At 37.9% G+C, this 72,089-nt stretch overlaps 1 protein-coding gene across 1 annotated transcript; it reads left to right on the top strand.

The window, feature by feature from the left end:
• The first annotated feature begins 37,736 nt into the window (after window positions 1-37,736).
• LOC103964570 (NAD-dependent protein deacylase SRT2) lies at window positions 37,737-57,065 on the top strand. The gene is made up of 11 exons (XM_009377517.3): window positions 37,737-37,943; window positions 38,276-38,318; window positions 38,398-38,635; window positions 38,814-38,879; window positions 39,570-39,615; window positions 40,561-40,721; window positions 50,843-50,972; window positions 53,000-53,164; window positions 55,517-55,644; window positions 56,093-56,192; window positions 56,273-57,065. Exons 1-11 carry the CDS (start codon window positions 37,890-37,892, stop codon window positions 56,348-56,350), a joined length of 1,209 nt encoding a protein of 402 aa, XP_009375792.2. The 5' UTR covers window positions 37,737-37,889; the 3' UTR covers window positions 56,351-57,065.
• Window positions 57,066-72,089: the final 15,024 nt, after the last annotated feature.

The raw sequence follows: 72,089 nt of genomic DNA, 5'->3' as shown, positions 1-72,089 counted from the left end.
ATTATGTTGTGGACAAGTGCCACTAACATCTAAGTGAATCAACCTCAACAACTTTGTGATTCTTTCTTCTTTCCAAAAGAATAAAGATTCGAACATTTCGCCTCTATACAATTTTAACAAGAAGGTATTGGATCCGGATCTAACGATCCAAAGCATCCATCTATGACCAACTCGTAACTTATGTTTTAGAGGTATCACAACTCAGTTGGGATTAGTCACTACCTTGCAACCTTTTGGGTTTTAAGCATCATCGTATTCTAAACAGTTAAACTACCACATCATCTCTACTATAGAGACAACCAATTAAATTACAATAATCTAATTATTGATTAAAAAAGAACAATGTTTTTGTCAAACAAAACATTTATCCATCTCTACTATAGTGACGGATTTAAGTTCCTTAAAATTGGAATGTAAAGACAATCTTTAGTATTTTCCAATTTCTTTGGTAGTTCATATGAGGAAGTAAGTACAATCCGCTTTCGCAGAGATCTATATTTTATTCACTTTCCGAATGTGAAGTACTTTCTCTTCTCTCATTAATCTTCTACTTCTTATTAGCACACTTTTACAACAATTGTAAAACATAGTTACTAATACGGAATCAAGCATTCAAGTAGAAGAACCAACTGTTTTGAACTATTTCAAGAACATATTACAACACCTTCGAAAGGTGTGTTCTTGACACTTGCAAGACATTTCTTGCAAATACCCCTTCCAATGTCCATCCTTTCATAAAGAAAGTTTGTTCCCTTGGAGTTATTTTGCCTTCTTCATTTGACTTCCCTTTTGATTACAATAGTCATGGTCCCTAAACTCCCACTATCTCTCTTGAAACTTATTTCAAATGTGTTATACACATCAAACGATTTGGAGAGCGTGCGGTTATTGTTCACTATATAGTTTACAATAAACTTAGTGAACCATTAGGATAGGGACACAAAGGTGAAGTCCTTGCCTAGTTTCCGTCTCGTTAATTGGTTTAACACTTCAACACTCAATGATTCAAAATCCTCATAAGTCCATATAAATGGACTATTTTTGTCAACCAACCATTATGTTCTAAACATAACAACAAACTCTCAAGAGTTGTTCAAGGCAATTCTCATTTCTTCATATAACAATTTGTAAGTGAAGAATCATGGCACATAAAGTGTCCATGCCCTTGTGCTTACTTCAAAAGTTCCTTGTTTATGTAACAAAGAAACAAGCACTAAAGTTTGTGTTGATTAAGGGTTGTTCAAAGCAACTCTTATTTCTTCATACAACAATTTGTATTTGAAGAATTATGACATTAAAAGTGTTGTCCTTCTCATGTTTAGACTTATCTAACATATTCTTCCAATGATACATTATCAATAGGAAGATTGTGAGGATGAGACTACTTAGTTACATCTACAAGCCATTAAAGACAATATATGGGATTGTAGAACTAAGTCCGGAAATTAAAGCATTCGGCTTTTCTTTGTCAAGTTTTGGATAGCGTTTGCAAATATATTGGTAAACAAATACATAACGAATATAAATTGATTGATTTTAAGCCATTTGATTCGGGTCTTTAAATCAAATAGCACCACCCACTATTTTTGGCAAATTCCATATCCCTCATCGGAATTCGAGAGTTTTGTTGAACTCTTAGCGGGGTATGGGAGACTCACCATTACCAAGCCCACCTTAGAATTATATCATTTTGGTTAGCAAAAATAATGATGAGAGAATAACACTTTAGTCATTTACAACTCTTGTAATTACCCATCTAGTTTGGCCTCTAGAGAATGAATGCCTCAGAATTATATCATGTTGGCACCATTGCACTTATTTAAGTTATTCCCACCATGCTTAGTTTATGTAGAGGTTCAAGCACAACCTCAGAATTATATCATGTTGGTCATACTCGTTGTCTACACTCACCTCATCATATGCGTATAGACTCCTCCTGAATGTAAGCATGCACTTTGTACTCCCCCATTATAGGGTGAAGCCAGTGTACAAGTCACAAACGATTAGAGCCTACCACGGTGGAAGGCCACGAAGAGATATTCAAAGCATCTCTCGCTTATCAACTTAATATTGATTTGGTTGAGGGTTTTTAGGTCTCATCACATATAAACATACATTTTAATCCAATTAAAACATTTTGGTCCTATTACAACTATTGGTCCATATGATTGATTTAGTAGTATATAATACTCCCACTATGCTTTTAAAACAGTTTTTAAAGCAAGACTATATGGTACTACTAACATAAGATTTGCATTCATTGATGGACTATATAGTTGCCTTAGGGCCTTAGGATGACTATGAACCTTTGATTCGATTCAACACGAGCCTAGTGTTGAATCTCGGTCTAGGGATGGAGATTGATTTTAGTTACGCGTTTAATCACATTAAGGCGTGTTGTCTTATTGGGCGTTGGACCCAACTACTCCAATTTCATGCATATCGAATAAAACAAGAAAGGAGTACTTCAAAGTAAATAAGAGCTTATGCTCTTTTACAACAATTGATCAAATCAAATTACTTTAAAGTAAAGAAGAGCTTATACTCTTTTACAACAATTGATCATATCAAATTACAACCAAAATTTAATTTACACATTCCCATTGTTCAAACAAATTTGAAACGGCCTTTCACATAGCTCAATTATCGTAGGCTAAGGTTCATAATCACCCTTTCTTTAATTAATTAACGCTTTAACTAATTAAACTTGAATGCAACATTTTCATTTGGTTTTTGTATCCATAGAATTGATTTAAATGGAGCTAAATGAAATGAAAATCCAATTCTCATTTAAAGAGACAAAACAATTTTGTTCTCTACCTAATTTGGGCCAAAATGCTATGACCTCAACTTGTTTGGGCCATAGTGCAATTAACCTCAACTTTTGGGCTATTTTGCAAAAACTTAAACTTTTGGGGTCACTTTGTAAAAACACAAAAGTCCACTACTTCATGTAATTACAACTAGAACCCAAAAATTTCCACAAAAAATAAAACTTCATTAAAGGAGCAAAACAATTTGTCCTTTTAGTGATTTTGGACCTTTACGTAAAAACGTAAACTTTTGGGTCAAAATGCAAATACACAAAAGTATTAAAACTTTATATAATTGCATAAAAGCCCCACAAGGACCCTAATTGAGTAGGGTGGCTGATTTTGAAGCAAAGTAATAAAAAAAAAAATTCAAAGTTTTTGTAAGTGGGGTGTGTGTAATGGAATAAATCATTACACACCAACCCACTAAAATTTCTTTAATTTTTTTCAAAATAAATATCTAATATATTTAAACATAAGAAATATTTCAAAACAAAAACTTTATGAAATAAATCAAAACTTTGAATCAAAACACCAAACCTTTTGTTCTTGGCAAGAACATATCAAGAACAATGAAGAACATTCATGAAAACCCATAAGAGCTCCATGAACATTCTTCACCCAAAAACATACCAAAACCACTCAAACTTAAGGGAAATAACATACAACCATACTAGGGTACATAGGGGTTCCAAAAGTCACTTTAAAACACTTTTAACAAGTCAAACAAGAACCCAAAATTCCACCCTTTGGATTTGGCCGAATTTCCCCAAAAACATGGCACCAAATTTTAGCTCCAAAATTCATGCTCATATGAACTACATCTACAACATTTGAGATGGCAAATTTTCTAACAAAATTTACATTCAAAAAAGCAAGAATAAAGCTTGTAACAATTACAACATTCAAATCACAAACTATGAACTACAAAACCCAAAAGGATTCACCAACTACTAGACTTAGGCTCTTGATACCACTTGAAGGAAGATTTGTGAAAAACATGTTCATTTAAGCAACATCAATAGCATGCAATTAACAATTAAAGGCGGAATCATGCTTGTATGCACTTAAAACAAAACATTTACCCATGAAATTCAAAGCCTAGTAGATAGGTGAACCAAGACTCAACTCAAAACAAAGTGAGTTGAGAAATCAATACCTTTGTAGATTCCTCTTTGCATAAGCAAAGGCTAATCACCCAAAGAGAGGGCCTTCATTCCTTGCATCTTAGATCCATGGATTTGGATGGATGAAAAGGTTTCTCCAAGTTCCCAAAATTGAGAACCTCTAATGATTCATCACCAAGGCATAATGAAGAAGAAATGAGTGACCTTGGAGGAGTTTGATTGCTAGATGATCCCTCCAAGGTGGCCTAAATTTTAGAGAGAAAGGAGAGCTTGTGTTCTCATCCTTTCCCCAAAATTGCCATATGTAAATTTTAGGCTGTAAAGTCCTTTATATAGTCCCTTCAAATAAGTGACCTAATGGACCAAAAGCCCTATTCTTCTAACATGGCAAGCCTATAGGGTTTATTGGGCTTTCAAGCCCTTTGTTTATTCAAGTTGTCATACAACTTGAGTTAATGGGCTTGACATTCAAATCCCATTGGGCCTTGCGGCCCAAAACTAACCCGAGGTCTTTAACGAACTTATTCGTTTGATTAATTAACATATTAATTAATCCTAGCCTTAGATAAATAATTAAACCATTTAATTATTCTTACTCATCTCCGTTGTTTCTTCAAACTCTACCTTACTCGGTGAATGATCCATTAGGTTCCTTTTAGCGAGGCAGTGGGCGATTAAAACTCTTTCTAATCGATTGTGAATTGAAACTTACTTTCAATTCTCCCGTTAGTGATAATACACTTTTAGGGCTTCCACAAACCATGGTTGACGCCTAGCAGCATGTCATGGTTACCCAAGCTAATCAGAAGAGGTGGAGAACCTATTCAGTTTTAGGATTACAAATGCAATACGGTCTTTCTCTAATACAATACTCTTGACCACATTGTTTGGTTTGATAGTTTATTCATGTCTACTATCCAATGTGAGTCTTGTGCTTATATGATTACCTTGAATGTGATTTGGAACACATTCCTAAATCTCATTCATACTTTGGCCAAAGATTCTTAATCATATCATAGAGTATTCTCCCTCAAACAGTTTGAAGGTTAAAGATCCCTTGTTGCGCATTCACTTGCCTCCATGGCTAAGTGGCTTAACCCCAACGATGCCATGGACACCCTCCTGATGGAGTGACTTTGACATAATCAAAGATTAAGGACCTAACCACAAGACAACTGTGATGCCTCAGGTCAAAAGACTAATTTGCATTATCCCAACCATGAGTTCTCATGTGACATGAATATGAGAACTCTTCGTTGATCGTGTTCAGTGAACTCATTCTCTATTGAGCACCTACGTACTTGTCTTGATGTCACACACACCAATGACTCGAGACTAGTCACTTTCCCTGAGAGAAGACATAGCACGTACTGATCTTAACGGACTGTCAATGCCCAATTGACAATCCTATGATCAGGAACGTTTAGGATGTGTCAACGAAAGAATGGTCTCATGAATCTAACTTCTTTAGATCGCATTCTTCCAATCACATATTCCTTGGACTTATCGTTTAAGCATATAACATTTATATGAGACGGCTCAAACAATAATGTTTGCCCTTAATATTAAACTAGATTAGTTTAACATGTGAAATGTCCATAAAGTATCATCATATGATTAGTTTTAGGGCACATTTCCAACAGGGTACTCGGAAGAAGTGGCATTCTATGGCGACCATGACGCCCTGTGCTACTTACCAGGAGTTTTATGAGATTTTGCTTTGAATTGAAGATTTAGAGAATATGCCTAATGAGAGTGAGGATGAAGAAAAAGATGGAAATCAGAAGAAAGATGGTAAAAGTAAAGGTCAATCATCTTTGGGACCTCAGAAGACTCAGAGCTTTAAGAGAGGTGGAGCTAGTTCCAGTTCTTCCAATGGGAGTTGGGGCTCCACTGGTCAGAGGAGAGGTGGGAGATTTTCAGGAGATCCTCGTTTTCAGAGATAGAGGGATTCTGGTGGCACAGGTGCACCTTTATGTCATAGGTGTAATAATACGCATTTTAGGGAGTGTAGGCGAGGCAGTAACAGATGTTATACTTGTGGTCAATTGGGGCATTGGGTTATGCATTGTCCTCAGAATCAACAGAGGCCTTAGCAGCCTTCCTTACCACCACCAATACCGATCTAGCAAGTTCTAGGATCTAGCAGTTATGGTCAAACTGGTCCTGGGGGTGCTTATCATTATTAGGGCGATGTAGCTCCTTATTCTGTAGGGCAGTATCAGTATCCGTAGAATCCATATTATCAAAGTGGTTACCCTCAATATCTTGGAGGTTATACGTCGTATCATCCCTATTCAGCAGGTGGATCTCAATGGTATCCTGAAGGATAGTCCTAGTACGTGGAGGTTGCTTCTAGTAGTGCTAGACCATCGAGGTAGCCTAGTCAGCCAGGTCAGGGGTGTAGTGTGCAAGGACGAGGTAATCAAGCTAGCAGAGGTCGAGAAGGACGACAGTAGGCTTAAGAGCGTATTCACCACATTACACTGTAGGATGCTCAGAATAATCCTGATTTGATCATGGGTACGTTGAACATTCTTAGTCATTTTGCTAGAGTATTAATTAATTATGGTGCTACGCATTCTGTTATTTCTTATACGTTTGCTTAGTTGACACAACCTCATCCCACACCTCTTGGGTATGATATAGAGTTTGCAATGCCTAGAGGGGAGACTTGTTATGTTAGTTATGTGTATCCAGGATATCCAATGATAGTGGAGGATATAGTTATGCTAGCTAACCTCATCCCTTTAGATATTGTTGATTTTGATGTGATTTTAGGCACAGACTGGTAGCATTACAATCGTGCCAATATAGATTGCTATGGGAAGTCAGTTACTTTTCGTCGTCCTGGATTACCTGAGGTTACATTTGTGGGTGAGAGTAGTGGGGTGAAGCACGGTGTTATTTCTACCATGAGAGCTAAAAAGTTGTTAACGAAAGGTTGTCAGGGATATTTGGCTTATGTGGTGCTAAACGATAATGTTCCTAACAATGTGGAGGATGTGCGAGTAGTTAGGCATTTTCCTGATGTGTTCCCTGATGATTTACCTGGATTGCCGCCAAACCGAGATGTGGAGTTCACTATTGATTTGCTTCCAAGTACAGACCCTATATCTTTAACTCCTTATCGAATGGCTCCTGCTAAATTGAAGGAATTGAAAATCCAGTTGCAAGAATTAGTTGATAAGGGTTTTATTTAGCCTAGTACTTCACCCTGGGGAGCTCAAGTTTTATTTGTTCAAAAGAAAGACGAGACTTTGAGGCTATGTATTGACTATCGGCATTTGAATCAGGCAACGATTAAAAATTATTATCCGTTGCCGCGTATAGATGACTTGTTTGATCAGCTTCGAGGCGCCTGCGTGTTTTCTAAGATTGACTTGAGGTCTAGTTACTATCAATTGAAGATTAAAAGTAAGGATGTTCCTAAGATAGCTTTTAGGACTCAATATGGTCATTATGAGTTTCTTGTGATGCCATTCAGGTTGATTAATGCACCTGCAGCTTTTATGGATTTGATGAATCGAGTATTCCAGCCATATTTAGACAGGTTTGTCATTGTCTTTATAGATGATATTCTGGTGTACTCTAAGTCTAAAGCAGAGCATGTTCGACATCTCACTTTGGTGTTGAAGAGATTGTGGGAACACCAATTGTATGCTAAGTTTAGCAAATGCCAATTTTGGTTAGATCAAATGGCATTTTTGGGACATGTTATATCCGCCCAAGGTATTTTGGTGGACCCTCAAAAGGTATCTGTTGTTGAGAATTAGGAGCAGCACGAGCCATCACGGAGGTACGGAGTTTCCTCGGTCTAGTAGGTTATTATCGACAGTTTGTTAAAGATTTTTCAGTTATTGCATGACCACTAACAAGGTTGACAAGGAAAGATGTTAAATTTGAGTGGGACGATAATTGTGAGCCAAGCGTCTAGCAGTTGAAGTATTGTCTCACTCACGCACCTGTTTTGGCGCTCCCAGATGATAGTGGTAATTTCGAGATCTACAGTGATGCTTCTTTGAATGGTCTGGGTTGTGTGTTGTGATAGGAGCATATTCATGCAACTTAAATGGCTTGTTCTCGTGCATTTACGTTATGTTTCTTTAGTTATTTTAGTACTTTAAGCTATTTTCGTGTGTTTGTAGGTCCAAAGGGCTAAAGGAGCAAAAAGATGCATTTTGGAGACTTTTGGAGCACTTTTGGGCTAAGGATGGATAGCTTATGCTTGGAGCCAAAGTGTTGGACGAAATTGAAGACCTAATTGAAGACCAAAGTGTTGGAACCTTGTTCCCTTTAGTTCTAGGACATTTAAACCTTTCCTATATCCATTGCACATGCATTCCTTTAATCCACATGCATCTCCATAAATCATCCAACACACTTTCTCTCCCAAAAACCGTACACACCATTCAACCTAGATTCTAATAAGCCATTCACCAAAACCATTTCCCTTTGTGCCGTGCACATGCATACACACTTCATTTCAGCCACATGCAACCATTAAACATTCAATCATTTCACTCCACTTAATGCCGTGAGTTCCCATCAGATTTCCAACCTAATTCACATGCATTCCATCCTTTAATTCACCCACATGCACTCATAATCATTCACACCTTGCATTCACATGCATTTCCAACCTAATCACTCACCCACACAATCTGCCATCATTCACACAAACACCATCATTGCCGTGCATCCCATTCCATCTCCCTTTTCAGATTGCATTCCCTTCATTCCAGCCAAGTCACATGCACTCCCTTTAATTAATTCATCCTAGCTGTCAAAGCACATGCACATTCACCCTAATCATTCACATAGCTTTAATTCACATGCAAACACATTGTATTACCATTCACCACCAGAAAATCACCATCATTGCCGTGAGTTTCATACACTTTCCAGCCATTCCACATGCCATTGTCATTCCACTTCATTTCACCTTGCATTTTCAGATTATTCCTTCATCATTGCACCACACATGCAGCCACATATTCATTGCACATGCTTTCACATTCAATTTCAGCACAATTCCACCCTTTTGCCATGCAAAACATCTCCATTTCAGCACACTCCACATGCAATTCCAGCTTTCCAACCTAGCCACATTCACATGCATTCACTCATAATCATTCACCAAACTTGCAGCCACATTTCCACCCACCTCCTAGCTGTCATGTTCCCTCCACTACTCCTATAAATACCCTTGCATTCATTCATTCATTCATCATCTTATTCACAACACAACACCCCACAAACACATCCACTTCTTCCTAGCCATGAGTCCCCATTCCCTTATAATCCAAACACCATTCCTCCTTCCATTTTCACCACTCTCCCAAACCATTCACACCATCAAACTATCCTTAGACCTTGTGCTACAACGAAGAGGAAGATAAGATGGCCTAAACGTTCATACAATTCAAGTTTGAGTTGTTGGAATGTTTAGGTGTTTCTTTGATTTCAATGTTTAATTTCAATACTCTTTGTTTTGTACGAATGAGGAATGGAAGAGAAGAGGACCTAAACGTTCATACAATTCAAGTTTGAGTTGTTGGAATGTTTAGGTGTTTCTTTGATTCTCTTTGTTTGTATCATGAGGAACTAAACCCCCCCTTAGCTAGGGGGGGATTCGAAATATATGTTTATGCTTGCAATATGATTTGATTACTTCTAATTACATTTCATAAGTTGTGAATTCAATTTGTTTAACTGTTTGATTGATAACCTATTTATGTATGTTTATTGAGAGTGCACGCTTAATTTTCATGCATGAATTTGACGCTAGAATATAAATGAGTTTCACGTAATAGTTATGAACTTATATTCACAAGTAGTGGAGGTTGCTTATAAACAATCGCGTTAAACAAATTCTTGGCATAAGTTTCATGCAATCATAGTAACGAATGCCTCGTCAACACTTACAGTTTTCGTGATGCTTAATGATTCTTGCTTGTATCTCTATTATGCAATTCATGTAGGGAACTTGTGAGGAATGCTTTGGGTTGTCGTATGCAATCATCCAATTCATTAACTTAAGGAAAACTTGACGGTTAATTTAAGCGGACCTAATTAACCCGGGGCATTGAGAATTCATGGTTTATTGAAAAGCAATTAGAAATCATTTTGTATGCAAGTGTAACATGTGTGGAGATGAACCCCTTAGCTAATCCATCCATCATCTTGTTTTCAAGGAATTCGTTTTACAATCTGCCTAGTTTGTTACTTTGTTTTGTTATTTCAATTTTCGTCCAAAACAAATCCCCCTTTAATTTGAAGTCTTAGATTAGTTAGAAAGTGTTTTGATTTGTGTTTCTAAGTATTTTGATTCAAGTTTTCATCCAATTTCGTCCAAATTAGTGTAGGTGCTCAAAACTGCCCAGAAAGTGGTTTTTAGGCAGTTTGAAGTCTTCTAGTTGCTGTTTTGGGTTTTAGGTTTGTTTAAGTGTTTTAACTTTTAGTTTTGCATTCTTTGAGTCAAGTTTAGTGTTTTAAACTTTGTTTTTGAGTTTTTAAGTCAGTTTCCAAGTGTTTAGCAATCCCTCCTAATCCCCGGTTAAGAACGATCCCTACTTATATCTATACTACAATTGTCAAAAAGAGGGTTTAATTTGTGTGCGTATAATTTTCGCATCATGTTGATGCAGCATGGTAGTGTGATTGCATATGCTTCGAGACAATTGAAACCTCATGAGATGTATTATCCTACTCATGACCTTGAATTAGTAGCCATTATTTTTGCCCTGAAGATTTGGAGACATTACCTTTATGGTGAAAAATGTAAGATTTTTACATATCATAAAAGTCTTCAGTATCTTTTCACTCAGAGGGATCTTAATCTTCGTCAGCATAGGTGGATATAATTACTCAGTGATTATGATTGCATGATTGAGTATCACCCTGGTCGTGCAAATGTGGTGGCAGACGTACTTCGTAGGAAGTCTCAAGGCCGAATTAATGCTTTATACGCTAGTTGTATCCTTCTTCTTGCATATTTGAGGGCCGCTGCAGTGAAGTTAGGAAAATCGGGAGGAAGCTTTACTTGATAATTTTCAGGTCAGGCCAATTTTAATTGATCGTGTGCTCGAGGCTCAAATGAATGATGAAGAAATCCAGGAGTCAATTGAAGCAAAAAGTCAGGGGAAGAAGAAAGATCTAAGGATTCGAGAATCTGACGGTATGCTTATGCAGGAGAACCGAATGTATGTGCCGAATAATGCAAAGTTAAAAAAGGAAATTCTTGATGAAGCGCATATTTCAGCATAGGCAATGCATCATGGAGGTACTAAAATGTATCATACCATTCGACCATTTTATTATTAGCCGGGTATGAAGAGAGAAATTGCTGAGTATGTGTGCCATTTGTCAGCAGATTAAAGCTGAAAGGAAAAAGCCATTTGGATTGATGCAGCCGCTTCCTATTCCACTGTGGAAATGGCAAAACATTACCATGGATTTCGTGTACAAGCTTCCTCGTACACGGAATGGTTATGATGGCATTTGGGTGATAGTTGATCTGCTTACTAAATCAGTGCATTTTATTCTAGTGAGGGAGAAATATTCTTTAAGCCAATTAGTTGAATTATTCATATCAAAGATTATTAAATACCATGGGTTTCCAGTTATTATCATTTCAGATCGGGATTTTAGGTTCACTTCTAAGTTCTGGGTGGCGTTTCCTGAGGCTCTGGGTTCAAGATTACTTTATAGTACAGTATATCATTCTCAGATAGATGAGCAATCTGAAAGGACTATTCAGACACTAAAGGATATGCTAAGATCTTTTGTCTTACAATTTGGTGACGCTTGGCATCAGCGGTTAGATTTGATGGAGTTTGCCTACAATAACAACTACCATTCGAGTATTGGTATGTCACATTTCGAGGCACTTTATAGTAAGTCTTGTCATACGCCATTATGCTGGTCGGCGGTTGATGAAAGAGTATTGGTGGGCCCTGAGATTTTAGATAAGGCTACTCAGAATGTTCAGGTAATTAAGTCTAACCTGAAAGCGGCCCAGGATCGACAAAAGAGTTTAGCAGACAAGCATGCCACTGACTGGGTGTATAACATTGGTGATTGGGTGTTTCTAAAGTTGTCACCGTGGAGAGGTGTTGTACAGTTCGGGAAGAAAGGTAAGCTAAATCCTAGGTATATTGGACCGTGTCGGATCACCGAGTGAGTCGGTGAAGTTGCTTACAGGCTTGAGTTGCCTCCAGAGTTGTCTAAAGTGCTCGATGCTTCGTCATTATATTTCAGATCCCTCACATGTGATACCTCATTAACCATTGGAAATTAACCCAAATTTGACTTAGGATGAGGAACTAGTGACAATCTTGGATTGGAAAGATAAAGTTCTAAGGAATAAGACAATGTGTTTAGTGAAAGTTTTGTGGAGGAATCACTCAGTGGAGGAAGCTACCTGGGAGACAAAGGAGCATATGAAAGAGATGTATTCACGCTTGTTTTATGATTATTAGAGGTTTGTTTGTTGTTGTGTGAATTTTGGGGTTGAAATTTTCTTAAGGGGGGTAGGTTGTGATAGCCCATCCCGAATGTGTATATTATTCTATCCTCGATAGCGTGAAATCACTTTTATACCCTTGGACATTAGATGGTGTTGTGACATGCATTTTGGTTATGGTCCAATTCATGTTTTCCTTAGTTTTTGGAATCAATTAGAACTTAGGTTTTATTTTATTTTCTTTTATTTTGGTTGGCTGCCATCTGAACCACACACACACACACATCCATACCACTCTCCCGTTGACTGACTTTCTCTCCTCCCTCTCGAATTTCTTTCCATTTCCATACAATTGTACGGACAATTTCTCAAACTACTTGAGCATTCACGGATCGAGGTTGTGGTTGGTGTTTTTGGACTCCTTGCAAGCTCAAAAGTCGATCTTTACTCGTAGTTGGACGTGAGAACTTCGAAAGCTCGGGAACCATGAAACCCCAATGAGGTGCATTGTTCATCCATCATGATCGAGTAGATTTTGTCGAGTTTGGAGGTGTTAGAGAGCCTTAGAACTTCTTCACGAAGCTTAGGGAAGAATTTTGGAAGGTTTTGGCCGTTAGGAAGCTTGGGTTTGACAAGTTGCAAAGGTGGTCGAATTATCATGATTTTTCCAGCGAGATCCCGTGAGTTTTAGGAACTATAAGGTTTTGTTCCTTTCACCCTAAGCTTCATTTTGGTTTAAATTTCGTGAAGTTTGGTTGAAAAATGAAGAAGATATGATGATTAAAAGTTTTTCCGGTTTCTGGCAACGTAGACGGCGGCTGGCGGCGGCTCCGGCGAGGATCACCGAAGAAGATGAAGGTTGACGGAATATACTAACGATGTGAGGTATATTTAATGGTATATTCCATTTTTGGGTGGAATATTCCTTAATGCCGTTAGTGTTTCCGTACGTGTGCCAGGCACGTGCCTGAGCGTGGCCGGCGCGTGAGGACACGTGGGAGATTGGAAAATTTTTCTAAAAATATGGGGATGTTCTTAGGGTTGAGTAGATCATGTTGGTATATTCAAACATTCCAATTGAGCAACGTGTGAGAAGTTATTACCTAGTTTTGTTTATGTGCTTTAAAATAACGTTTGTATAGTTGTTTTGCATATAGGTGAGACCTATCCAGAGGACGAGCACAGTCAAGCGAGACTCGGGGGCTACAACCCTTCCACATATCAGTGAGTGGGCTTTTGATTTTCAGTATATATACATATATATATATATGCTTGGTATTTTTCCCAGAAAATTGATTTAAATGATTCATATGTTTGAAATGCCATGCCAAATGTCATACACTTATAATATGCATTTAGTAGTTGCATATATTGTCGTTGACGCTGCGGATGCGCAGGTAAGTACCAGGTGAGTTTATTGATTGTGGATGTGAGTTGCATGATTATGTTGAGATGTATTTTGAGCTCATAACCTGAACCGCGGTGTTAGTGCTCCTGCTCATGGTTAGGGCACAATCCTTCACGTGATGTTCACCTCCCGCACCATATGCTCACCTTGGATCTAAGTTAGGTGCACAGTCTTGTCGTATAAAGCACTATAGGTGGTTTCGACTCGTAGGTGACTCGCGATTATTCGCACAGTCTTCATGTGATCGTAGCACTTGAGTGTATTTATTTACAGTTAGTCCTGTCGTACAGACCACTTTAGCTGGTTCCGACTCATGTGTAGGTATATTTGTTGAGATGTGGATTTGAGCCATACAGGTCACGTTAGGTGACTCCAGCTAAATGGATGAGCTCTAGATTCAGCTGTACAGGTCACATTAGGTGACTCCGACTGACATATCATTTTTCATTAATTTATATCACATGGCTTACATATTTTTATGCTAAGATATTTGACATGGCATATATGAGGATTTTGCTATTCTAAGCATGGTTATGGTATAGATATGTATTCTATTTTCTGAGAAATTATACAGGTTTTACGGCAAGGGGTTACTATCTTTGATATTGAAATGGTTTTGAAAAGCTTTGTTTTTGCCCACTCACACTTTATGTTTTGCGCCCCTCCAGGTTCTAGTTAGGAGTGCTTATTGGTGGCTTGTGAGGAATCCACGGTAGCTCTGACAGATTATCACCATTGCAGGATCACCTTTGGTGTTGTATAATTAGTATTCGTCCTACTGGACTGCACTTAGGCTACTTATGCTCTGGTTGTGAATTCACACTTATTTTCGTCTTGCACTTATTCTTATCTTGTGCTCTAGTTAGTTCGGTTTTTATTTATTTGCATTTCTTATATTATTATTGCTTTTGCATTGTGCACATGGCTACGTCACCCTCACGTGACGGCCAGCATGCCTTGATTTCGGTCGGGGTGTGTCATCCCTAACATACAACCTATGTTAGTTGGTCCATATAAGTGATATCCTAAGGTTAATTTAAGGATGTTGAATCACAAAATCAGTGAGACTTTGGAACAATGTAAATTGTCAAGTTTGTGACCTTCACAAGGTTGCTCCAGCCACCTAGTGAGGATAATATGTAAAGAGATAGATATAGGAAAGAAAACACAAGATGTACATGGTTCACCCTAAGTTGGGATACGTCCACGGAATAGAGGAGTTCTCATTAATAGTGAAGAGTTTACACAATAAATAGGTTCAAGCTTAATCATCTTAAGTGAGTTCTAATGACGAGTTTAAGTACAATAGTGGCATTCAAGATTAATTATAGGAGAATGGTCTCTTTTTATAGTTGAGGAGAGTCTCTAGCTTCCGTCCATGGTCAATGTGGGACTCTATGAGCTTTATTTTGATGTTGATACATGTAGCATTGTGATTGATCTCCTGGTTGGAGAGAAACTCTTGTGCTTAGGCAAAGGTGAATCAACACGAATCCTCCAGTGGGTCTTTAAAGGTATGAAGTTGACCAGTGCTCAGTAGTTATTGGTGAACTATGGTACAAACAAAGGATATCCCACAAGACTGTTCTTAAACAAATATTCCTTCCAAATCTTAACTTGATTAAAACTTGTCTTTCTTTCTAACTACATCCTATGGAGTTATTAAAACTTGTCTTTCTTTCTAACTATATCCTTTGGAAGACTCTAATTGACAATCAAATTGTCATAGAAATGCATAGCATAGATATGGGTAATTTGATAATTTCCAACGAATTACATCTAATTAGAATTCGTTCGTCTCCTAATGGAGAAGTCCATTATCATATGATGCTACTTTCCCTAATACCTTTCAGGGTAACTCTTCTCAAGTGTTGTTTTTCTTTGATCAAATCCAAGGAGACTAATACTTTAGACGTCTTACTCATCAACTTACATTCTTGAATTCTTTGAAACCTTTTGCAAAGTATTCGGACTTGTGTTTATTCGAAATATACAATAGTCCAACCGAGAGTGATCTTCGGTGAATGTCACACAACATGAGTTTATATAGTGGGCATATGCCACTAACATCTAAGTGAATTAACCTCAACAACTTTGTGACTCTTTCTTCTTTCCAAAAGAATAAAGATTCGAACATTTCTCCTTTATACAAGTTTAATAAGAAGGCATTGGATCCGGATCTAACGATCCAAAGCATCCATCTATGGGGAACTTGTAATTCAAGTTTTTGATGTGTCACAATCAAGTTAGTCATTACCTTGTAACCTTTTGGGTTTTAAGCATCATTATATTCTAAACAGTTATTACTACCACATTATTTCTACAATGTAGAGACAATTAATCGAATTGCGAGAATCCAATTATTCATTAATAAAGAACAATGTTTTGTCAAACAAATCTATCCATCCATATCTTAAAATAACAGTGTTGGAATTATGTTCTTTATTCAAATTGGAACGTAAAGAAAATCTTTGTTTTTCCAATTTCTTTGGTAGCTTATATGAAGAAGTAAGTACCAACTGCTTTCTTAGAGATCTATATCTTTATTCATGTTCTAAGTGCTCGGCTCGACCAAGACAGAAGAAAAACTACCTGACCGAGAAGAACACGTGGACGCGCTGACAGTTTTATTGGACAAGTCTCCAAAAATATAACTACTCAAGTGCTACTTAGACTATTCAAAAATGTGCAGACAATAGTAGAGACCTATGATGAGACATATGAGACATATGGGCAGTCGAGGCAATGCTCGACAAAGCGACGCAGAGTAATCGAGGTCTGAGCGAGATGCTCAAGTAACATGGGCCTTAGAAGATGTGCCATCCGACTACAAGCATGTCACTTCATCAAAAAAGGCCTCGCTGAATAGGTGAAAATTTTTCAGTAAGCTAGTACAAGTGGTTGGCTCATTAAATGCCATTTTGAGATACCTCAATGGGGTAAGGCTTATCTAAAGGTGTGAAAACATTCATTATGAAGGTCGAACAAATTCACACCCTGGCCTGAATCGAGGCATGTTGGCCATCACATGCTGGTAACGTAGCAATAAGTGCAATGCAGAAGTGATAGTAATATGAAAATGTGAGTAATTAAAAGCCAAAACTAACTAATTTAAACTAAGATAACCATCAAAGGATGCAGAGATGTTTAATGTAGTAATACGAGTACTCAAAGCGTAGGTAACCTAAATGCAGTCCAGCAGGCTAAGAATTAATTATACAAGACAAGAGAGAAATTCCTACATTAGTTGAAGTCTGTCAGAACCGCCATAAAGTCCTCGTAAGCCACCAACACGAACGTCTAACTAGAACCTGAAGGGGCACAAAATAGAAAACGTGAGTGGGCAAAAACAAAGCTTTTTAAAACCATTTCTCTTTCCAAAAGTAATAACCCCTCACTGTAAAACCCGTATAATTTCCCAAAAAATAATAATACTGATAGGAGCATATTTATGCACCTTAGTTTAGCTTGTCTTGTGCATTTAAAGTGTTTTTCCTTAGTAAAGTAGTCTTTTAAGCTAGTTTTATGTATTTTCAGGATTTAAGGGCAAAGTATGCAAAAGGATGCATTTTGGAGCCTTTTGGAGAAAATTAGAGCTTGGAATGGATATCATATGCTTGGAGCCAAGAGGATGGACGAAATTATTGCAGCCACCAATCACCCTAGCTGTCACTCACATGCTTTCCCATTTTATAATTCACCCACATGCTCTCCCATCATCATTCCACACCTCCATTGCAGCCACCAACCAACCTAGCTGTCACCCACATGCTCTCCCATCATCATTCCCTCTTTAATCCATTCAGCCACATGCTTTCCCATTTGATTATTCAGCCACATCCATGCACTCTTCATGATGGCAGCCAGATTCTCTCCCTAGCTGTCATATTCCCTCTTTAATCATTCATCCACCTATAAATAAACATCCATTGCAGCCACAAACCATTCATTCATTCACCATTCACGCCAGAAATTCATCCCCTCTCTATAACACATCCATACTGAAGGAAGATTTGTGAAAAACAAGTTCATTTGAGCAACATCAACAACATGCAATTAACAATTAAAAGGCGGAATCATGTTTATATGCACTCAAAAACAAAACTTAACCCATGAACTTCAAAGCCTAGTAGATAGGTGAACCAAGACTCAACTCAAAACAAAGTGAGTTGAGAAATCAATACCTTTGTAGATTCCTCTTTGCATAAGCAAAGGCTAATCACTCAAAGAGAGGGCCTTCATTCCTTGCATCTTAGATCCATGGATTTGGATGGATGAAAAGGTTTCTCCAAGTTCCCAAAATTGAGAACCTCTAATGATTCATCACCAAGGCATAATGAAGAAGAAATGAGTGACCTTGGAGGAGTTTGATTGCTAGATGATCCCTCCAAGGTGGCCGAAAATTTTAGAGAGAAATGAGAGCTTGTGTTCTCATCCTTTCCCCAAAAATTACCACACACCAATTTTAGGCTATAAAGTCTTTTATATAGTCCCTTCAAATAAGTGACCTAATGGACCAAAAGCCCTATTCTTCTAACATGGCCGGCCTATAGGGTTTATTGGGCTTTCAAGCCCTTTGTTTATTCAAGTTGTCATACAACTTGAGTTAATGGGCTTGACATTCAAATCCCATTGGGCCTTGCGGCCCAAAACTAACCCGAGGTCTTTAACGAACTTATTCGTTTGATTAATTAACATATTAATTAATCCTAGCCTTAGATAAATAATTAAACCATTTAATTATTCTTACTCATCTCCGTTGTTTCTTCAAACTCTACCTTACTCGGTGAACGATCCAGTAGGTTCCTTTTAGCGAGGCAGTGGGCGATTAAAAACTCTTTCTAATCGATTGTGAATTGAAACTTACTTTCAATTCTCCCGTTAGTGATTATACACGTTTAGGGCTTCCACAAACCATGGTTGACGCCTAGCAGCATGTCATGGTTACCCAAGCTAATCAGAAGAGGTGGAGAACCTATTCAGTTTTAGGATTACAAATGCAATACGGTCTTTCTCTAATACAATACTCTTGACCACATTGTTTGGTTTGATAATTTATTCATGTCTACTATCCAATGTGAATCTTGTACTTATATGATTACCTTGAATGTGATCTGGAACGCATTCCAACATCTCATTCATACTCTGGCCAGATATTCTAAATCATATCATAGAGTATTCTCCCTCAAACAGTTTGAAGGTTAGATATCCCTTGTTGCGCATTCACTTGCCTCCATGGCTAAGTGGCTTAACCCCGACGATGCCGTGGACACCCTGATAGAGTGACTTTGACATAATCAAAGGTCAAGTACCTAACCACAAGACAGCTGTGATGCCTCAGGTCAAAGGACTACTTTGCATTATCCCAACCATGAGTTCTCATGTGACATGAATATGAGAACTCCTCGTTGATCGTGTTCAGTGAACTTATTCTCTATTGAGCACCTACATGCTTGTCTTGGTGTCATTCACACCAATGACTCGAGACTAGTCACTCTCCCTGAGAGAAGACATAGCACGTATTGATCTTAACGGACTATCAATGCCCAATTGGCAATCCTATGATCAGGAACGTTTAGGATGTGTCTATGAAAGAATGGTCTCATGAACCTAACTTCTTTAGATCGCATTCTCCCAATCACATATTCCTTGGACTTATCGTTTAAGCATATAACATTTATATGAGACGGCTCAAACAATAATGTTTGCCCTTAATATTAAACTAGATTAGTTTAACATGTGAAATGTCCATAAAGTATCATCATATGATTGGTTTTAGGGCACATTTCCAACAATCTCCCACTTGCACTAGAGCCAATCAGCTTAGTCATCAGTGATGATACCTCTTCTGTAGTCATTTCATAAATGGCTGAGTAGTAGGCCTAGACAATGGATATCTATATGTTATCCATAGAAGCAACCTTGAGAATAACGACGTCACCATTATACATGATTCTCAATCATGTGGTTCAGTCTCTCATTTGAGTTCGGACCTTGATGAGACCTTGATTCCCTGGCTTGAGCTATCGCCCCATTAGTGTCATACACTTTCTGGTTGGAACCGAATGGAGAGTTCATAAATGAACTTTCCCATCCAAACAACAATGTTGTAAGCTTCTATATGGCAATATATTTTGCATACATGATGGAACACATTAAAGTCATTACTTTTAACGTTTCCACCCAAATATCTCTTTAGTCATAATAAAGAGATATCTCATTATCACTTCATTCATAATGAAGAGATATTCTATGATGGATTAGATTCATAATCTAATACATTTACGCTTCCATTACGTTACTCTAATTCTTCCTCATTCTTGAGGAATTCATCCTTAGTATTTCTTAAATACCTAAGGATTCACTTGACAGTTGCCATGGTTCTGATCCTGGGCTTGCACTGATATCATCTTGTACCGATCTAGGTATAACTTATATCAATGTTTTCATACAATATGAAATACATAAATCACCTTTCTGCGTGTGCATAAAGGATTCTATTTACGCATTATTTCTTTGGGAGTCAAAGGGTACATTCCCTTTGAGAAGAACAACTTCCTAGTCTCACTAGAATTGTCATTCTAATTGAAGTTTATCATCATATGAGAAACTTCCTAGCATCTCTTGTCTATTTTAGGGATTGATATAATCCAATTATATCTTGAAATCTATCATTATAGATTTCCATCCCATGTATATAGACTATGTCTCCCATATACATTCTATCATTATAGAATGTTTAAAGTCATAACTTTAACGATGAAGAATTCCTTTCATTTTCAAAATTAATAATATCATGTATATATATATATATATATTCAAATTTAGGAATATGATTAACTCCCACTAATCTTTTGTAAACCTAGTAAACAAAAGATTCATTTACATCTTTATGAGAAATCAAACGATTTGATCCTTTTTCTCATAAGATGCTTATAGCTCCCACTAACTTGCTGAGATTCATGATGGATGGATCTCTACAACTTATACGTCTTGTGATTCTTAGTTTTAGACATATATTATCAAGACTATCTTGATAATGGTTTCGGAAACCCATATTATGTCCAAATATTGAATCACCATTTAGTTGTTTCTAGCAATCTTCGAATTAATTGAAACTAAGACTATGTCAAAGACGGTTTCTTCAAAGTCAACCATTTTCTTTGAGTGTAGTCACCTTAAGCTACCGATTAGCTATTAAGGTTTCATTATTTCGATTCAAATGGTACTTTACCATTTCCTTGAGTATATGTCATATATATACACTCAGTGTAGTCATAAGGATTTTCATTCTTATTTCTTTCGAATTAAGAGGTGTAACTCTATGACATAGTCATAAAGTTCAAACCATTCAACTGAGACGATTTATAAATCCTTCTCGACTACCTTGGAGCTTGTGGTGTAGGAACTAGGTTGTTATTTTTGTTGATCATATCAAACAAATATTGCTTATTAGCACACAACCCCAAATCTTAACATGTTTAAGATTTGTCTTTCTTTCCAACTACATCTTATGGAGTTATGAAAATTTTGGAAGATCTTCTAATTGACAATCATATTGTTTTAGAAGTATATATATCCTATATATGGGTAATAGATAACATCCAACGAACTAAATTTTATTCAGGTTCGTTCTTCTCCTAATGGAGAAATTCATTATCTTATGATGCTATTTTCCTTGATATCTTTCAAGGAAACTCATCTAAAGTGTTATCTTTCCTTGGATCAAATCCAATGAGGTAAATACTTTAGACGTCTTACTCATCAACTCACATTTCTTGAATTCTTTGAAACCTTTTGCAAAGTATTCGGACTCGTGTTTATTCAAAATAAACTATAGTCCAACCGAGAGTGATCTTCGGTGAAATGTCATACAACATGAGTAGTATTATGTTGTGGATAAGAGCCACTAACATCTAAGTGAATTAATCTCAACAACTTTGTGATTCTTTCTTCTTTCCAAAAAGAATAAAGATTCGAACATTTCGCCTCTATACAATTTTAACAAGAAGGCATTGGATCCGGATCTAACGATCCAAAGCATCCATCTATTACCAACTCGTAATTTATGTTTTAGAGGTGTCACAACTCAGTTGGGATTAGTCACTCCCTTGCAACCTTTTGGGTTTTAAGCATCATCGTATTCTAAACAGTTAAACTACCACATCATCTCTACTATAGAGACAACCAATTAAATTACAATAATCTAATTATTGATTAATAAAGAACAATGTTTTGTCAAACAAGACATTTATCCATCTCTACTATAGTGACGGATTTAAGTTCCTTAAAATTGGAATGTAAAGACAATCTTTAGTATTTTCCAATTTCTTTGGTAGTTCATATGAGGAAGTAAGTACAATCCGCTTTTGCAGAGATCTATATTCGATTCACGTTTGGAATGTGAAGTACTTTCTCTTCTCTCATTAATCTTCTACTTCTTATTAGCACACTTTTACAACAATTGTAAAACATAGTTACTAATACAGAATCATGCATTCAAGTAGAAGAACCAATTGTTATGAACTTTTCAAGAACATTTTACAACACCTTCAAAAGGTGTGTTCTTGACACTTGCAAGACATTTCTTGCAAATACCCCTTCCAATGTCCATCCTTTCATAAAGAAAGTTTGTTCCCTTGGAGTTATTTTGCCTTCTTCATTTGACTTCTCCTTTGACTACAATAGTCATGGTCCCTAAACTCCCACTATCTCTCTTAAAACTTATTTCAATTGTGTTATACACATCAAACAATTTGGAGAGTGTGTGGTTATTGTTCACTATATAGATTACAATAAACTTAGTGAACCATTAGGATAGGGACACAAAGGTGAAGTCCTTGCCTAGTTTCCGTCTCGTTAAGTGGTTTAACACTTCAACACTCAATAATTCAAAATCATCATAAGTCCATATAAATGGACTATTTTTGTCAACCAACCATTATGTTCTAAACATAATAACAAACTTTCAAGAGTTGTTCAAGGCAACTCTCATTTCTTCATACAACAATTTGTAAGTGAAGAATCATGGCACATAAAGTGTTCATGCCCTTGTGCTTACTTCTCAAGTTCCTTGTTCGTGTAACAAAGAGACAAGCACTAAAGTTTGTGTTGATTAAGGGTTGTTCAAAGCAACTCTTATTTCTTCATACAACAATTTGTATTTGAAGAATTATGACATTAACAGTGTTGTCCTTCTCATGTTAGACTTATCTAACATATTCTTCCAATGATACATTATCAATAGGAAGATTGTGAGGATGAGACTACTTAGTTACATCTACAAGCCATTAAAGACAATCTATGGGATTGTAGAACTAAGTCCGGAAATTAAAGCATTCGGCTTTTCTTTGTCAAGTTTTGGATAGCGTTTGTAAATATATTGGTAAACAAATACATAACGAATATAAATTGATTGATTTTAAGCTATTTGATCCGGGTCTTTAAATCAAATAGCACCACCCACTATTTTTGGCAAATTCTATACCCCTCATCGGAATTCGAGAGTTTTGTTGAACTCTTAGCGGGGTATGGGAGACTCACTATTACCAAGCCCACCTCACGATAATACGATATCGGCTAGCATTAATAATAATGAGAGAGTACGCTTACTCATTTGCATCTCTTGCAAGTACCCATCTTATTTGGCCTCTAGAGAATGTTGCCTCACAATGATATGATATCGGCGCCATTGCACTTAGTTAAGTTATTCCCACCATGCTTAGTTCATGAAGGGGTTCAAGAATAGTCTCACAATGATATGATATTGGCCATCCTCGTTGCCTACACTCACCTCATCATATGCGTATAGACTCCTCCTGAGTGTAAGCATGCACTTTGTACTCCCCCATGATAGGGTGAAGCCGGTGTACAAGTCACAAACGATTGGAGCCTACCACGGTGGAAGGCCACGAAGAGATATTCAAAGCATCTCTCGCTTATCAACTTAATATTGATTTGGTTGAGGGTTTTTAGGTCTCATCACATATAAACATACATTTTAATCCAATTAAAACATTTTGGTCCTATTACAACTATTGGTCCATATGATTGATTTAGTAGTATATAATACTCCCACTATGCTTTTAAAACGGTTTTTAAAGCAAGAGTATATGATACTACTAACATAAGGTTTGCATTCATTGATGGACTATATAGTTGCCTTAGGGCCTTAGGATGACTATGAACCTTTGATTCGATTCAACACGAGCCTAGTGTTGAATCTCGGTCTAGAGATGGTGATTGATTTTAGTTACGCGTTTAATCACATTAAGGCGTGTTGTCTTATTGGGCGTTGGACCCAACTACTCCAATTTCATGCATATCGAATAAAACAAGAAAAGAGTACTTCAAAGTAAATAAGAGCTTATGCTCTTTTACAACAATTGATCAAATCAAATTACTTTAAAGTAAAGAAGAGCTTATGCTCTTTTACAACAATTGATCATATCAAATTACATCCATCCCTATCCTAAACACATCATTCTACACCATCCATAACCCCCAAAACCTATCCTTAGACCTTGTGCTGCAACAAAGAGGAGGAGAAGGGCCTAAACGTTCATACAATTCAAGTTTGAGTTGTTGGAATTTTTAGGTGTTTCTTTTCCTTGATTTCAATGTTTAATTTCAATTCTCTTTGTTTTGTGCATATGAGGAACTAAACCCCCTTTGGCTAGGGGGGGATTCGAAATACATGTTTATGCTTGCAATATGATTTGATCACTTCCAATTGCGTTTCATAAGTTGTGAATTCAATTTACTTATCTATGTGAATTACATTGATTTGTGTGTGTCTGTTCAGAGTGCACGCTTAATTATCATGCATAAATTGGATGCTAGGATATAAGGAAATTTCACCTAATCGTCAAGGAATTATATTCACAAGTAGTAAAGGTTGATGATCTCAATCGCGTTAAGTAAATTGTTGGCATAAGTTTCATGCAATCATAGTAACAAGTGTTTCGTCAACGCTTATGGTTTTCATAGAACTTAATGATTCTTGCTTGTATCTCTATTATGCAATCATGTAGGGGACTTGTGGGGAATGTTTTGGGTTGTCGTATGCAATCATCCAATTCAATAACGTTAGGAAAATCTGAGGGTTAATTAGTGCAATTCACGGTTAATCTGGGGCGTTGAGAATTCATGGTTTATTGAAAAGCAATTAGAAATCGTTTTGTGTGCAAGTGTGACATGTGTGGAGAAGAACCCTATAGCTAGAATTTCATCCATATTTTCATCAAATTCATCTTTACAATCTGTTTGAATTACATTATGTGCATTTTATTTAATTTCGTCAAAAACTCAATCCCCCTTTGCTTTAGTGTCCAACTTAGTTAGAAAGTGTCTTAGTTTGTGTTTTTAAGTGTTTTGATTCATTTTATTACCCAATTTCGTCCAAAGTAGTCAAAGTGCTCAAAACTGCCCAGAAAGTGTTTTTAAGGCTGTTTTGAGTGTTTTGGGTGTTGTTTGAGTCTTTTGGTTTGTTTTAGTGTTTTAAGTGTTTAGTTTTGCATTCTTTGAGTCTAGTTCAGTGTTTTAAACTTTATTTTACATTTTTGAGTCAGTTTCCAAGTGATTTTGCAATCCCTCCTAATCCCCGGTTAAGAACGATCCCTACTTATACTTGTACTACAATTGTCACAAGAGGGTTTTAATTTGTGTGCGTATAATTCTCACATCAAATTTCGGCGCCGTTGCCGGGGATTAGCAAAGTTGCTAATCCCTTGGATTGTTATTTTCTGTTTAGTTTTATTTTGTTAAAGTTTTTTTTTTTGGTGTTTTGTTTTGTTTTGTTGATTTTAGGTACTAGAGAAGCAAGACATGGCACTTGCCAATATTCAAGCTCAAATAACAAATCTTACTTCTCTTTTGTCACAAACGCAAAGAGTTGGTACATTTGATCATAATCAATCAAGGAACGACGTGTTTTCCAATACTTACAATTCGGATTGGAGTGATCATTCAAACTCTATGTGGTGGGAACCTCAACATGTTCAACAAGAAGGTTATTGGCAGCCATATGAGGAGTTCTATTCAACGTCTATACAGCCACCACAACCTCATATACAATATGCCCAACCAAACTCAGGTTTGTCAATAGATTATGATAAAATTCTTAATGAAGTAATTTCTTCGGTGCAGGGCTCCCAAAACCAAGTCGAAGAGGCTCAACAAGGAGAATATTGGCAATCATATGAGGAGTTCTATACAACACCTATGCAGCCACCACAACCTGCCCAAAGCAATGTAGGTAATTCAAGTGATAATGATAAGATTTTTCAATTACTTACTACTTTGACGCAGGAAGTCCAAACTCAAAACAAAGAGAGGCAAATCCAAGACAAGAGGGTGGACAACTTGGAGAAGCAAATTGGGCAGATAGCGGAGTTCGTAGGACAATTTCGTGACCAAGGCAAACTCCTTAGTTCAACCATTGTAAATCCGAAGGTAGGATTTGAAACCACCAATGCTATCACGTTAAGAAGTGGCAAGGAGGTTGGAACGGACCCTCAACCATCAAAATCAAATCACAAAGAAGATGAAAGATTGCAATTTGAGGAAGAGGAACACACCCAACACACGGCAAGGGTGGAAACACATTTGCCGCAAGCACCTATTGCTCCAACGCCATCCAATTCAGGTAAGGTTGTTCCAAATTTAATTCTTTCTAACCTCATTCCACCCAATGTCCCTATTCCTTGCAGGTTCATGAATTCCAAGGAAGAAGAAAGTGAAAAAGACATCTTGGAAGCCCTTCCAAAGGTGCAAAGTATGAAATATCAAGAATTCGTCAAAGAGGATGTTCTTGAGGCAAACAACCCCAAAGAAGTTGAATTTTATGACACAGGACAAGGACCAATCCTCACACCACATCTGGCCGAGTGCAAAGTCCCTGAAACGTTCAAAGAAGATGTGTTTATCCTTGAGTTCTTATTGCAGCACATAGGTAAGCCACTTCCCCGAATTTCAATTTCCTTTTATACTAACAGGTTGTTGATGATTCAGGCACCCAATCTTGAATTTAAACCTTTACCGGATCAATTCAAGTATCACCTTCCATTCAAAGATATATTCCATGCCGTGGGTTCCAATTGAGCCTAAGAAGGTCTCGTCCGGCTGCAAGACGTAAAAGAAAGCGCTACTTGGGAGGCAACCCAATACACTGAATAAAACAAAGCATGTTCATTGATTTTCGAGAAACTACAAGTCGGAAAAAAAAAATGTATCTAACAAAGAAAGAGAAAGATGGAGCCTTCACAAAGGTTGTTTACGTGAAGCCCCACTACGTGGCAAAACTCTAGGAGCAAGAGGCATCGGAGCGGGAGGCATCGGAGAAAGAGGCATCGGAGCGAGAGGCATAGGAGCGGGAGGCACCGAAGATAGATCATTCGAGGCCCCAATACTTGGTGGAACGCTAGATGACGCAGGAAAAAGGTGCCTCTGGAAGAAAGCCGCAAGCCTTTGACGGTCACTTTGAATTCGACCTTGAGATTCTTGCATCTCATCAAGCTTCCTCTTCATGCCTGTCGAATAATTATTTGCAAGCACGTGCAAACTTCTATTCTCGTGCTTAAGCTGTTTGATCTCTTGCTTGAGATTTTCCACCTCTGCCATCAATGATTCAACCTGACGGGATCGAGCAAGTAGGCGTTGGCCCATGTTGGACACAGAGCCCGCGCACTGAACACTGAGAGCTAGGGACTCTTGAACGGCCAACTCATCGGACCGTCCTGAAAGCAACTGACTAAGTTGAAGACGCGTGGAGGCCGAGAATGCAGCTACACACTTTTGCCGACAAGCGTGGGTGACAAAGCCGCAATCCCGGCTTTTCAGATAACGCGTGCAACTTTGTCAAAAGATCTCTGACAAAGTTGAAGACGCGTGGAGGTCATTGCCGCATCCGCACTACTACTTGCCATTACAATTCCTATATACATCAACATTCATGGCAAGGCATACACCCAAAAACGCATGACTTTTCTTCTCGGTCGAGAATGTAGCTGCAACCAAACCTCTGAACATGCTCAGTTTTCTTCTTTTCTTGAGAACACCTATTCAACCATTGATGTACCCCCAAAGAAGATACCAGATGCCTGGAGTACAGATGAGGCAAGAGGAAACGGTGGATCGAAGCATGTGGAGACAAGCGCAACAAATATATGTGCTGATTCATTCGCTGCCTCTTCAAAAGCAAAAGTATCTCATATCATCAAGGGCGAAAGCAATGGTATCTCATATCATGCTCTTTCCCCGTCTTTTCCTTTGTCCTTTTTATTACTCGCATGGCAAAGTGAAAAGAGCAATCAGCCGGCACTTGGAGTCAGTCTTCCGATCTGGAACCGACTACCTGGAATCTATTCCCTGGTTGCTTACCTAACGTTGCTCTCGAGTAGTCATCTTCAACGGTTGATACACTTCCGGAGAAGGGAACACATCTGCTTAGAGAACAACTAAGACGAGTGACAAGGAAACATCAATCTTGTGGATAGTCAGCAAACGCAACAACTGCATATGCTGAGTTATCCTCTAACCCTCTTCAATACGAATTGGAAAGATTGAACAAAGAAACAGGTCATCACCTCCACCTCGTGCTTGCCTGCCATGTGTCAGAATCCTCCAGCCCAGTTCAAGAGTAGCCTGTGGAAAATCAACGATTGGAAGAAACCAGAAAATCTTCCAGTCAAACTAAAGATCAAGCCTCAATGCAATCACCAAGTAGAAGATGGAATTTACACTCCATAACCAGATTTGCGTCCCTAAACTCTTCTCTTTGTTAGATACATTCTGCCATGTTTAGTATGTTTAGTTGCTGTTTATGTGTTTACTTTTGTTTGGTGTGAATTTAGGCTTAAAATATTGAGGACAATGTTTGATTGAAGTGTGCGGGGGAGGGGGGTGGGGTAACTAAGTATGTTGATGCAAATTTGTTGGATTTTATCACCCATAACTTCAAGTGTTGTTCCTTGCTGTTTTAAAATGTTTTTAACCTGATTTGGAGTGTTTTAGTGTCTTTTGTTTTATAACTCCGAAAATCACATAAAAATTTGAAAAACATGTTTTGAAAAGCCTAAAAAGAGTGTTTTGAGTCGTTTTTGTGTGTTTGTGTCGTAGGGTACCTTCCAACGCGATGATGAGGATTTGGTTTTTAATTGCATGACTGTTAAAAAGAGTTATAAACATGGAGAAAAGTTTGATTTACTCTTGGTATATGCTTGGTTATGGTTATAATGTATGACTTCACATGCAATCATAAAAGAAAAATTGGTTTTTGTAACATGCTTGAAGGAAGGAACTCAAACAAACGCTACAACCTTGTGAGACTTGAGCCTTAAACATTCTTTGGAGAGTATTAATCTGTGATTCTTGTTTTCAAACTCGTTGCATGATCTCATTATTCTTGCTTGGTTGCTAATTAGAAGGCGTTTCATCATTTAGTTCCAAATGCTAGAACTTGCATCCATTCCATTCAAAGCATGATTGCATAATATATATCAAGATGAAGTGTGTAGTGAAGACATCAACCAAACAGCCAACCCATGCACTATATATTGTAGGTCATACCCCCATTGAGCCATTGTTAGCCTTTGTTCTTTGTTTACCCATATCATTCCTACCTAGCCTAGATTAGGACCACCCATACCCTTGTTCTTGAAGCATAGTAAGCATGACTTAGAGGGAATCCTTTCAATTTTGCAAAACAACAAGTGTGGGGGAATTTGTGTGTGTGTGTTGATACGCCACGAAAAGAAATAAGGCATGAGTGAAAATAAAAAGAAAAAAAAAAGAAAACAAAAATTTCGTGGAAAAAGAAAAAGAAAAGAAAAAGTTGTGAAAAGAAAGAAAAAGAGTATGAAATAAATGAAAATAAGCTCACATGTTTGTGGTAGTTGAAGAAAGGGTCCAAAACGTTGAATATGGCCCTAAGAGTTGTGTGAATTGTTCCCTTGTGTGTCTAAGTGAGTTTCTGCAATCATAAGTGTTTCTAAGTGTCAAATTTCATTACTTTGCTTGCTATTGCTTAAAGAACGTTTGTTATCCTTACCTTTCATTGTTAGCCAATCACCCTTAAACCGTTTCAACCCTTATGCTTCAATCTTGATCATTATGTTTTCAGTAATGTGGAGTTTGGAATTGATGTAAGCATATGGTATCCCTGGTTCTCGCATCTAATTAATAGCATTCCTTTCATGAGATCATATTCATATACATTCCAGAAAAGTGCTTTCCTTGTTATAAACATATGTGAGTGTTTAGTTTCATATTTACATCAATCGTCTCACATATACTTAGTGTAGGGTGTGTAATCAGAAATTCTGTGTGAAAATAAGAGAGTACCTTGTAAGGAATTAAGTGAATTCTCTAAGGCATGTTACTACATTCAAATGTTGTTTTAAATTGATTAAATGAGAACTAGTAAGTAGTGATTATGATTACGTATGTGCCTAAGCGTAAGGATAACTAAAATCTATGTGAGTAATGATCTTGAACATGTCTTGTGCATGAAGAATCCCTGAGACCATTGTTGGAAGGTTTAGGTTGTGTTTTACTTGTTTAGTGTCGTTTTGTTTGTTTGTTATCGTTTTGTTTTGCTCGAGGACTAGCAAAAGTTAAGTGTGGGGGAATTTGATAGGAGCATATTTATGCACCTTAGTTTAGCTTGTCTTGTGCATTTAAAGTGTTTTTCCTTAGTAAAGTAGTCTTTTAAGCTAATTTTATGTATTTTCAGGATTTAAGGGCGAAGTATGCAAAAGGATGCATTTTGGAGCCTTTTGGAGCAAATTAGAGCTTGGAATGGATATCATATGCTTGGAGCCAAGAGGATGGATGAAATTATTGTAGCCACCAATCACCCTAGCTGTCACTCACATGCTTTCCCATTCTATAATTCACCCACATGCTCTCCCATCATCATTCCCTCTTTAATCCATTCAGCCACATGCTTTCCCATTTGATTATTCAGCCACATCCATGCACTCTTCATGATGGCAGCCACATTCTCTCCTTAGCTGTCATATTCCCTCTTTAATCATTCATCCACCTATAAATAAACATCCATTGCAGCCACAAACCATTCATTCATTCACCATTCACGCCAGAAATTCATCCCCTCTCTATAACACATCCATACTTCACCATTCTTCATATTTTCTGCCCAAAAATAAGCCTTGAAGTCCCCTACATCCATCCCTATCCTAAACACATCATTCTACACCATCCAGAACCCCCAAAACCTATCCTTAGACCTTGTGCCGCAACAAAGAGGAGGAGAAGGGCCTAAACGTTCATACAATTCAAGTTTGAGTTGTTGGAATTTTTAGGTGTTTCTTTTCCTTGATTTCAATGTTTAATTTCAATTCTCTTTGTTTTGTGCGTATGAGGAACTAAACCCCCCCTTGGCTAGGGGGGGATTCGAAATACATGTTTATGCTTGCAATATGATTTGATTACTTCCAATTGCGTTTCATAAGTTGTGAATTCAATTTACTTATATATGTGAATTACATTGATTTGTGTGTGTTGGTTGAGAGTGCACGCTTAATTATCATGCATAAATTGGATGCTAGGATATAAGGAAATTTCACCTAATCGTTATGGAATTATATTCACAAGTAGTAAAGGTTGATGATCTCAATTGTGTTAAGTAAATTCTTGGCATAAGTTTCATGCAATCATAGTAACAAGTGTTTCGTCAACGCTTATGGTTTTCATAGAACTTAATGATTCTTGCTTGTATCTCTATTATGCAATCATGCAGGGGACTTGTGGGGAATGTTTTGGGTTGTCGTATGCAATCATCCAATTCAATAACGTTAGGAAAATCTGAGGGTTAATTAGTGCAATTCACGGTTAATCTGGAGCGTTGAGAATTCATGGTTTATTGAAAAGCAATTAGAAATCGTTTTGTGTGCAAGTGTGACATGTGTGGAGAAGAACCCTCTAGCTAGCATTTCATCCATATTTTCATCAAATTCATCTTTACAATCTGTTTGAATTACATTCTGTGCATTTTATTTAATTTCGTCAAAAACTCAATCCCCCTTTGCTTTAGTGTCCAACTTAGTTAGAAAGTGTCTTAGTTTGTGTTTTTAAGTGTTTTGATTCATTTTATTACCCAATTTCGTCCAAAGTAGTCAAAGTGCTCAAAACTGCCCAGAAAGTGTTTTTAAGGCTGTTTTGAGTGTTTTGGGTGCTGTTTGAGTCTTTTGGTTTGTTTTAGTGTTTTAAGTGTTTAGTTTTGCATTCTTTGAGTCCAGTTCAGTGTTTTAAACTTTATTTTACATTTTTGAGTCAGTTTCCAAGTGATTTTGCAATCCCTCCTAATCCCCGGTTAAGAATGATCCCTACTTATACTTATACTACAATTGTCACAAGAGGGTTTTAATTTGTGTGCGTATAATTCTCACATCAAATACATATATAGATAAAAATCATGCCTGAGAGCAATGAAAACCAAAGTATATGCCATGCCAAGTATCTCAGTAACAAATATGTAAGCTAGGTGATGTGAATGAATATAAAATGATATACGAGTCAGAGTTACCTAACGTGACCTGTACGGCTGAACCTATAACTCATAGACCAATTCTTGCACACGAGTTGGAACCACCTATTGTGGTCTGTACAACAGGGCTAGGTGTAAATAAGTACGCTCAAGTGCTACGATCACGTGAAGGCTGTGCAAATAATCGCAGGTCACCTACAAGTCGGAACCACCTAATGTGGTCTGTACGACAAGGATGTGCACCAAACTTGGATCTAAGGTGGGCGTGTGGTGTGGGAGATGAACATCACGTGAAGGATTGTGCCCTACCCACGGGCGGGAGCATTAACACCGAGGTGCAGGATAATGAGCTCTCAATGCATCTACGCATAATCATAACAATGCAACCACTATCATCACATAGTACTCACCTGAAACTTACCTGGCCTCCATAACGTCATACAATGTTATGCATACACATGCTAATGCATATAATAAAATAGAGTGCAAGCATGACATGGCATTTAGAAGAATACACTCGTTTGAAATAGTTTCTGGGAAAATGTAAAGCATATATACGTATATATAGAAAACCAAAAGCCCACTCACTGGTATGTAGCAGGGTCGTAACCCCCAAGACTCACCTGGCTACGCTTGTCCTTTGGAAACATCTCACCTATTTATGAAACAACTAATTTAACGATAATTTTAAGCACATAACAAAACTGTGTAATAACTTCTCATAAGTTGCTTAATTAGGGTGTTTGAATATACCATCGTGACCTACTTAACACTGTAAGCATCCCCATATTTTTAGAAAACAATTACTGATGTCCCACGCGGCCACACATGCTGGCCACGCGCAGGCACTTGCCTGGCACACTGACGGAATCCCTAATGTCGTTAGGGAATATTCCATTAAATATTAGAATATTCTGTTTAAAAACTAATGGAGTTACTTGACGCCATCAGTATATTCCGTCAAGGTTGACGAAATATTCCTTGTCTTCTCTGGTGACTCACCGGAAACCACCTTTGGCAGCCGCCTGCAACTCCAGATTCTGGAAAATTTTCTAAAGCTTATAAATACTTCATTTCTCAACCAAAATTCATGAATTTTATATGGATTTGAAGCTCTCAACAAGAGAACATCATCTTACCTATTTGAAGTCCTAAAACTGACGGAAAACGGTCGGAAAAACTCTTGGAAAATCCGGCTAAACTAGAACTTCTCGAAAACACCTACTCCGACGTCAACTTTGTCCCAAATCCCTTCTAAGGTTCCTATAAAGTTGTTTAGGAGCTTCCTCGAGCCTTAAAACCTTGGAAAAAGGCCTCGATCACGACGGAGCAACAACCACCTTGTAGGAGTTCGAGAGATCTCAGGTTCCCGTGACCCATTCCATGGCCAAAAGGTATCACTCAACTAGTGATGACACACCTCGATCGAGATCAGGGCATGCTGGCCATCACGTGGAAGTGACATAACCATGTGCACAGTGTGGAAGCTAAATAAATAACAATAATAAATGTACGAATAAATAAAAACCAGCTTTACACCAAAACCATTACATACATGTGCAAGCGTAAGTGTGAAAATAAAGTTCAGAGCACGAAGACCTAATGCAGTCTGGGAGAAACAACACTACAAAAGCACACCTGAAGGTGGTCCTACACTGGTAATAATCTATCAGATATGCCGGGGAAATCCTCAGGGGAGCCACCAAACGTGCTAGCCAACTAGAACCTGGAGGGGCGCAAAACAAAAGCGTGAGTGGGCAAAAACAAAGCTTTTCAAAAACTATTTCATAAATAAGTTCTAACCCATCGTCGTAAAACCTGTATACCTCCCAGAAAATAGAATATACATATATATATATATATATATCATGCCCGGAAAAAATATGCCATGCCAAATGCCTCGAATATATGCAAGTGCTCAGGTAATGTCAAAATCAATGCTATGTAAGCTGTCAGCCGGAGTCACCTAACGTGACCTGTACGGCTGAATCTAGAGCTCAAATCTCCATCTCACTAACTATACCTGCACACGAGTCGGAACCACCTAAAGTGGTCTGTATGACAGGACTGGGTGTAATATAAGTACGCTCAAGTGCTACGATCACGTGAAGGCTGGGCGATTAATTGCGGGTCACCTACGAGTCGGAACCACCTAAAGTGGTCTGTACGACAAGACTGTGCACCTAACTTGGATCCAAGATGAGCGCGTGGTGTGGGAGGTGAACATCACGTGAAGGACTGTGCCCAACTCTGGGCGGGAGCACTAACACCGGGGGTGCAGGTTATGAGCTCTCTATGCATCTCAAATCACTACTGAACGTAAACATAAACATAAATCATACTTACCCGGCACTTACATGTACGTCCATAGCACCAATACACACACACACATATATATATATATATATATATGACTAATAATGCGTAAATAAATGGCAAACAATAAACATGGCATATAAACGAATAAACGTTTCAAATCAATTTCTGGGAAAAACATGAGTATATAGGTATATACGGAAAACCAAAAGCCTACTCACTGGTATGTAGAAGGGTCGTAACCCCCTTGCCACGAGTAACTGCGCTCGTTCTCGGGATAGGTCTCACCTATATGCGAAACAACTATAAACACGTTAATTTTAAAGCACATAACCAACCTTATGAAATAACTTCTCATACAAAGCTCAAATGGGGTGTATGAATACACCAACGTGATCTACTCAACCTCAGGAACATCCCCATATTTTTAGAAAAATTTTCCACCGTCGCACGCGCCGGCCACGTGCAGGCATGTGCCTGGCACGTTGACGACGTCAGTTAACGCCGTCAGGAATATTCCGTTAACTTTAATGGATTCCGTTGACGTCGTTAGGAATATTCCGTCCAAACTGACGGAATATTCCATCGTCTTCTCCAGCGAGGCTCCGGCGCCGTCATCGGCGCCAGAAAATCGTGAAAACTTCAAATCTTCATATCTTCTTCGTTTTTAAACCAAATTTCACAAAATTGGTACCAAAATGAAGCTTACAACGAGAAGAACAAATCCATACCACTTTCAAGCACTAAAATCCAAGGAATCTAGCCGGGAAAACTCCACCAACTCCGGCCAACCTCGAAACTCACGATCCCGACGTCCAAAACCTTAAAACAAACCACCCCGAGCCTCCTAAGGACCTCACCAACCTTCCTACAAGCTTGAAATTCCCAAAAACACAAGAAATAACGTGTGCATGAACAGTGACAAAATCGGGGTATCCCGAGTTCGACGTGAAAACGAAGGTATCCTTACCTGAAATGGGTATGGTTGGACTCCTACGGACCTCACGAGCATGAATATGTTCTTTGTTTCCTTGATCTGTGAAGATTTGGAGGGTTTCTTGGTGTGTCCGTACAAATGGAATAGGGAATGGGGGAGAGAAAGGGCTCGGGACAGGGTGCAGGGCAGGGAAAGGGTGAGGGAAATATGGGAGAGAGTGTGTGTGTGTGGTCCACAACCTGCCAACAACAAACCAAAAACAACCACACCACCAAAAATCATACTAGGGGCAAAATCGTCATTTCACCCTTACAGTTCGAAAATTCCGGAACGGGCTGTCACAAGTGAGGTTACAAGGAATACGATAGTGGTTTCCAACAATTCGATCCGTGACGTTTGGTTAGGGTTATAGGTGATGGTCTCTCGATTGTACGGGTGAGAGAAAATTCAAGAAGGAAGGAGAAGGTGAGCTTGTACGTGTGTGTGTTACGGGATTGGGCAACAAAAGAAAATAATATGATCTGATTGGGCCCAAAAGAATAGGAGCCCATATAATTAGTCCAAAATTTACCCATTTATGAACCTAAATATTTGTAACTTTCTCGTTATAACTCCAATTTGAGCCTAGCTCACGTCAACGCTCTCATGACATCGAGTACAATTTAATCATGTCAGTGGAAAAATAATTTAAAACTATATACGTACATCCACATCACCCAGCCAACGAGGGCATAATCATCATTTTCACACATTCGAGGATAAAATATGTATTTATTTGGGATGGGTCGTCACACAAATTAGAGAGAACAAAGTGAATATATTAGCTGATCGCTATTTAGCTTTGAAATCAATATACATTGACAGCAATACCAGTGGATATACCCTGTTTTGAGGTTGAACCACTTACATGTTTGAGTCCATTTAACTTCAACCCATCTTGTAAGCCCATCTTATGTTGTTAAATTAAGTTTGTTAACCTTACAATCTTGAGCTTTAACATACCGTTAAGTGAGTTGACTTTTCATTTTTACTCAGCGCATGTTAGTAAATTTGCATATTACTTATTTCTCTTGTGTATTTTTTGGAAATGAGTCCAAAAATTACAGATATTAAAGCTATTATATATGTATGTACATATGTAATCTTTTCACGTTTTATCCTCGAAATTTACTAATACAACGTACCAATCTAATACATGTAGAATTTATATATTCTACACATATTTTTTTGAATATTTTTAATTTACTGAATAATATGTGTGGGAATATAAAATATATTGACCATTGAAAAATATGTCACGTGTACAACTTATCAAATATGACTACTCTACTCTTGACAAAATATGTAGACCGTTTGTCAAACCCTAATGGATTAACATGCCACATTCTCTATGAAGGCCTAGAAGCCCACAATCAACAAGCACTCAGACCCAATTCATCGTCAACAGTTCAAGTTGATCGCCACATGACCTACGCAGATTATCCCAATATCCAATAAGCCTACCTATCATTCTTTTAGCAGGCAAGACTCTCTAAATCATATTTCAAGAATCTTAAAGGAATATTCCTCCATCGGTGTGTAGACTAGGTAACACTTTGCTAAAAAGTTTAATGAACCTCGACATCCAGTTTAACTCCTCAATTCTCTATAGATAGCCAAAGCCAACTAGTTTATTTTGATAATAAAAAAGCTCTTACCACAGCCTTATTACTTCTTACCGTCTTTGTGACTTAGACATCAAAGGCCTTTTGGCTAACACCACACATGTGTTAGTCTCATACCCTTCCATAGTATATGAACTTAACACCACACCAATCCTTTGGTATTAGAGGTCTTATTATTTGTGTGTGGAGGTTTTGTTACTTCAATCCGGGGCGAAAATTTCCTCCCATACCTAGTTTTCATATATAACACCATTCCATTTTACTATTTTTGAGATAAAATTGTTAAAAAATTAGTTACAAGATACAAAGAACGACTTATATAAAATGGGTTCCTACTTATGCAATTTGTCTCTAATAATATCATGTCGCATTCAATTTGGGAAATGCGACGTTAAGGCGGAATCGTTCATGGCAAAGCCATTACATACGAATTCGGTCTTTTTATTTTATTTTATTTTATTTTTTTAATGTGAAAGGTGCAGAAGTAGGCAACGTGGACCGAAGAGAGAAACATGGAGAGCAACCAATGGTCGACGACGACCGTTGAATTCAATGCCAAACCCAAACCCAAAATCCCCCTCCTTCTGTCCGATCAAATTTCCCAAAATCTAAAAGTAAAGAAATTTAAAACAATTCAATTGAACCGACGATGATGGCTATGCTCATGCGCTCGCCTCCCCATCTTCCCATTCCATTCTCTTCAGTGAGTCCCTTTCTTTCCATCTCCTCTGTTTCTTGCATTTCATGTAATTTTTATTTTCTTCACATTTCTGGGCTTTTTTTTTTTTTTTTTTAGAATTCTTTTTATGGCACATTTTCTGGGTTTTCTCTAGGATTCATCAAAGGGAAAACAAAAAGGAAAATGGAATTCATGTTTATCAACATTTATTCATGAAAAAATTGAAAGGAAAATATAATAAAGTTGTGGTTCCAGTGATTTTTTCAAAATCTCATGGGATTGATGAACCCAAATTGTTTTCTTTAATTGTTTAAGTTGGGATTGATCAAACCAAATTGCTTACTTCATATTTGTAGAGTTCCAGAAATGCTGCGCAAATGCTGGGGAATGTCATGACAGGCAAGTCTGCTCGTCTCGTCTGACTTTGTTACTCTGCAAGTTTGCTTATATGATTGTGGTTACCGTTTTATATATACAGATATTATTCAGTCAAGTAGCACAAATTTGCGATTGCCAAGCAGTAGAGCAAGAGTCATTTCTTTTGACTGCTCCGTCAAGTCTGTCCAAACTTCATGCCGAATGTCTGTCCCTGGAACCTCCTCAAGGAGAGAAGATAAAGTGCCTTCGAGCTTCGTGAGAGATAAGAAGTTGGTTCCTGATTCTGATCCTCCTAGCATGCAAGATGTCAACCTTCTCTATCAGTTTTTCGACCAAAGGTCTATCAAATATCCTCATCTATTTTGCGTCCTTGTTGCATTTTCTGTTTGGGGAAATCCTCATATCTTTTACCGGTGATGTTTAATACCTGTCAGTTACCTTCAAAGATAAACTTTCAATTCATACTTGTCTTTACCAGTTTTTCTGTTTTTTTTATCTGTGATTTGCTATGTTCAGTACAAAGCTCATGGTGTTGACAGGAGCTGGAATCAGCACAGAATGTGGAATTCCCGACTACAGAAGGTTTTTTCTCTCCTTATTATTTCCTGTGTTATTGACTCTTCTCAGTTGATCAGATTGATGACTTTGAGTAGTGGTTGCCAACTGTTAGGCTCTCATTGGACTATTAACTTCTTCAGTTGACATTCGCCATTTGCATTTCAAGTCTACCTGTTTCATTCTTATGAATTTGTTCCGTCCACATACTTTGAGAGAGGCGGACCTTGGCATAATGTTAGGATTTGTTCCAGGTGGCCTTGTAACATGGGTTTGAGTTGCAGAATCCTCTTATGAATAAGGGTATGGGTGTGTACATTTTGCCTTCTCCACACCCTTCATTTGCACGTCATTGGAATTAGAGGTTACGGTGGTGTACATCCTGCCTTCTCCAGACCTTGCACTCGCAGGAGCCTTCATATTATGGGTTTCTTTTGAATGTATTATATATTAAGAGGTGTTTTGTATTTAATTATGCTGTTCTTGTGTATATAAGGGAAAATTTATCATTGTTTTGTTTAGAGTTGGTTTTAATATTTATTTCAAAATATCTGTTTTCTCAATGCGTACTTGGTATTATATGGTTGAATTTATTTCAGCCAAGGTTTACCTGGGAGCCTTAGCATATTATTAGACCATGATATTTATAATTGATGATTTGATGTTTTGAAATGCTAAATTTTCTCATCTATCAGTACTGTTTTCCTTCTTTGGCAGCCCCAATGGAGCTTATAGTTCTGGATTCAAACCAATTACCCATCAGGTGATCTGAAGGCATGTGCTGTGATACATGTTCCTATAGCATTGTTTTTATTATAACAAGAGTTCCAGTTTAACCTTAGATTATTACTTTGTTTTTTTAGATAACGGTAAACAGAAAAAGGCAAAGACGTTCATACTCTTACTCTCCTGGTTTTCAACGTATAAATTAACTATTTGAGTGGTGGCTGTAAATGCAATCTCTTTATACCATCAGCTTTAAATTTTATAGTTCCCTAAATTTTTAATCATTGTCTATTGAAAAATATGTGGTGATGATAGTTGATATGGTTGTTCTGTATGCATCAAACCTAGGATAAAAGCAAACCTTTTGTTTGTGAATCGATTTCTTAACTTGAGATAATGGATTAGCATATGCCTCTGCTAGTATTGAAGTTGTTCCTGCATACATCTTTTGGTTTTAACAGAGAGGTGTCTTTTTCTTGCCTTTACTTCTTCTGCTAACTGAAGAGAGGTCTCAAGATTAGTATTATGATGTAATTATGTTAAATGAGGGACATCGTTTAGTTTCACCAAGTTTTCAGGATCATATATTCAAATCTTACATCACTTATCTTTCAAACAACGAATTGGAGCCTTGTAGCAGAAGAATCATGTTTACATCTCTGCACTGGCTGTACATGTCATTTAGTCAGCATATGAAATTTTGGGAGCAAAGTCCTGAATAAAAGAATCATGCGATGCATCGTTGTGACTTAGGCCTTAACTCCATTATCCCTAAAACTCGTCTTTAAATGATTAATTTTAAAAGAACCACATAGAATGGAAAACTGCATCTTTAAACTTTACCTTCTTTGATATATTATCAAATATGTCATGTTGGATAATTTGTTTTCACTTCTTTTCCGCGGAGACTTTACTGCTGTTTGGTTTTATAATATAATCTCAAAGCTCTAACTTCCAGATCTGCTTTTACTGGATTGACCAGGAGTTTCTTCGTTCTAGTCAGACCCGAAGGCGATATTGGGCAAGGAGTTATGCTGGATGGAGACGATTTTCTGCTGCAGAGCCTGGTTCAGCTCATATTTCTTTAGCATCTCTAGAAAAAGCTGGCCGGATAAATTTCATGATTACACAAAATGTTGATAGGTAAGTCGCGGTATGTATCTAGAGTCTTCCGTATTTCAAGGATTGTTGATTTTAATTTATTAAATCTTGCAAACTAATGGTCTATATTACAGAAAACTTGAGGAAATCAATTTATCGTGGATTTTGATTTGGATAAGGAATTCGTACTGCTATATACACAAATTTCTAGGTTGATATTTAAAATATTTCAGAATGAAAGACTCTCAAAAACTCAAAACTATGAATATTTCTTTCCATTCAAACTATTCCAAGAAAAAGAGGGTCCTATGATACGAGAATTATACGCACACAAATTAAACCCTCTTTTTGTCAATTGTAGTATAAGTATAAGTAGGGATCGTTCTGGACCGGGGATTAAGAGGGATTGTTAATCACTTGGATTTGACTCAAAAACGTAAAAACACAATATAAAACACTATACTAGACTCAAAGAATTCAAAACTAAACTTTAAAACACCAAAACAAACCAAAAGACCCAAAACAGCACCAAAACACTCAAAACTGCCTTAAAAACACTTTCTGGGCAGTTTTGAGCACTTTGAGTACTTTGGACGAATTTGGGTAATAACTTGAATCAAAACACTTAGAAACACAAACTAAGACACTTTCTAACTATATTGGACACTAAAGTAAAGGGGGATTGAGTTTTTGACGAAATTAACTAAAATGCACAGATTGTAATTAAAAACAGATTGTAAAGATGAATGTGATGGAATTGAATGGATGGGATGGCTAGCTAAGGGGTTCATCTCCATACATGTTACACTTGCATAATAAAACGATTTCCAATTGCATTTCAATAAACCATGATGCTCAACACCCCAAGTTAACCGTGATGCACTAATTAACTCTCAAATTTTCCTTATGTTATTGAATTGGATGATGCATGCGACAATTCAAATCATTCTCCAATGGTTCTCAACATGAATGCATAGAAGAGATACAATGAGAGATCATTATGTTCTATGAAAATTATAAGTGTTGACGAGGCAATTGTAACTATGAATGCATGATACTCTTGTCAAGAATTCATTTAACGCGATTGTTTATAAGCAACCTCCACTACTTGTGAATATAAGTTCGTAACTATTAGGTGAAACTCACTTATATTCTAGCGTCATATTCATGCATGAAAATTAAGCGTGTACTATCAATAAACATACATAAATAAGTTATCACTCAAACAGTTAAACAAATTGAATCCACAACTTATGAAACGTAATTAGAAGTAATCAAATCATATTGCAAGCATAAACATATATTTCGAATCCCTCCTTAACAAGGGGGGTTTAGTTCCTCATGATACAAAACAAAGAGAATCAAAGAAATACCTAAACATTCCAACAACTCAAACTTGAATTGTATGAACGTTTAGGCCCTCTTCTCTTCCATTCCTCATTCGTACAAAACAAAGAGTATTGAAATTAAATATTGAAATCAAAGAAACACCTAAACATTCCAACAACTCAAACTTGAATTGTATGAACGTTTAGGCCCTCTTATCTTCCTCTTCGTTGTAGCACAAGGTCTAAGGATAGTTTGATGGTGTGAATGGTTTGGGGAGTGGTGAAAATGGAAGGAGGAGAGCACGGCAATGGGAATGGTTGATGTTTGTGACTGAAATGTGTATGGAAGAATGAATATCAATTTAGGTGAAATGGATGCTTATTTATAGGCGAAATGGGGGGAACATGACAGCTAGGAACTTAGTGGAAATCTGGAATGGTGATGGGAGATGCATGTGGCTGATTTATGCATGTGATTAAAGGGTGGGATTGCATGTGCTTTGACAGAAATGAAAGGGAATACACGACATGGGGTGTTTTCTGGTGGTTGTGAGGTGGAAAGCTAGGCGGAAAGCTGGAATTTCAAAGGGGAATGCATGTGATTAAAGGGTGGAATGAATGAAATGCAATCTGAAATGGGAGATGGAATGGGATGCACGACAATGATGGTGTTTGTGTGAATGATGGCAGATTGTGTGGGTGAGTGTGTGGTTGGAAATGCATGTGGAATGAATGATTTTGTTGGTTGAATTAAAGAATGGGAATGCAATCTGAAATGCATGTGAATTATGTTGGAAAGAAGGGGAAGTCACGGCACAAGGTAAGGGGGAGTGAATGTGGCTGAAATGCAAAGGGGAAATGATGATGAATGCATGTGCAATGACAGCTAGGTTGGTTGTGGAAAGCTGGAATTTCACAAAGGGAATGCATGTGCACGGTTTTGGTGTGGAGAAAGGAATAATCTGGAAATGCAAGGTGAATGATTAAATGGCTGAATTGGATTAAAGAATGGGAGTGATGGGTTGGAAATGATGGTGGGTTATGCACAGCAATGATGAATGGGATGGGTGGATTTGTTGATGATTGTGTTGGTGATGAATGCATGTTGAATTGCAAGGAGGAAGGTATGGTTATGGTTATGATAAGTGATAAGTGAATGTTGATGATAAGTGATAAGTGAATGGTTTAATAAGTGATAAGTGGTGATGATAAGTAATGATATGTGATTATGATAAGTGATAAGTGGTGATGATAAGTAATGATATGTGGGAGTGTGGCTGAAATGAAGGAGTGGAATGTTGGAATGTTATGCACGGCTAAGGATATAGGAAATATTTAAATGTCTTAAAACTCTTTTTTCTTTCTTTTTTTTTTTTTTTTTTTTTTTTCTTTTCTTTTGAATCTCAAAACATACATAAACACTTAAACATTCTCTCCCCCACACTCATTTTCTTGCATAATGTAACTCAAAAGGAATTCATTTAAGTCATGCTCATTATCTTTTTAAGACAAGGGTATGGAATGTCCTAATCTAGGCTAGGTGAGGAAAATGTGGGTTAACAAAGAATAAAGGCTAAACAAAGCTCAACTGGGGTAAAACTTACAACAAATACGAAATATGGGAAGTGAGGCTATTTGGCTATGGTGGCAACTACACAACTTCATCTTGATATATGTTATGCAAATCAATAACATGCTTTGAATGAAATGGGCATGAGTTCTAGCATTTGGAACTGTATGATGAAACGCCTTCTAAGTAGTAACCAAGCAAAGAATAATGAGATCATGCAACGACTTTAGAAAACAAGAAATCACAGATTATACTCTCTAAAGAACGTTATAGGCTCAAGTCTCTCAGGGTTGTAGCGTTTGTTTGAGTTCCTTCCTTCAAGCATGTTACAAAAACGAATTTTTCTTTTATGATTGCATGTGAAGTCATACATTATAACCATAACCAAGCATATACCAAGAGTAAATCAAACTTTTCTCTATGTTTATAACTCTTTTTAACAGTCATGCACTTACAAACCAAATCCTTATCATTGTGTTGAAAGGTGACCTACGACACAAAAACGACTCAAAACACTCTTTTTTTAGGCTTTTCAAAACATGTTTTTCAAATTTTTATGTGATTTTCGAATTTTTAAGTCAAAACACACTAAACACACTTAAAAACAGCAAGAAACAACATTTGAAGTTATGGTGGATAAAACCCTCCGAATTTGCATCAAAACATTTTAGTTACCCCCCTCCACACTTCAATCAAACATTGTCTTCAATGTTTAAAACACACCAAACAAAAGTAAACACATAAACAGCAACTAAACATACTAAATATGGCAGAATGTATCTAACAAAGAGAAGAGTTTAGAGATGCAAATCTGGTTATGGAGTGTAAATTCCATCTTCTCCTTGGTGATTGCAGTGAGGCTTCATCTTGAGTTTTTCCACAGGCTACTCTTGAACTGAGCTGGAGATTCTTTTGGTTTCCTCCGATCGTTGATTTTCCTTTGTGCTACTTTTGAACTGGGCAGCAGGATTCTTTTGGTCTCCCCCGAAGGACTGAGCTTACTCCTTTTATCTGTTTCTTTGTTCAATCTCTCCAATTCGTATTGAAGAGGGTTAGAGGATAGCTCAGCATATGCTTGTCTCCTCATGTTTCAATGTATCATTTTCCTTTGCCTTACTTGCTCCCCTTTGCAGAAGTGGTCCCTTCTCTGGAAGTGTATCAACCGTTGAAGATGACTACTCGAGAGTAACGCTAGGTAAGCAACCAGGGAATAGAGTCCAGGTAGACTCCAAGTGCCGGCTGATTGCTTCTTTCACTTTGCCATGCAGGTAATATCAAGGACAAAGGAAAAGACAGGGAAAGAGCATGATATGAGATACCTTTGCTTTCGCCCTTGATGATATGAGATACCTTTGCTTTCGAAGAGGCAGCGAATGAATCCACATGCTTTGATCCACCGTTTCCTCTTGCCTCCTTTTTACTCCAGGCATTTGGTATCTTCTTTGGGGGATACATCCATGGTTGAAAATGTGTTCTCAAGAGAAGGAGAAAATTGAGCATGTTTGTGCGGGTTGGTTGCAGCTTACATTTTCAGCCGAGAAGGAAAGTTATGCGTTTGTAGGTGTATGCCTTGCCATGAATGTTGATGTATATAGGAATTGTAATGGCAAATGGCAGTGCGGATGCGGCAATGTCTTCCACGCGTCTTCTGAAAAGCCGGGAGCTTTTGACAAAGTTGCACTCGCTTTCTAGAAAGCCGGGAGCTTTCGGCTTTGTCACCCACGTTTGTCGGCTAAAGTATGCAGCTGATTTCTCGCCTTCCACGCGTCTTCTGAAAAGCCGGGAGCTTTTGACAAAGTGACACACGCTTTTTGAAAAGCCTGGATTGCGTCTGAAGAGCTGGCGATCTTTACGCCGGAAAATCCGGCTTTGAAGAGTGGTGTCTCTTTATTTCTGAATCGGTGAATGCCTCTCCTTTAATAGAGGTGATCGATCACCTCTAGCATGCACACTTGAAAATTGCCCAGAAATAGTCTCTGGCCTGTCGAGATTTCACTCCATCCAACCCTTCTCTGTTAACTTCTTGAAAAATGGCTAGCTCATCTAACCCATCGAACATTTGCTTAGATTTGAGTCTAAGCAATGATCATGTTGCGCCGCGTCAGGATAAGGTATGGTGCCCGTCTTTCTTATCTTCTCATGGCCCTCTTACAGATGAGAACTCTGTGATGACGGATGCAACAACGGCTAAGATAGTAGCTCGGAACCTCCTCACTCCCAAAGATAGTTAGCTGTTTTCCGGACGGTCCGATGAGTTGGCCGTTCAAGAGTCCTTGGCTCTCAGTGTTCAGTGCGCTGGCTCTGTGTCCAACATGGGCCAACGCCTACTTGCTCGCTCCCGTCAGGTTAAATCATTGATGGTGGAGGTGGAGAGTCTTAAGCAAGAGATCAAACAGCTTAAGTACGAGAACCGAAGTTTGCACGCGCTTGCCAACAATTATTCAACAGGCATTAAGAGGAAGCTTGATGAGCTTGATGACCGTCAAAGGCTTGCGGCTTTCTTCCAGAGGCACCTTTTTCCTGGGTCATCCAGCGTTCCACCAAGGATTGGGGTCTTGAATGATCTATCTTCGGTGCCTCCCGCTCCTATGCCTCTTGCTCCGATGCCTCCTGCTCCGATGCCTCCTGCTCCGAAAGTGTTGCCACGTAGTGGGGCCTCACGTACACAACCCTTGTGAAGGTTCCATCTTTCTCTAGAGTGGGTGCCTGGATCATTAACAACATATCAGTATAAAACAAAATTGAAATTCGGGGAGGCGGCTTACCTGTGTAATGATCCAGAAACCCACTCTAGAATTTAAACCATTACCGGATCATCTCAATTATCATCCCCCATTCAAAGATAAATTCCATGCCGTGGGTTCCAATTGAGCCTAAGAAGGCTTCGTCCGGCTGCAAGACGTAAAAGAAAGCGCTACTTGGGAGGCAACCCAATACAGTGAATAAAACAAAGCTTGTTCATTGATTTTTCGAGAAATTACAATTGTATCTAACAAAGAAAGAGAAAGATGGAGCCTTCACAAGGGTTGTGTACGTGAGGCCCCACTACGTGGCAACACTCTCGGAGCAGGAGGCATCGGAGCAGGAGGCATCGGAGCAAGAGGCATAGGAGCGGGAGGCACCGAAGATAGATCATTCAAGACTCCAATCCTTGGTGGAATGTTGGATGACCCAGGAAAAAGGTGCCTCTGGAAGAAAGCCGCAAGCCTTTGACGGTCATCAAGCTTATCAAGCTTCCTCTTCATGCCTGTCGAATAATTGTTGGCAAGCCCGTGCAAACTTCGGTTCTCGTACTTAAGCTGTTTGATCTCTTGCTTAAGACTCTCCACCTCCGCCATCAATGATTCAACCTGACGGGAGCGAGCAAGTAGGCGTTGGCACATGTTGGACACAGAGCCAGCGCACTGAACACTGAGAGCCAGGGACTCTTGAACGGCCAACTCATCGGACCGTCCGGAAAGCAGCTGACTATCTTTGGGAGTGAGGAGGTTCCGAGCTACTATCGTAGCCGTTGTTGCATCCGTCATCACAGAGTCCTCATCTGTAAGAGGGCCATGAGAAGATAAGAAAGACGGGCACCATATCTTATCCTGACGCGGCGCAACATGATCATTGCTTAGACTCAAATCTAAGCAAATGTTCGATGGGTTAGATGAGCTAGCCATTTTTCAAGAAGTTAAAAGAGAAGGGTTGGATGAAGTGAAATCTCGACGGGTCGGAGACGATTTCTGGGCAATTTTCAAGTGTGTATGCTAGAGGTGATCGATCACCTCTATTAAAGGAGAGGCATTCACCGATTCAGAAATGAAGAGACACCACTCTTCAAAGCCGGATTTTCCGGCGTAAAGATCGCCAGCTCTTCAGACGCAATCCAGGCTTTTCAGAAAGCGTGTGCCACTTTGTCAAAAGCTCCCGGCTTTTCAGAAGACGCGTGGAAGGCGAGAAATCAGCTGCACACTTTAGCCGACAAACGTGGGTGACAAAGCCGAAAGTTTCCGGCTTTCCAGAAAGCGAGTGCAACTTTGTCAAAAGCTCCCGGCTTTTCAGAAGACGCGTGCCACTTTGTTAAAAGCTCCCGGCTTTTCAGAAAACGCATGGAAGACATTGCCGCATCCGCACTGCCATTTGCCATTACAATTCCTATATACATCAACATTCATGGCAAGGCATACACCCACAAACGCATAACTTTCCTTCTCGGCTGAAAATGTAAGCTGCAACCAACCCGCACAAACATGCTCAATTTTCTACTTCTCTTGAGAACACATTTTCAACCATGGATGTATCCCCCAAAGAAGATACCAAATGCCTGGAGTACAAAGGAGGCAAGAGGAAACGGTGGATCGAAGCATGTGGATTCATTCGCTGCCTCTTCGAAAGCAAAGGTATCTCATATCATCAAGGGCGAAAGCAAAGGTATCTCATATCATGCTCTTTCCCTGTCTTTTCCTTTGTCCTTGATATTACCTGCATGGCAAAGTGAAAGAAGCAATTAGCCGGCACTTGGAGTCTACCTTGACTCTATTCCCTGGTTGCTTACCTAGCGTTACTCTCGAGTAGTCATCTTCAACGGTTGATACACTTCCAGAGAAGGGACCACTTCTGCAAAGGGGAACAAGTAAGGCAAAGGAAAATGATACATTGAAGCATGAGGAGACAAGCATATGCTGAGCTATCCTCTAACCCTCTTCAATACGAATTGGAGAGATTGAACAAAGAAACAGATAAAATGAGTAAGCTCAGTCCTTCGGGGGAAACCAAAAGAATCCTGCTGCCCAGTTCAAAAGTAGCACAAAGGAAAATCAACGATCGGAAGAAACCAAAAGAATCTCCAGCTCAGTTCAAGAGTAGCCTGTGGAAAAACTCAAGATGAAGCCTCACTGCAATCACCAAGGAGAAGATGGAATTTACACTCCATAACCAGATTTGCATCTCTAAACTCTTCTCTTTGTTAGATACATTCTGCCATATTTAGTATGTTTAGTTGCTGTTTATGTGTTTACTTTTGTTTGGTGTGTTTTAAACATTGAGGACAATGTTTGATTGAAGTGTGGGGGGTAAACTAAAGTGTTTTGATGCAAATTCGGAGGGTTTTATCCACCATAACTTGCATAATAAAAAGATTTCCAATTGCATTTCAATAAATCATGAATTCTCAACACCCCAAGTTAACCGTAATGCACTAATTAACCTTTAAATCTTCCTAACGTTATTGAATTGGATGATTGCATACGACAACCCAAAACATTCCCCACAAGTTCCCTACATGATTGCATAATAGAGATACAAGCAAAATCATTACGCTCTATGAAAATTATAAGTGTTGACGAGACATTCGTTACTATGATTGCATGAAACTTATGCCAAGAATTCGTTTAACGCGATTGTTTATAAGCAACCACCACTACTTGTGAATATAAGTTCGTAACTATTAGGTGAAACTCACTTATATTCTAGCGTCATATTCATGCATGAAAATTAAGCGTGTACTCTCAATAAACATACATAAATAAGTTATCAATCAAACAGTTAAACAAATTGAATCCACAACTTATGAAACGCAATTAGAAGTAATCAAATCAAAATGCAAGCATAAACATATATTTCGAATCCTCCCTATCCAAGGGGGGGTTTAGTTCCTCATGATACAAAACAAAGAGAATCAAAGAAACATCTAAACATTTCAACAACTCAAACTTGAATTGTATGAACGTTTAGGCTCTCTTCTCTTTCATTCCTCATTCGTACAAAACAAAGAGTATTGAAATTAAACATTGAAATCAAAGAAACACCTAAACATTTCAACAACTCAAACTTGAATTGTATGAACGTTTAGGCCCTCTTATCTTCCTCTTCGTTGTAGCACAAGATCTAAGGATAGTTTGATGGTGTGAATAGTTTGGGGAGTGGTGAAAATGGAAGGAGGAGAGCACGGCAATGGGAATGGTTGGTGTTTGTGACTGAAATGTGTATGGAAGAATGAATATCAATTTAGGTGAAATAGATGCTTATTTATAGGCGAAATGGGGGGAACATGACAGCTAGGAACTTAGTGGAAATCTGGAATGGTGATGGGAGATGCATGTGGCTGATTTATGCATGTGATTAAAGGGTGGGATTGCATGTGCTTTGACAGAAATGAAAGGGAATACACGGCATGGGGTGTTTTCTGGTGGTTGTGAGGTGGAAAGCTGGAATTTCAAAGGGGAATGCATGTGATTAAAGGGTGGAATGAATGGAATGCAATCTGAAATGGGAGATGGAATGGGATGCACGGCAATGATGGTGTTTGTGTGAATGATGGCAGATTGTGTGGTGAGTGTGTGGTTGGAAATGCATGTGGAATGAATGATTTTGTTGGTTGAATTAAAGAATGGGAATGCAATCTGAAATGCATGTGAATTATGTTGGAAAGAAGGGGAAGTCACGGCACAAGGTAAGGGGGAGTGAATGTGGCTGAAATGCAAAGGGGGAATGATGATGAATGCATGTGCAATGACAGCTTGGTTGGTTGTGAAAAGCTGGAATTTCACAAAGGGAATGCATGTGCACGGTTTTGGTGTGGAGAAAGGAATAATCTGGAAATGCAAGGTGAATGATTAAATGGCTGAATTGGATTAAAGAATGGGAGTGATGGGTTGGAAATGATGGTGGGTTATTCACGGCAATGGTGAATAGGATGGGTGGATTTGTTGATGATTGTGTTGGTGATGAATGCATGTGGAATTGCAAGGAGGAAGGTATGGTTATGGTTATGATAAGTGATAAGTGAATGTTGATGATAAGTGATAAGTGAATGGTTTGATAAGTGATAAGTGGTGATGATAAGTAATGATATGTGATTATGATAAGTGATAAGTGGTGATGATAAGTAATGATATGTGGGAGTGTGGCTGAAATGAAGGAGTGGAATGTTGGAATGTTATACACGGCTAAAGATATAGGAAAGGTTTAAATGTCCTAAAACTAAAGGGAACAAGGTTCCAACACTTTGGTCTTCAATTAGGTCTTCAATTTCGTCCAACACTTTGGCTCCAAGCATAAGCTATCCATCCTTAGCCCAAAAGTGCTCCAAAAGTCTCCAAAATGCATCTTTTTGCTCCTTTAGCCCTTTGGACCTACAAATACACGAAAATAGCTTAAAGTACTAAAATAACTAAAGAAACATAACGTAAATGCACGAGAACAAGTCATTTAAGTCGCATGAATATGCTCCTATCATCCTAAACTATCAATAATTCTTTCCCTTCATTTTCTCATGTCAGGTTGCATCACCGTGCTGGTAGTAACCCGGTCGAATTACATGGAACAGTATATTCTGTCATTTGTATAGACTGTGGTTTTTCCTTCCCTCGGAATCTATTTCAAGACCAAGTTAAGGCCCTTAATCCAAAGGTTAGTCTTGTGCAGTTTATTTATGCTGTAGGACTCATGGTTTTTAACTTCTAATGTTATGTTGTTTTTAATGATTTAGAAATAAACTTTATGAAGTTCTTTGATTTATAGTTATTGAAACCTTTTTTTTAAGGGGTTTTCCCCCTTTCTGCTTTAGTGTAAAAATGACCGAATATTTCAGTGTTGGCACTACCTAATGAAATACTTTAGTCGGATATTTTAGTTAATCAAGTAGTATAATGGATTACAATTTTGTAAGAGAGAGGATTTATGGGAGAAAGAAGACAGTGAATGTAATTAGGGAATAATAATAGGGAACTTATAAGGGGTGTGAAGTATAAGTGTAGACGGATATTACTACAGTAGATGAGATTCGAATACATGAACCATAAGTGTAGATGGATATTACATATTACTACAGTTCATTACGGGGCACATAGATTTCTAAAGGGAGACCTGGAAAAGTCTTATCTATTGAGAAACAACCAATGCTTTGATAAATACTTGGTTTCTTTTTTGGTAAAATCTGATCTGCCCAAACTGTTGGCACTGACCCCTATAATTTACTCAATAATTGCTCTTCCTCCATAAGCACCCTTTCAGAAATTTGTACATTTTCATTTAATGAAAATTTTCAGTGCACCTATAAAGTTTTGATGTATGTTTCAAGTATATTTAGTATTCCAAGTTTTCAACTAGAGAAAGAACAGTAAAAATTGACATGTTTGATGCTATGGATAGCGGAATAGGTTGTTGCCTGAAAACTAACCCGGTGCACTCTCTCAGTCCTACCCACCCATGGCTACCCACCATCTGAGCCACCACACAAACTGGAGCACGCACACACACACAAACACACGCACACACATATATATATAGGCTTTCTATCCCATGGTAAATTCAGCAATCAGAACAGTCTAGATTTTAGATTCTCATTCAACTGTCAACAACAACAACAACAAAGCCTTTTCCCACTAAGTGGGGTCGGCTATATGAATCCTAGAATGCCATTGCGCTTGGTTCTGTGTCACGCCTTCCGTTAGATCCAAGTACTCTAAGTCATTTCTTAAGAGTCTCTTCCAAAGTCTTCCTAGGTCTTCATCTACCCCTTCGGCCCTAAACCTCTGTCCCTGTAATCACATCTTCTAACCGGAGCGTCAGTAGGCCTTCGTTTCACATGTCCAAATCACCGTAACCAATTTTCTCTCATCTGTCCTTCAATTTCGGCTACTCCTAGTTTACCTCGAATATCCTCATTCCTAATCTTATCCTTTCTCGTGTGCCCACACATCCAACGAAGCATTCTCATCTCCGTTACACTGATTTTATGTACATGTTAATGCTTTACTGCCCAACATTTTGTGCCATAAAGATTGCCGGCCTTATGGCCGTCCTGTAAAATATTCCCTTGAGCTTCAGTGGTATACGACAGTCACACAACACGCCGGATGCACTCTTCCACTTCATCCATCCAGCTTGTATTCTATGGTTGAGGTCTCCATCCAACTCTCCGTTCTTTTGCAAGATAGATCCTAGGTAGCGAAAGCGGTCGCTCTTTGGTACTTCCTGATTTCCAATCCTCACCCCTAACACATTTGAGCCTCCATTTGCACTGAATTTTCAATTGTCATTCCTGCAAAAAATTTCAAATCCAAAACTGTTGTCATCTAAAATGTGCAAAAAAGAAAAACGGTTTGATAGATAAAGCTGAAATTCAAATGAAGAAAATCAAACGGTTAAACAATTATTGATTTACCCATTTTTGGCATGGATAAACATTGAAAGAGAATCTAAAAAATGAACGATTTCGATTGTTGAATAATACCCTAGAAATAGGATGTCAATAACTTAAGAAAGTTATGGACATCCTTAAGATAGAAAGCATTTGCCTCCTTAGAAAGTAATTTTATTTAAATTTTTTCGTTGAGTTATTTCGTGAATAATGGAGTGAAGTTTGTTTAGGTTGCAAACTCGTGTATTAATCAGAATGGTGGACTAATGAGCAAGTAAATTTCCTTCTACTGCAGTGGGCAGAAGCAATTGAATGTTTGGATTATGGTAACCCCGGATCACAAAAGAGCTTTGGCATGAAGCAAAGACCTGATGGTGACATTGAAATTGATGAAAAATTTTGGGAAGAGGAATTTCACATCCCTACGTGTCCAAAGTGCAATGGAGTGCTTAAACCTGATGTAAGACATTTGCCTAATTTATTTAACTGATAGGAACGTAAGTCGTATTTCTTCTTCGTCAAAAATGGTTATTCATATCTTGTAAAAAATCTCTATTAACGCTTAAGAATTTTCAGTATCATTCTTAATTGCATAATATTCTCATGCATTCAGTATTTCATTGATATGTTTCAGTAGTGGTGCTTGTATATTGAGTGAACCTGACCAAGAGGAACTTTGAAGGTCTATAGGCGGTTTTTTTTTAAGAAGTCAGAGAAAAAAAAGTCATTTTTAGGGGCCCTGTGTTTATTGCAAGTTAACATCAAGGTATTTTAATACTATAAGGGAGTGAGAAGATTTATTCTTTACGTTTTTTTGTAAATGCAAACATGTATGCATAGAGTCCGAGACACTGACAATTTAGTGATGAAGATTAACATCGATGTATTCCAATACAACAAGGGAGTGATTATATTTATTCCTTACACTTCTCTACACTCAACAATATAGCAAGATAAGCATTCACAAATTTTTCTGATGCAAATCAACCACTGTAATAGAAGTTGCATTAACAAACCCATGTTCATATGTACCAAAGCATATGATTCCTTGAGTTGAGAAAATGCAATTTTGTAGTTAGTAAACACAAATATAATATGTACGCAGTTAGTTCATTGGAAGTGAATGCTTGAAAGATGTATGGTTTTTGGTTTCTAATTTTTTTGTTGGATCTGGATTTTGGAATGTTTACCTCCTGTTGTGTGACTTTATTGCCTTTTATTAGTCTTTACTGGGTTTTGTCCTATAGTTGCTATCTTTCCATAGTTCTGTAAAAATTTCCAATATAAATGTATTGCTGAGTCTCATATCAAGTCAAGCAATTACAGACATATGTTCTAAGTTGTCATTTTAATGCTTTGAGTAGAGAAGTATCCTATGAGGTACTGTCAGGATTCAAAAGAAAATAAAATTGTTTGGAGAATGAAATAGCATTGCAGTAATACTGGTGGTCTCCTTTATTATATTATGTGTCGAATGTCACCTCTGATTTTTGAGCAAGTTCTAATGCCACCCTGTGGTTTATAGTTGATGAATTGATCCAATGCCCCCACAAACTTAGGTTTTTGCTTCGGTAGCCCCTCCATCATCTGTCTGTCAAAACTCTCGCATTACGTGATAATGACATGGTGCTCCAAGGAATTAGGTAACAAGTGCTGAACGTTTAAATTATTTCAATTTACTTTCCTACCTTTGTTCTTTATTGTGTTTTTTGAAACTCTTTCTCCTACTCATGTTCTCCCTCTCCTCCACTTAGTCTCCCACCACCACTCACCCACCTCCCGTCTCTTCCTCTTTCCTATTCCTCATACCATGACAACCAGACTCAGCTTTTGCACCCCACAGATTATTCATTACCAGCCCAGCTATCCTCCTTACCCAAACATATGGTATCCAGGCAAAGCCTCAATTTTTTATGGTCATCAAAGAAGTAAGTCAAAGATCCACTTTTGCCCCATTGAAACCGCAAGAAATTATAGCACCAATGACCATGAGCATGCATTTTGACTAGACATGTGAATCCAAAACCCCATACAACCACGGAGCATCCAGAAAATGAAACTCTAACACACTAACCCCCGTCCTCCCTCTCACTATTCACCGGCAACCGTGTTGCGTTTCTCCTCATAGCACCACCTTAACGTTTTTTTTTTTTTTTTTTTTTGGTCATATTTTCAAAATAAGAACGCTTATTGCATTATATTTTGGATCATTTTATGTATGCTGTGAATTAGTGATGGTGTCTAGATATGGATCTGCCTACTGCTTTGCCTAGAATTATGAGACTACCGGGCAGTACCATTGGGCACTGAGGAATGCTGAAGTAGGAAGAATGTAGGTGCTGTGGAGGGAGACTTTGGAAGGAGAGAGGGGAGGGTGCATACAAGGAAGGAGAGAGAGAGAGAGAGAGTGCGAGGAGTTTTAAGCAGAAAAAGAGAAGACACACTTGATAGTTTGCTTCTTAAGAAATAATATGGGTTGTAGGTATATTATGATTTCTTCATTTTAGAAATAAATAGGCAATGATGGGCTTCTTGAACCTGTCAGAAATTCGATCACCATGCAACATTACTTGAAATAGGAGTTGTATACCTTATGTCGTAACTTCTGAAAGTGAAGGTACTTGTATATGTCAGTTATCCATATTTTGTGGTATCATTCTGGAAATGAGTCACTTATTTATTGTGTAGTCATGCATGTGCTTTCTATGAATTCTCACCCACTTTTCATTGCACCGTTTTACTTAATAGATGTGTACGCTTCCAATATTTCGTACATCTCAATACACCTTTTTGTTGCATGGTGAATGTCAAGGTTATCTTCTTTGGTGATAATGTCCCCAAGGACAGAGCTGAGAAGACAATCCAATCTGCAAAAGAATGTGATGCTTTTCTCGTGCTAGGATCATCACTAATGACCATGTCTGCTTACCGGCTTGTCAGGTGCATATCTTTCCTTCATTTTATAGTTGTACTTTAGTTTTTTATCAAATCATTTTGTATGCCCGTCCTAATTCTACACCAGGTTCCCTTGTCATAGGGCATTTATAATACCAAAATCTAACCCAATTTTGTAAGATAAAAAACTTAAAACCATAAATGTATATGCCTTCGAGGCATTCCAATCACTTGAGGTTGGTTGCTTTATGCCTTAATCACTCTCCATTCTGGTGCTAGACAAGGTTTAACAAATTCTAGAACATCGATGTTTTCCGATGAGAAAATCTGATGTAAGCAAAGCAAAACATGTGTACGTAAACAATAAGAGTATTGGAAACAAGGTCGTCAATGCTTATTATTTATTCATTTTCTGGGGACTTGATTTTGTTTAAGTATTTCTTGTTTGTGTTTGGGATTTTTCATAAGTAGCTTTGACTTTCCGACTTTACAGAGCTGCACATGAGGCAGGTGCTGCTACTGCAATTGTCAATGTAGGAGTGACTCGTGCAGACGATATTGTACCTTTGAAAATCAATGCTCGACTGGGAGAGGTATAGCCTTTCTTGTTGGCAGATGGGTCTACAGAATGGTCTTAGCTTATCAGAATCTAACAAGCATTGCAATTTTACAGATTCTACCTAGAGTACTTGACATGGATCCCTCGGTGTCCCTGCCATTGGTTGATTTGACCTGTAAAGAGGTGTTCTGATCTGTAGAAGCTTGCTTTGGGTTTATCAGTAGATATAGAAGACCACAAGAAATTGAGAGGTGCTGCCAAATTCTTTAGTTTCTCAGTCTCTGAAATGAAAACATGAAAAGTTGTAGCTAGTCAATGCGAAGACAATGGATTTTCTGCGGGGGACGAGAAAGATAAAGATAAGGAGAACGTTGGATATGCCAAAAGGAAATAACATTGTTCGCTCCGCGTACATAGATGATCTGGTGTCCGTGTCATAGACGTTTATAGACCCCAGAACATGAAATGCCAGTGTGACTTCATTGAATTGCTTTAAAGAGGGATTTATTGTCTGAGCCTTAGCATAGAGATTCTACGCATTGGACATGTTTGAAAAATGAGTATTGCGAACAGGTATTTGGATGATTGAAATTATGATATAGAAAATTGTGATTATTGTTAATGTTACCCGTGAGGGTAGTGCGTGAGCACGATTGAGACTTGGATCAACTATGTATGTATATTTCCCAATGAGGGGCAAGATGGTAATATTGCACCCTCGGGAATTTGTTACTTGCTTATTGAGACAACAGTAAGTTGTTGGTATTGCGGGCAGCAGATCGTAATATCATTGACTTATTCGTTGGGTTCGTTAAGCAAATAGACAAGTAAGTCATTCTATGTTAGCATTTGTATTTACTTATTTAGTTAGTTATTTATTGTCTGGGCTCGACCCAAAGATGCTACATGTTCATTTTCGGGGTACGTAACGCAACAAGTGCGTAACTGAAAAATAGTCTATGTTTAGTTTAATTTTAGTACAATAACTTATGTTATTATATACGTATATAGACCCTTTCCTATCCTCTGGAGTACATTATGTTTAGTATGATTTCAAAATTTCAGGAAAGAAATTTTTTTAAGGTGGATAGATTGTGACAACCCGTTCCTAAAATTTCATTTTTATTTATTTTAATCAAGGGAATTGATGAAAATGCCCTAGAGGCAATGATTTTGACTTCTGTCGACCATCATCTAAAGGAACATATGACTCTTCTTTGGCGTATTTGTGTAATACTCGTTGGTACAAACGCATAGGCGAAAGCCGTTTGTGAGTCCGGATTATAACGCTATAGTTACAAACATTTGAAGTTGTTTCACTAAATTATAGATTTAAAGGAAAATAAACTCCTACCATGTGGGGAATTGTAACCAACTAGAAATTAGGGAGGAAGGAGTGGACCAATCAGACAAAAGGGCAAGGGACCAATTAGATGAATAGGAGGGCAGCCAATCAAGAGGAAGGATCCCCCTCTTCCTATGCACTCCATGCACCCAGGTATGATCTGGCCAAAATTCCCACCAATTTCTACCATTTTTCAGTTGAATTTTTCACATCCATCACCTGCAATCTACTCCAACACTTCCCTCTACCATCTCCATCCAAATTTAAGGATTTTTAGGTCCTAACCCGCGAGGAATTTCACCGGAGCACTTGAGGTGCTCAATGGCAATTCCTCCATTCCGGCGAGTTCCACCACCTAAAACGACCATTAATCAACTTCCCTTGGACCCAGGAACAAGACCCAACCAGTGGTAGAGACTTTGGAACACCGAGGAAGGAGAATCGAATTTCACCCATTTTAGGGTTCTGATGGGTTTGAGTGAAATTGGAGCCTTTCCCAGCCAAATTAGACTTGGTCACTGGTATAAAATTTGCTCTACTCTTTGAGATCTTCATTTCTGTAAAATTTGAGAATTTTGGAGATAGTTGAATTTTCTAGCAAATCGAGGCGGCCACCGCCGTGTGCGGGTGGCGGCAGCTCGTGAGCCGAGTCACCCCTGACCTTTCTAAGCTAAGTTTGACACCCCAATTCCATAGGTGAAGTGCGATTGATGAAATCTCATCGTTTGAGCATAGTTTTGATAAAGACTGCTACTTGAACATGTGTGAATTGACGATCCGACCGTTGGATCGTCACCAAACTTTTAATACATTATAGTATGTAATATTTGAGGATATTAGAAACTTACAGATTGGAAATCTGACATATGGATCTTCATGAATTGGATTTGTAAGTGCGTAAAATTAAACGTTGACTGCCACTTGAAATGGCAATTGGCGGAGATCCACCGTTGGATCATAATGAAACTTTAGTATGATGTTTTAGAAGCAAAATTTGGATCTTTGGAAGTTACGGATCGGAAATCCGAGATGCGGATCTTCTGGATTAAGTTACATAGGTTTATGAACCCTACTGTTGATCTTTGACTGACGGTTGACTTTTGGTCAATGAGTCTCAAATCATTCTAGAACGTCATTGAGATGTGTTTTACATAAGTTATATGTTCTATTGATAAAAGGTCTGAGACGTGATTGAATAATTGTTCTAGGTGAGGATCGTTCGTGACGTCTCGATATTCGTGCTAGGGAGTCATAGCGTGGACCTCAGGTGAGTGGGTCTTTTCCTTTTATCGTATGTATATCATTGATAGTTCCACAAAACGCTTTTAAATTGATTTACGCATTTTATGCCACTTCATATATATATATATATATTTGTATATTCTAAAATACTATGATATGGTTGAGTTTTAGATTGCATTATGGTATAACCATATGCATATTACCTACATATAATTGTTGTGAATGCCTTGAAGTGCTAAAGTGAATGCGGGACGTATAGGTAAGTTTAGGTGATTATATAGTATTATTTGAAATGATTGAGTTAGGGCATGACTATATTAGTGTTTTGTGCAACTCCGACACTGTCGTACAAGTTGCAATGATAGGCAGCTCTAACACTGTCGTATAGGTTGCATTAGGCAAGTCCGACTCAGGTGTTGTCATGGATTGATTTATGAGTCGTACAGGTTGCATTAGGCAACTTCGACTCAGTTGTTATCATGGATTGATTTATGAGTCGTACAAGTTGCGTTAGGCAACTCTGACTCGTGGGTTACCATATAATGATGAGCACCTGATTTATATTGTTGTTGTCGATATGTAGTGATTTGGAATATTCTTGGATTTACTATTGATTTACATTTGATTTCATAATTATATGTAGTTTGATTTCCTGGAACCTATACAGGTATTACAGCGAGGGGTTATATTGTTTAAAAGGTCTTTATTAAAGCTTTATATTCAGGCCCACCCACTCTTGTTTTTATCCCTGCAGGTTCTAGTAGCAGAGTTTTCGTATCGACAAGGATTCGTGGCAAGTCTTGGTATTGAAGATTACCTTCGACGGTATGATTTTCAATCCACTGTACTGTACTTTACTTATGCTCTGATGTCACGTGTGAAATGGGGTCATTCCTGCTCACAGCGCACTCTCGTGTTTGGGCACTTTTAGGTTTAAATTTATTCACATATTCCACATCACCACACTTTATGGCTTCGTCACCTTCCAGGTGTCGGCCAGCGCATCTCAATTCGAAGTCCTAGTGGACAATCCAGGTCGGGATGTGTCAAAAAGGGAAGAAGGAAGTGAGGGAAGAAGGCTACAGAAATGGAATTAGAAAGAGAACCAGGGGCAACAGGGAGGAGGAGGAGAAGAGAGGGGAGGCAACAAAATAGGAAAGCCATAGATAAAACCGGTAAGACATGCTGGGAAAATGGCAAGGACTGCCAAGACTGTAACATCAAAAAACGACAACCATAGGCTGCAGAGGGCAAGACACAAACAAAAGACTAAATAGGAGAAGAAAATAGAGGAAGTAAGGGGTTGCCTGCCAACCCCAACCAAAGGAAGGAGTCAGCGACTAAATGGAAGCGAAAAAGTGTGAGATCCCAAGAATATATTATCGAAGAAAGGGAATATTTGGGGAAAAATATGTAGCGTATTTATTGAGAATTTATTCATGAAAAGATAGTGGGCGTCATTGCGAGTTCGTAGTATTTTTTGGATTACCTTTTGGAACTCAGATGAATTTTTAATAAAAATTTACAAGTTGGACCAATGATGAAGGGCCACATGTAATCCAAGGTGTGGCTGATTTGCCACGTGCCAGTAGATGGGATGACCAACGAGAGGGTGTTAATGGTTAGTGTCATTGTACCTTGTCAACACATGGAGTAGAGATGGGCCAAAAGAAAGGGAAAGAAGAGATCAAATTTCCTTCTTGCATGACACATGGTGAGCTGCCATTGGACCTCAAAATTGAAGAGTGAGAGTTTGTTTTAGGCTGAGATAAACATTGGACGATCAAGATTAAATCTCAGTTGATTCAACGGTCAATAATTTTCTAAATTTCATTTAACTGTATTCAACGGTCAATAATTTTGTATATTCGGAATTAAATCTTACTGTTGGTAATTATAGTATTTTTCAATGGTACAAAATCATTAAATTAATATTTTTCTTATCATTTAACGGATTATCAAAGTGTACACCTAGACCGACCCATTATCTTAACAGGTGCTTATTGCGTTAACCGATAACGACCTGTTTCGTTATTATGTAGACCTGTAAACGTATTAATTTTGTGTTGGGTTGGAACGAAAAGGGTTGGAAAAAAGAAAAAAAAAATTGTTTTTAGGTTAAAAGTTTTAGATTTTAATCCATGGAGTTTTAATGAAACACTCTCGGTACTGTTCACTTTTAACGAAAATGATATTTTTACTCTAAAAAGTCACTCCTAGTGTTATTCACTTATAACACCTTTTTGTCCTTTTGATTAAAACTCAAAGTTTTCAAGCACTTTTCATTAGTTTTCCTTTTAATCTAAGACTTTTATAGCAATGACGACATCATTTTTGTAATTTTAAATATGAATAATGTAATGGGGCCATTGAACTATGTGAAGGGTGCAATTAGAACTGCTTTTCACACGAATAGTGAAAATAAAAGTATTCTATAGGAAGTTAAGGGTGTGTTTGTTGTACCGGACTATCTCGGACTAGACTAACTTGAGAGATGAAGTTGGACTGGCTTAGAATAGACTAAGCTGCACTAGCTTAGTGAAACGTTTGATGAACTGTCGGACTAAAAAGTAGGATAAATAATATTATATTATATTATTTAATTAATAAATATTAATATTTTATTATTATCCTATATTTTTCTCCCTCTTTTCCTTCCTTCACCATCACCCTCTCCCTTTTTCTCTCCCTCTTTTTCTCCCTTCTCTATCCCACCATTCCTTCTCCCAAATTAGACATCTCAATTCCAGTCTCTATCTCTCTCTTTTTTTTTTGTCCATGATAGGAGCATATTTATGCACCTTAGTTTAGCTTGTCTTGTGCATTTAAAGTGTTTTTCCTTAGTAAAGTAGTCTTTTAAGCTAGTTTTATGTATTTTCAGGATTTAAGGGCAAAGTATGCAAAAGGATGCATTTTGGAGCAAAATTGGGCTTGGAATGGATAGCATATGCTTGGAGCAAAAGGAATGGACGAAATTGAAGACCTAAAGGAGGATTTGGAGTTACATCCTTTCCTAAACTAAGTAATAAAGCCTTAGGATATTTTCTGCCCAATATTTCCCACCATAGCAGCACCCTACATGCATTCACTCTTCATAATTCACTCACATGCTCTCCCATCATCATTCCACACCTCCATTGCAGCCACCAACCAACCTAGCTGTCACCCACATGCTCTCCCATCATCATTCCCTCTTTAACCCATTCAGCCACATCCATGCACTCTTCATGATGGCAGCCACCAACCAACCTAGCTGTCATATTCCCTCTTTAATCATTCATCCACCTATAAATAAACATCCATTGCAGCCACAAAACAACCATTCATTCATTCACCATTCACGCCAGAAATTCATCCCCTCTCTATAACACATCCATACTTCACCATTCTTCATATTTTCTGCCCAAAAATAAACCTTGAAGTCCCCTACATCCATCCCTATCCTAAACACATCATTCTACACCATCCATAACCCCCAAAACCTATCCTTAGACCTTGTGCCGCAACAAAGAGGAGGAGAAGGGCCTAAACGTTCATACAATTCAAGTTTGAGTTGTTGGAATTTTTAGGTGTTTCTTTTCCTTGATTTCAATGTTTAATTTCAATTCTCTTTGTTTTGTGCGTATGAGGAACTAAACCCCCCCCTTGGCTAGGGGGGGGGGATTCGAAATACATGTTTATGCTTGCAATATGATTTGATTACTTCCAATTGTGTTTCATAAGTTGTGAATTCAATTTACTTATCTATGTGAATTACATTGATTTGTGTGTGTTGGTTGAGAGTGCACGCTTAATTATCATGCATAAATTGGATGCTAGGATATAAGGAAATTTCACCTAATCGTTATGGAATTATATTCACAAGTAGTAAAGGTTGATGATCTCAATCGCGTTAAGTAAATTCTTGGCATAAGTTTCATGCAATCATAGTAACAAGTGCTTCGTCAACGCTTATGGTTTTCATAGAACTTAATGATTCTTGCTTGTATCTCTATTATGCAATCATGTAGGGGACTTGTGGGGAATGTTTTGGGTTGTCGTATGCAATCATCCAATTCAATAACGTTAGGAAAATCTGAGGGTTAATTAGTGCAATCTGATGCGAGAATTATGCGCACACAAATTAAACCCTCTTTTTGTCAATTTGTAGTAAGTATGTAAGTAGGGATCGTTCTGGACCGGGGATTAGGAGGGATTATTAATCACTTGGATTTGACTTCAAAAACGTAAAAACAAGTTTAAAACACTATTTGATGCGAAGAATGCAAAACTAAAAATAAGAAAGATTAAGACTAAGACTTAAACAAAATATGGGGGGGGGGGGGTTTAGGTTTGGACGAGATTAAACTAAAATGGATAGATTGCAAAGAAAACAAATTGTAAATACGAATTAGACGGAAATGAATGGATGGGAAGCTAGCTAAGGGGTTCATCTCCACACATGTTATACTTGCATACAAAATGATTTCTAATTGCTTTTCAATGAACCATGAATTCTCAACACCCCGGGTTAATTAGGTCCGCTTAAATTAACCGTCAAGTTTTCCTTAAGTTAATGAATTGGATGATTGCATACGACAACCCAAAGCATTCCTCACAAGTTCCCTACATGAATTGCATAATAGAGATACAAGCAAGAATCATTAAGCATTATGAAAACTATAAGTGTTGACGAGGCATTCGTTACTATGATTGCATGAAACTTATGCCAAGAATTTGTTTAACGCGATAGTTTATAAGCAACCTCCACTACTTGTGAATATAAGTTCATAACTATTACGTGAAACTCACTTATATTCTAGCGTCATATTCATGCATGAAAATTAAGCGTGCACTCTCAATAAACATACATAAATAGGTTATCAATCAAATAGTTAAACAAATTGAATTCACAACTTATGAAACGCAATTAGAAGTAATCAAATCATTTTGCAAGCATAAACATGTATTTCGAATCCCCCCCTAGCCAAGGGGGGTTTAGTTCCTCATACGTACAAGACAAAGAGAATTGAAATTAAACATTGGAATCGAGGAAAAGCAACACCTAAAAATTCCAACAACTCAAACTTGAATTGTACGAACGTTTAGGCACTCTTCTCCTCCTCTTCGTTGTAGCATAAGGTCTAAGGATAGTGTTTTGGAGGGATGGAAGTGTGGAATGGAGTGGGGAGTTATGGAAATGGAAGTGGAGGAGAGAATGATGCAGAAAATGGATGGGGAGCTCACGGCAACAAGGTATTTGTGTTGTGTGTTGTGTTGTGGTGATGAGAATGGAAAGTGAATTGAATGAATAATGAATGAGAATGCAAGGGTTTTTATAGGAGGAATGGAGGTGTATATGGCTGTTTGTTTAGGATGCAAGTGGCTAATTAATGATGGAAAAACAGCTAGGAAAGCATGTGAAAGCTGGAATTGCATGTGAAGGTGCTGGAAATGGGAATGAATGCCACGACATTGATGTTTTCTTGCTTATTTTCTGGCTACATGATGAAAGGTTAATGAATAATGCATGTAGGTGGCTACAATGATGAAGAGTGAGAGCTGGAAATGAAAGGGAAAGCTGGAAAGGCATGTGAAGGTGCTTGGAAATGGGAATGAATGCCACGGCAAAGGTGTTTTCTTGCTGGAAATGCATGTGAATGCATGGCATTTGAAGTGATTGTTGTTTGGAAATGAATGTGATGCATGTGAAAGTTGGAAATGCATGTGTTTATGCTGGAAATGAGAGTGAATGCCACGGCAAAGGTTGGAGAAAAGGTGTGTGAATTGGGTGATTGAATGATTAAAGTGCATGTGGGTTGGAAGTGATGAAGGAAATGCATGTGAAGGGTTTGGGAATGCACGGCAAAGGAAGTGTGAGTGAATGATTGAATGTGCATGTGGAAAGGTTGGAAAGTAGTGGATTATGCATGGCAAGGTGTGGAGAAAGAATGTGTGGCTGCATGGTGAGTGAATGATTATGAGGGAATGCATGTTGATGTGGCTAGGTTGTAATGAATGGAATGCACGACATAGTGTAATTTTTGGTGCATGTGGCTGCAATGTTGTGCAATGATGGAGGAATAAGTGTATGTGGTTGAATTGGTGGTGAATGTGCATGGCAAAGAATGGATTTGGCTGCAATGGTGTGTAATTGGGCTAGGGTTTAAGTGCATGAAATGGACCCAAATTGCTCCCCCTTGCATGGCAAGGAATGGTGTTTGTGTTAAGCCCACGACAATGTGAATGTAATTGGGTTAGGGCCATTGTTTTGTGTCCTCAAGTGCATACAAGGCCTTCAATTTCATCCAACACTTGGGCTCCAAGCATAAGCTATCCATCCTTAGCCCAATAGTGCTCCAAAAGGCCCCAAAACACTCCACAATGCATCCTTTCGTCAAACACGTCTTATGATCCTGAAAACACACAAAAGAAGCATAAAGGACTAAAATAACTAAAGAAACATAACGTAAATGTACGAGAACAAGCCATTTAAGTCGCATAAATATGCTCCTATCAAATACCCCCACACTTATCTTTTGCTAGTCCTCGAGCAAAACAGAAAGAAAAACAAACCAAAACGAAACGAAACAAAACAAGTAAAACACAACCTAAACCTTCCAACAATCGTCTTAGGGATTTCCAATGCACATGACATGTTAAAAATCATCATTCCCACAGATTTTAGTAATCTTCACACTTAATTACATTCTTAATCACAGTCACCACATACTATTTCATAATTAAGCATTTAAAACCATGTTTTGAATGTAGTAACATGCCTTAGAGAATTTGCTCAATTCCTCACAAGATATGCACTCAATTTTTACTCAGATTTTCTGACTACACACCCTACACTAAGTATATGTGAGAAGATTGAAAACCGAACACTCACATATATGTATCACAAAGAACGCAATTTCTGGAGTTAATAAGCATGTTTAGATATGATCTCATGAATGGAATGCAGTCGCGAGAACCAGTGACACCATATGCTCATACCAAGTTCAAACTCCACAATTGAAATGCACAACACTCAAGATAGAAGTCAAGGGTTGTAACGGGGCTTGGGGTATGTGGATAACAAAGAAGGGATATGGAAAACAAAGGTTCTTAAAGAAATAGTGAGCAAGGCAATTGAATCAACTTAGAATTCACTTTTGAACGAAAACTCAACTTTTGAACAAAAAGGGAGAATTTAGACAATTTAGGGCCAGAATTGGTGTTTTGACCCCTTTCTTCAATCACTCATTCTTTCATTTTTTTCAAGCTCTTTTTTCTTTCTTTCTTTTCTTTTCTGTTTTTCTTTTCTTTTGAATCTCAAAACATACTTAAGAACAAGCATTCCTTCCCCCACACTCATTTTCTTGCATAATGTAAGTCAAAAGGAATTCATTTAAGTCATGCTCACTATCTTTTAAGAACAAGGGTGTGGACTGTCCTAAACTAGGCTAGGTGAGGATAATGTGGGTTAACAAGGAATAAAGGCTTAACAAGGCTCAACGGGGTTAACTTAAACATAAAATGAATGAAGGGCACATGGCTATTTGGCTTTGATGGTGATCACTACACAACTTCATCTTGAATATGTGTTCTGCAAATCAATAACATGCTTTGAATGAAATGGGCATGAGTTCTAGCATGTGGAACTATATGATGAAACGCCTTCTAAGTAGTAACCAAGCAAAGAATAATGAGATCATGCAATGACTTTGGAAAACAATAATGCACAGATTTTAACTCTCCAAATAACGTTTAGGCTCAAGTCTCACAAGGTTGTAGCGTTTGTTTGAGTTCCTTCCTTCAAGCATGTTACAAAAACCAATTTTTCTTTTATGATTGCATGTGAAGTCATACATTATAACCATAACCAAGCATATACCAAGAGTATATCCAACTTTTCTCCATGTTTATAACTCTTTTTAACAGTCATGCAATTACAAACCAAATCCTGAGGCAAGTGTTGGAAGGTACCTACGACACAAAAACGACTCAAAACACTCTTTTTAGGCTTTTCAAAACATGTTTTTCAAATTTTTATGTGATTTTCGGAGTTATAAAACAAAACACACTAAAACACTCCAAATCAGCTCAAAAACATTTTAAAACAGCAAGGAACAACACTTGAAGTTATGGGTGATAAAATCCCACGAATTTGCATCAAATATACTTAGTTAGCCCCCCCACACTTAAATCAAACATTGTCCTCAATGTTTTAAGCTTAAAACACACCAAACAAAAGTAAACACATAAACAGCAACTAAACATACTAAACATGGAAGAATGTATCTAACAAAGAGAAGAGTTTAGGGATGCAAATCTGGTTATGGAGTGTAAATTCCATCTTCTCCTTGGTGATTGCAGTGAGGCTTCATCTTGAGTTTTTCCACAGGCTACTCTTGAACTGAGCTGGAGATTCTTTTGGTTTCCTCTGATCGTTGATTTTCCTTTGTGCTACTCTTGAACTGGGCAGCAGGATTCTTTTGGTCTCCCCCGAAGGTCTGAGCTTACTCCTTTTATCTGTTTCTTTGTTCAATCTCTTCAATTCGTATTGAAGAGGGTTAGAGGATAGCTCAGCATATGCTTGTCTCCTCATGCTTCAATGTATCATTTTCCTTTGCCTTACTTGCTCCCCTTTGCAGAAGTGGTCCCTTCCCTGGAAGTGTATCAACCGTTGAAGATGACTACTCGAGAGCAACGCTAGGTAAGCAACCAGGGAATAGAGTCCAGGTAGACTCCAAGTGCCGGCTGATTGCTTCTTTCATTTTGCCATGCAAGTAATATCAAGGACAAAGGAAAAGACAGGGAAAGAGCATGATATGAGATACCTTTGCTTTCGCCCTTGATGATATGAGATACCTTTACTTTCGAAGAGGCAGTGAATGAATCAGCACATATATTTGTTGCGCTTGTCTCCACATGCTTCGATCCACCGTTTCCTCTTGCCTCATCCGTACTCCAGGCATCTGGTATCTTCTTTGGGGGATACATCAATGGTAGAATAGGTGCTCTCAAGGGAAGAAGAAAACTGAGCATGTTTGAGAGGGTTGGTTGCAGCTTACATTTTCGGCCGAGAAGGAAAGTTATGCGTTTGTGGGTGTATGCCTTGCCATGAATGTTGATGTATATAGGAATTGTAATGGCAAGTGGCAGTGCGGATGCGGCAATGTCCTCCACGCGTCTTCTGAAAAGCCGGGAGCTTTTGACAAAGTGGCACGCGCTTTCTGAAAAGCCGGGAGCTTTTGACAAAGTTGCACTCGCTTTCTGGAAAGCCGTGAGCTTTCAGTGAAGGAAAATTTGTTAAAAACATGTTCATTTAAGCAACATCAATAGCATGCAATTAACAATTAAAGGCGGAATCATGCTTGTATGCACTTAAAACAAAACATTTACCCATGAAATTCAAAGCCTAGTAGATAGGTGAACCAAGACTCAACTCAAAACAAAGTGAGTTGAGAAATCAATACCTTTGTAGATTCCTCTTTGCATAAGCAAAGGCTAATCACCCAAAGAGAGGGCCTTCATTCCTTGCATCTTGGATCCATGGATTTGGATGGATGAAAAGGTTTCTCCAAGTTCCCAAAATTGAGAACCTCTAAGTCTCCACACCAAGGTATATTGTAGAAGAAATGAGTGACCTAGAGGAAGTAAGATTGCTAGCTATTCCCCTCTAGATTGGCCAAAATTTTTGAGAGAAAGGAGAGCTTGTGTTCTCATCCTTTCCCCAAAAATAACCCTTAGTAAATTTTAGGCTATAAAGTCCTTTATATAGTCCGTTCAAATAAGTGACCTAATGGACCAAAAGCCCTATTCTTTTACACATGGCTAGCCTATAGGTTTATTGGGCTTTCAAGCCCTTTGTTTTATTCAAGTTGTCATACAACTTGAGTTAATGGGCTTGACATTCAAATCCCATTGGGCCTTGCGGCCCAATACTAACCCGAGGTCTTTAACGAACTTATTCGTTTGATTAATTAACATATTAATTAATCCTAGCCTTAGATAAATAATTAAACCATTTAATTATTCTTACTCATCTCCGTTGAATCTTCAATCTCTACCTTACACGGTGTACGATCCATTAGGTTCCTTTTAGCGAGGCAGTGGGCGATTCAAACTCTTTCAAATCGATTGTGAATTGAAACTTACTTTCAATTCTCCCGTTAGTGATAATACACTTTTAGGGCTTCCACAAACCATGAGTGACACCTAGCAGCATATCATGGTTACCCAAGCTAATCAGAAGAGGTGGAGAACCTATTCAGTTTAGGATTACAAATGCAATACGGTCTTTCTCTAATACAATACTCTTGACCACATTGTTTGGTTTGATAGTTTATTCATGTCTACTATCCAATGTGAATCTTGTACTTATATGATTACCTTGAATGTGATCTGGAACGCATTCCAACATCTCATTCATACTCTGGCCAGAGATTCTAAATCATATCATAGAGTATTCTCCCTCAAACAGTTTGAAGGTTAGAGATCCCTTGTTGCGCATTCACTTGCCTCCATGGCTAAGTGGCTTAACCCCAACGATGCCGTGGACACCCTGATAGAGTGACTTTGACATAATCAAAGATTAAGGACCTAACCACAAGACAACTGTGATGCCTCAGGTCAAAAGACTAATTTGCATTATCCCAACCATGAGTTCTCATGTGACATGAATATGAGAACTCTTCGTTGATCGTGTTCAGTGAACTCATTCTCTATTGAGCACCTACGTACTTGTCTTGATGTCACACACACCAATGACTCGAGACTAGTCACTCTCCCTGAGAGAAGACATAGCACGTACTGATCTTAACGGACTGTCAATGCCCAATTGACAATCCTATGATCAGGAACGTTTAGGATGTGTCAACGAAAGAATGGTCTCATGAATCTAACTTCTTTAGATCGCATTCTTCCAATCACATATTCCTTGGACTTATCGTTTAAGCATATAACATTTATATTAGACGGCTCAAACAATAATCTTTGCCCTTTACATTTAAACTACATTAGTTTGAAATGTCCGTAAAGTATCATCATATGATTGGTTTTAGGGCACATTTCCAACAATCTCCCACTTGCACTAGAGCCAATCAGCTTAGTCATCTTTGATGATACCTCTTCTGTAATTCATTTCATAAATGGCTGAGTAGTAGGCCTAAACAATGGATATCTATATGTTCTCCATAGAAGCAACCTTGAGAATAACAACGTCACCATTATACATGATTCTCAATCATGTGGTTCAGTCTCTCATTTGAGTTCGGACCTTGATGAGACCTTGATTCCCTGGCTTGAGCTATCGCCCCATTAGTGTCATACACTTTCTGGTTGGAACCGAATGGAGAGTTCATGAATGAACTTTCCCATCCAAACAACAATGTTGTAAGCTTCTATATGGCAATATATTTTGCATACATGATGGAACACATTAAAATCATTTACTTTTAACGTTTCCACCCAAATATCTCTTTAGTCATAATAAAGAGATATCTCTTTATCACTTCATTCATAATGAAGAGATATTCTATGATGGATTAGATTCATAATCTAATACATTTACGCTTCCATTACGTTACTCTAATTCTTCCTCATTCTTGAGGAATTCATCCTTAGTATTTCTTAAATACCTAAGGATTCACTTGACAGTTGCCATGGTTCTGATCCTGGGCTTGCACTGATATCATCTTGTACCGTTCTAGGTACGACTTATATCAATGTTTTCATACAATATGAAATACATAAATCACCTTTCTGCGTATGCATAAAGGATTCTATTTACGCATTATTTCTTTGGGAGTCAAAGGGTACATTCCCTTTGAGAAGAACAACTTCCTAGTCTCACTAGAATTGTCATTCTAATTGAAGTTTATCATCATATGAGAAACTTCCTAGCATCTCTTGTCTATTTTAGGGATTGATATAATCCAATTATATCTTGAAATCTATCATTATAGATTTCCATCCTATGTATATAGACTATGTCTCCCATATACATTCTATCATTATAGAATGTTTAAAGTCATAACTTTAACGATGAAGAATTCCTTTCTTTTTCAAAATTAATATATATCATGTATATATATATTCTAATTTAGGAATATGATCAACTCCCACTAATCTTTTGTAAACCTAGTAAACAAAAGATTCATTTACATCTTTATGAGAAATCAAACAATTGATCTTTTCTCATAAGAAGCTTATAGCTCCCACTAGCTTGCTAAGATCCATGATGGATGGATCTCTACAACTAACATGTCTTAGAAGTATATATCATATATATATGGGTAATTGATAATGTCCAACGAACTAAATCTTATTCATGTTCATTCTTCTCCTAATGGAGAAATTCATTATCTTACGATGCTACTTTCCTTGATATTTTTCAAGGAAATTAATCTAAAGTGTTACTTTTTCCTTGGATCAAATCTAAGGAGGTAAATACTTTAGACGTCTTACTCATCTACTTACATTTCTTGAATTCTTTGAAACCTTTTGCAAAGTATTCGGACTTGTGTTTATTCAAAATAAACTATAGTCCAACCGAGAGTGATCTTCGGTGAATGTCATACAACATGAGTAGTATTATGTTGTGGACAAGTGCCACTAACATCTAAGTGAATAAACCTCAACAACTTTGTGATTCTTTCTTCTTTCCAAAAGAATAAAGATTCGAACATTTCGCCTCTATACAATTTTAACAAGAAGGTATTGGATCCGGATCTAACGATCCAAAGCATCCATCTATGACCAACTCGTAACTTATGTTTTAGAGGTATCACAACTCAGTTGGGATTAGTCACTACCTTGCAACCTTTTGGGTTTTAAGCATCATCGTATTCTAAACAGTTAAACTACCACATCATCTCTACTATAGAGACAACCAATTAAATTATAATAATCTAATTTATTGATTAATAAAGAACAATGTTTTTGTCAAACAAAACATTTATCCATCTCTACTATAGTGACGGATTTAAGTTCCTTAAAATTGGAATGTAAAGACAATCTTTAGTATTTTCCAATTTCTTTGGTAGTTCATATGAGGAAGTAAGTACAATCCGCTTTCGCAGAGATCTATATTTTATTCACTTTCCGAATGTGAAGTACTTTCTCTTCTCTCATTTAATCTTCTACTTCTTATTAGCACACTTTTACAACAATTGTAAAACATTGTTACTAATATGGAATCATGCATTCAAGTAGAAGAACCAACTGTTGTGAACTTTTCAAGAACATTTTACAACACCTTCGAAAGGTGTGTTCTTGACACTTGCAAGACATTTCTTGCAAATACCCCTTCCAATGTCCATCCTTTCATAAAGAAAGTTTGTTCCCTTGGAGTTACTTTTCTTTCTTCATTTG

Source organism: the organism of the source record quoted next, unplaced genomic scaffold (genome assembly GCF_019419815.1).
Source record: "Pyrus x bretschneideri cultivar Hongxiangsu unplaced genomic scaffold, Pyrus_bretschneideri_v1 Contig134, whole genome shotgun sequence".
NCBI classification, from domain to species: Eukaryota; Viridiplantae; Streptophyta; class Magnoliopsida; order Rosales; family Rosaceae; genus Pyrus; species Pyrus x bretschneideri.
This window is presented reverse-complemented; position numbering and strand designations above follow the sequence as displayed.

Coding starts and splice junctions, on each gene's coding strand:
- LOC103964570 (XM_009377517.3), top strand. CDS start 37,890: ATGATGGCTATGCTCATGCGCTCGCCTCCCCATCTTCCCATTCCATTC. Junction 38,319..38,397: donor GCTGGGGAATGTCATGACAG/GCAAGTCTGCTC, acceptor TTATATATACAG/ATATTATTCAGTCAAGTAGC. Junction 38,636..38,813: donor TATCAGTTTTTCGACCAAAG/GTCTATCAAATA, acceptor TGCTATGTTCAG/TACAAAGCTCATGGTGTTGA.